At 46.8% G+C, this 71,345-nt stretch overlaps 1 protein-coding gene across 2 annotated transcripts; it reads left to right on the top strand.

Moving 5' to 3' along the window:
- The first annotated feature begins 13,642 nt into the window (after positions 1-13,642).
- Positions 13,643-54,405, top strand: EFCC1 (EF-hand and coiled-coil domain containing 1). Of its 2 annotated transcripts, none has more exons than XM_071440085.1 (8): positions 13,643-14,409; positions 15,690-16,096; positions 40,770-40,924; positions 43,070-43,208; positions 44,939-45,098; positions 47,558-47,716; positions 49,140-49,209; positions 51,264-54,405. In XM_071440085.1, the coding sequence occupies exons 1-8, from the start codon at positions 13,774-13,776 to the stop codon at positions 51,395-51,397; spliced, it is 1,860 nt and encodes a 619-aa protein (XP_071296186.1). In that variant the 5' UTR covers positions 13,643-13,773; the 3' UTR covers positions 51,398-54,405. The 2 variants fall into 2 exon arrangements, with proteins under 2 accessions (XP_071296186.1, XP_071296185.1); XM_071440084.1 differs by having other exon boundaries at positions 13,645-14,409; positions 43,067-43,208.
- Positions 54,406-71,345: the final 16,940 nt, after the last annotated feature.

Raw genomic sequence — 71,345 nt, 5'->3', positions numbered from 1 at the left:
GGGCTGCCTGTCAGCTGATGCCCAATGCCTTCCTGCAGAGGCTGGGCAGAAGCTGCAGCCAGGCCAGGCTGGGAAACAGCCCTGCAGGGCATGGAAGCAGCAGTGGGGCAGCCAGGCTGCCATGGATCCCTTCCCGCTGTGCCGGGCACGGCGTATCCATATGTGCAGCCAAAGCCCCCGGCTGCTGAGCCCCAGGACAAGGCTGAGGGAAATGCACCCACCACGCTGGCTGTCCACATCACTCCGTTTTTGTTCCAGATGTTGGGATTTCTTCAGGGACTTACTAGCTCCTCCAGGTTTCTCCTTCTTTCTCAGGGGACCTTAAGAGAAATATTTCCATTTCCCATGAATGGATGCCACAAGAGCAGGGCTCAGCCTGTGGGGTCAGCAGGGACACACTACTCACCCCTGCGATGGGAGCTGGGCTTGCGTGCAACATCCACCAAAGGGCCTGGGAAAGTCCTGCCTGCAGACACCCCTGTAACTCAACAGCCACAGAAGCTTCTGCCATCTCTGCTCAGCTGCACGGGCACCACTGAGCCGCAGGAGCAGTGAGGGGATCGCACAGGGCGAGGGCACACACGTGCATGGCTCTGTCCTGGCACCTGCAGCCATGCCCCCCTAGCCCAGCTTTGGGCTCTGAGCTGGCAGCTCTCCCAGGGGAAAGGCCTTGACCTACCCTCACCATCTCCTAGATACACACTAATGGGTATGGGTTGGGAATCCAGATCATCTTCATCAACAGGATCATCTTCATCAACAGGATTATCTGCAAAGAAAGGCAGGACAGAACAGCTCCTGTGACACTGCTGAAGATTCTCCTTCAGGCCTGAGTGGAAGTGAGGGCACCTGGGTGATTGGTGCCCTCCAAGGCACTCCCTCGGCTCTGCCTTCCACCCAGGAGCAGGGCCAGGGGGACCTCGTGCCTGCAGTGGCCCCACACTGGGATGGAAGGAGCCCCTTGTGGGGCAGTCGGGGCAGAAAGGACTCCCTGGAGCTGCCAGCAGCTCCAAACCCAGCCCCAGGCAGGGCCAGGGCTTGGCAGTGGCAGCAGGAGTAGCTCAGGCTCCCTGGGGCTGGCAAAGGAGCTGAGAAAGGCTCAGCCCCGGGGCACAGCCCTGGGCCCAGCCCCTTCCCTCTCTGCTCTTCTCCGTGGCTGCACAGAGCACACGGAAGGACACACGGCCATTGCACATGGGAGGAGGATGGATTCCTCCCACTGATGGGCACAAGAGCAGAAATTTGGAGGCCAGGATTTCCAGAATCCATCAAACTTCAGAGGATCTTAAGGGAAATGATGCAGTAATATTACTTGGACAGTGATTACTCTGTTAGGAAAGGGTTGCTGATAGCCTACCTTCACCAAGCTCCAATATCCTTAAGCCCTGCTTTACCAGCCTTTCCAAATGATGCAAGTCACGATCCCAGTCTAGAAAGGAGAAGAGATGGGAACGGTTCCATGCTGCGCTGGGATCCCCTTCTATAGGGAACCCAGCACTGAGAGGGGTTCAGGTAATGCTGTGTGCCAGGAGTGCCAAGCAGCAGAGAGGGCAGCTCAAGCCTCAGCAGGGCTCAGGCTCAGAGGCACAGCAATTACCTCCTGGCACTGGGCCTGGCATCGCCTCCCTTCCTGCAGCAGAGGCTGCCAATGAGCCCCTGCTTCTTCTGGGAAACTGAGGCTTCAGCACAGCCTGTCCTTCCATCTCTGCAGAAAGGAAAAGGGACAGCTGGATCAGGTGGGGCTGTTCCCAATGAGAAGGTAGCATCTTCAGGAGGCAATACTTGTCATAGTAATGGATAAGATGCAGCACAAAGATCAGGTTATTGGGGCTGCTCAAGGGCCTTCCCCCCTCCAAATAGCTGCCCCTCCAGATGTGCTAAGAGACCGGGAAATTGCAGGAGATCTCAGGCCCATGGTGCTGTTGGGGCTCTCTGTCAGCTGAAGCCCAATGCCTTCCTGCAGAGCCTGGGCAGAAGCTGCAGCCAGGCCAGGCTGGGAAACAGCCCTGCTGGGCGTGGAAGCAGCAGCGGGGCAGCCAGGCTGCCATGGATCCCTTCCCGCTGTGCCGGGCACGGCGTGTCCAGATGTGCAGCCAAAGGCCCCGGCTGCTGAGCCCCAGGACAAGGCTGAGGGAATGCACCCACCATGGTGTCTCTTCAGGTCACTCAGCATACTGTCCATGGGTTTGGACGCCTCTAGAGACTTACTGTCTCCTCCAGGTTTGTTCCTCCCTCTTGGAGGACCTTAAGAGAAGTGTTTGCATGTCAGAAGAGTGGATCCCACAGAAGCAGGGCTCAGCCTGTGGGGTCAGCAAGGACACACTACTCACCACTGCGATGGGAGCTGGGCTTGTGAGCAGCAACCAGGAAAGGAGCCTGAAAAGGCCTTCCTGCAGACACACCTGTAACCCAACAGCCACAGAAGCTTCTGTCACCTGGTTCCTGCCAGGTTGTCAATGATTATTCTCTGAGGGCAACATTGACAACATACCTGCAGGAGGCTTATGGGACTGCAAATCTTCATGGATCCATGCTGCTGGAGAAACCTTCCAAGCAAGATCATCTAGAGGGAAGCAAACACTCAAACCCATTTCCATGGTGTGCTGGGATCCCCTTCTGACTCAGGGAACTGGGCCCTGCAAGGGGGTCGGGTAAGGCTATGGGAGCCAGATGTGAATGGACAAGGCCAAAGCTGCACAGGGGCCTGGGGAGCTCTGGGCTGGCTCCTGGTCATTCTCCACCCTCTTTGCAGGCCCTGTGACACATCCCTGGAGAGGGAACAGGGGCTGCCCAGGGCCCAAGGGGACTCTCTCCCTCCCCCAGAGGAAAACCCTCCCTAAAGGCCTGGGGAAAACCATCCCCAGCGCTTCCCGGGGAGCAGGGAGCGCTGTCCCGGCAAAGGGGAGCCAGGCTGCCGGCTCACCTGCTCCCCGCGCTTGCAGCGGAGCAGCCTGGGCAGCCCTGGCAGGCAGGGCCACGGCCAGGAGGAGCAGGAGGAAGAGGCGCAGAGCAAGGGCCATGGTGCCTTGCCCTCTGCCAGTCCCGCAGCTCTTGCTGCCACCGCTGTCCTGCCACCGCTGTCCCAATGCCAGCACCACTGCTGCCACCGCCGCTGCTGCTGCAACAGTTGTGCTCAAGGACTGACTGCTCGCTCCTCGTGCTGCTGTGGGGCTCTGGCACCTCTGTGACCTCAGAGCCTGCTGTGACCTCACGGCTGGGGCAGGATTTTTTGGAATGGATCTCAAGAGTTGCCCTTCCAGCGAGGAGAGGATGTCCCTCCCTGTACCTCTTTGCAATCTTGGTATTTTTTATTCACAAGAAGTGAATTATACGATATTGGATAAGGGAGACTTTTCATGGTAATACATAGAACAGCAATGTCAAGTTAAAAATTCAACTCACATTGGTGATTCCCACTATTGCAGGCAGCAGCTGCCCTGCCACGCTGACATCGAGTCCCTGCTGTGCACTATGCTGCCCCTTGGTCCATTTTTAAAAAGTGAAGACCTTGATTCCAAAACTTACAAAAATAATGCAACACAGGACATCAGGATAGCTGCAGGCTTTAGGGGACACCCAAACCCACTGCACATCATATGGGTGTCCTCAGCCACCCTAAAATCCCCCTGTGTGCCTCACAAGAGACCCCCCCAAGCCCTGCTCAATTTACAGATGCCCCTGCACACCTTTGGACATCCATTAAATTCCCTGCACAACTTCTTGGTGTCCCCAGTCCCCTGCACAGCACAGAGGTTACCCAAGGCCCCTGCATGCCTTTAGAGGGATGCAAACATAACATTCAGGGAGCAGCAACAGTGCTGAGCCATCTTCTGTGTGTGTGAGTTCACCATGTGTCCCTGGGTGAACAGATGAGGCCTGGGGGGAAAACCCCACTCTGCTCATAAGAGATCCTGGGCTGCCACAGGCCCAGTCTCTGTCGGGCTCTGAGCTCATCCCTCAGGCTATGAAGGAATTCCTTCAGAGCCCAGCCTCTTTCCATTGCTCTCAAGGCAAGCACCTACTGATGGCTTCCCTCTTTTCCCGGGCATGCCACTGGAGGAGCTCCAGGGCCAGATGATGCCAGGCAAGGAAATGTGCCCTCAGCCCAGGCACGCTCAGCATGGGCTCCCCCAGCCCTCGGGGCCCCGCCGCTGCTCACAGCAGCCCCTGCCTGGCTCCTGCCTGCCCACACCGTGGCCATCCACGGCTGCTCCTGGCCACGGAGCTCAGCCTGTGCTGCTGCTGGGTGGGCTTTGCTGCTGCTACCACCAGGACACTGGGCTGACAGCTCCATCTCTTTATTGCAACACAAGAGCTGATTCGGGAAGTGCTGCAGTGCCGATTTGTTCAGCCCGACTGGCTGCCAACACCAACACCCAGAGTGGGCCGCCCCCAGCAAACTGTCAGCTCTGGGCTTTGGCTGTAGGGCACAGCTGCTTGACAGCACGGGTGGACTGCCTTGGGGGTAGGGACAAGGAACAGGGAGACGTATTCTGTAGGTTTAGTCCCTGCAGAGTCAGCGACACAAAGACACTGAATTAAAGGCATACACCGATTCCTAAACTGAAGAGGTCCCTGGGGAGGATACAGTCTTTAGCCAATTGGGACAAACTGAGGGTGGAACACAAGGCGGGGAATACAATGTTTAAACCAATAGAGGATTACAGCGGAGGAGGACAACTTAAACCAATAGGGTTTCAAAGGATACCCAATGGATAGGGAAGTTTCTAGAGAAAGGGGCAGGCTTGGGGAGGGATTGACATTCAATGGGAGGCGGAACAGGGAACAAAAGGGCAGGTCTTTGGGGAGATGGACAACTAGGGCAAAACCAACAATGCAGGGGGAATAGGAGCAACCCATTGCTAATAAAATATGCTATAACAATACCAAATAAGGGGGAGTTATCAAACTGACTATTAGGACCAAAATACAGTCAAAAACATGCAATGCAACAGGGAAGCTCGCAGTCAGGGCTCTTTTGAGCACTTCCAAATCCTTTCCTGGCATCAGTAGAAGGCCAAACTTGCCCTTATCACACAAGCAAACAGAGTGTTCCCCAACAGCAACCCATTCTGAGCTCCTCTGAAAAATTCGTATTTTATGATTGGCTTTTTGTAAATATAGTTGCCACAGGACATCGAAGTCTTTCACCGAGAAAGAATTTATTGCTCTCCTATCAGAAGAAACTAACTTCTTCCTGCCTCGCTCAGCCCTCACGAAGCCAGTTAGGATTAAGAGGGAGAAGTTGACGATGTCCAGAGAGAATCCTGAGTTTGAACGGAATTTATGCATCATAAATGAGATGGATCAATATGCAACTGGTTATTGTTTTTAAGGGTTAATCCTCCGTTAACATATGTTCTTTTTCGGGCTCATGCTGCCCAGAAAATAGGTACCCAGATGACCCTAACTCTTTCTTTCTACGGTCTCCTATTGTCCTAATCCAAATTGTCCAAAATTTTTATCACTCTAATGATATCGCTATTTTTATAACCATGGTCTCACTATTTAAATATTTAAAATATGAAAAACAAGTGATTGCCATTTTTCACACCCCTTCTGGGAATCAGGAGCATGTGCTGTGGTTCCAGCTGCACCAGTGGGAGCAATGGGGAGCGTGAGCCCGTGCTGTGCTGCACTGCTGAGCTGGCAGCACGGTGCATGCGGGCAGGACGTTCTCCCTTTCCCCCAGAGCTGGGGCCTGCAGGCACCTTGCCGCCCCTGGGCACAGGCTGTGCCACCCAACAAAGCCCAGCAGGCCGGGAGGGGAGCCCGGGGGCAGCGCAGCTGCTTGGGCAGTCGCTGCTTGGAGGGACACGGGCCAAACCCATCTCTGAGCAGCCAGTGCCAGCCCTGGCCCTCCCTGCCCCGTGACAGCTCCCCCAGCCCCAGGGAACTGACTGACAAAAAGTCTACAGCCAGCAAAGACATTGTCCCAGTGATTGTGTGCTGCTCTTCTTCCCTGCTGTTGGTCCCAGAAACATCCCTCACACTGCTGTAAATACCCACACATGGGCTGAGCAGCCCCTATGCTTTTCCAGTCTGCTCTCAGAAATTTTGCAACAAATCCACCAGTAAATTCCAGGTTTCCTCTGTGAATTGCACACTGCAGTTTCCTCCATTTTTTCCCAATACGTGGACGTTCCTGTATATAGTAATGGTCTTGAGGATCTCTGATTCTTTTCAGCAATTCTTTTGTATTGAGACAGATGAAACAGCCTTATTTGTTTTAGTTTTGGCAGGTCTGGTTTTTTTCTTAGCATGATGGTTTACTTATTATCTACATGAAAACTTATTTTTATTTATGTTTTTTTTGTTCCCCAAGTATTTGACAATCTGTCGTTCACATCTTAGTCAATGTTCCATATACGAACAATTTTGACTCTCTTTTTATAGGAATAGAAAGATCTCAGAAAGCTGTCTTTTTAATTTTGATGACACTCTTTCTCCCCCTTCCCAGCTTTTACAGTGATCCTTTTTGAAACATCCCTGACGATAGGTAGAGTTACTTGGGAAATGCTTGGCTTAACCTGGGAATGGATTATTACTTTTAGTGCTATAAACCTACATTGCTTCAAGCTTCACAGCCACAGTCCTGATTTGTGGCTCAAGGCATGGACGCCTGTCTGAATTAAAACAATGTTTGTGAGGCAGCTGAAGAGCTAAGACCTCAGACATTGAAATTCCCGGGAGGAGGAGGAGGAGGAAGAAAGGATAAAATCGTGTTTCAAAGGCTGTTTTGTCACTTCTAGTATGACAGAAGTATGGTAGACTACATGTGTCTCTTCAAGTGTCATTTAATTCCAGAACAACTCTCTACAGTGCCAGACACCAGGACAAATTACTCAAAACTTTGCCTCTCAATGCATCAGGTTTAATTCTAGTGAGAGGTAGGCCTTAATTCCAGTCCTTTTAGAGCAAATCCACAAAGCAATCTTGCCACTGTGTGAATGGCAAGAAGAATTTGCCTGTGAACACATGAATATGTCCCACTCAACCATGAACAAAATTTGCCTTGACTTGGAAGCAAGCAGAAAAGGAGCAATGCAGTATTTGGGTTTCATCCAGTGATAAATGGGGCAAGAAGCGTTAACAACTTACCTGTTTTACAGAACACAAGTACTGATACAGCCAAAAATGCACCCACATGAAGGGATCTTCAGGACATTCCTTTATTTCTTAACCAGGAATGGGCAGCCAAATGCTGGCATTTATCTGAACTGGAAGTCGTGTTCCTCTCCTCTTTCTTCAAGAGCACACTGTCTGTTATTTGCAGACTTCACTGCCCAGCCCATTAATCCTCTCAGGGCCAATTGCTAAATGACACAACTACCAAAATACAGGTGCCACATCATCACCCCAGCACTAATCCAGCACTGCTTTGATGATGCACAGGAGCACAGAATGGCTTGGCTTGGAAGGGACATTTAAAGGCCATCTAGTCCAATGCCCTGTAGTGAGCAGGGACACCTTTAAGTAGATCAGGCTGCTCAGAGCATGAGCTTGAATGTCTGCAGGGATGGATGTTCACCTCTCTGGGCAACCTGTGCCAGGCTTTCAAAACCTCCAGTGAAAAAAATGGGTTTCTTTTGTCTGGTCTGAATCAACCGTCTTCTAGATTAAAACCATTCCCCCTCGGTCTGCTCACAAAAGCCTCTACTAAAAGTTCTGTCCCATCTCTTTTACAAGCCCCCTTAAGGTCCTGAAAGGCAGCAATCAGGTCTCCCTGGAGTCTGCTCTCTGCCAGGCTGAACACCGCCCGCTCTCCCAGCCTGTCTCCAAAGCAGAAGGGCTCCAGCCCTCAGAGCATTTTGTCCCTCCTCTGGACCAGATCCAACAGGACCATGTCCTTCCTGTGTGGGGAACCCAGGGCTGGATGCAGTACTCTGTCATGGTAGAGATGGAGACAAAACAAAGCAACACGCTCCGTTTCCAGAAGGCTTCAAACCCTGTTTTTATTCTAGCATGCATGCTTGTTCTACATTCTTACAAAGCTCATAAGTTTACACTTTACTCACTGGTCACAAGAGACAAGCAAAATGCTTCTTGGAATAGGCAGTTGCAAATTTCACTTATTTATCCTGCTTTCCTTCTTGGTTTCTATGTCAACAACCTTGGTAGGGAATTCTTTCAGGGGTAAACATGGATCCTCTTGTCAAACTTCTCAATGGCTCCCAGAGGTCTCTGTAAAACCTCTTCCACAGTACTCCAGGTGGGGTCTCACCAGAGCAGAGGGGTGGAATCACCTCCTTCAAGCTGCTGGGCACTCTCCTTTGGATGCACATGGCTGGCTCATGTGCAGCCTCTCATCTAGCAGCACCCCCAAGTCCTTCTTGGCAGGGCTGCTCTCCATCCCTTCATGGCCCAGCCTGTGAGATCAGCAGGGCTGGGACTGTGTCACAGCCCTTGGACACAGCAGCTGGGCAGGATGAGCTCCCTCCCAAAGAAGGCAGATCCCACTCCCCACACAACTCCACCCCGGCCATGAGGTCACTGCAGGCTCTGAGGTCACAGAAGTGCCAGAGCCCCATGGTTGCACAGCAGCACGAGGAGCGAGCAGTCAGTCCTTGAGCACAACTGTTGCGGCAGCAGCGGCGGTGGCAGCAGTGGTGCTGGCATTGGGACAGTGGTGTCAGGACAGCGGTGGCAGCAAGAGCTGCGGGACTGGCAGAGGGCAAGGCACCATGGCCCTTGCTCTGCGCCTCTTCCTCCTGCTCCTCCTGGCCGTGGCCCTGCCTGCCAGGGCTGCCCAGGCTGCTCCGCTGCAAGCGCGGCGAGCAGGTGAGCCGGCAGCCTGGCTCCCCTTTGCCGGGACAGCGCTCCCTGCTCCCCGGGAAGCGCTGGGGATGGTTTTCCCTGGGCCTTTAGGGAGAGTTTCCTCTGGGGGAGGGAGAGAGCCCCCATGGGCCCTGGGCAGCCCCTGTTTCCTCTCCAGGGATGTGTCACAGGGCCTGCAAAGAGGGTGGAGAGTGACCAGGAGCCAGCCCAGAGCTCTCCAGGCCCATGTACAGCTTTGGCCTTGTCCATTCACATCTGGCTCCCACGGCCTTACCCGCCCCAATTGCAGTGCCCAGTTCCCATAGGCAGAGGGGGATCTCAGCACACCATGGAAAAGTTCTGATCTTTGCTCTCTTCTAGACTGGGACCATAATATGGCTTATATGGAAAAGCTGGTGAATGACAGTATGAAGAATCCAGGGCATGGTGGAGGCAAGTTCTCTGTGTACTTTTCCTGCCAGAATAATCAGTGTCCATGTGGCAAGGGCTCACTCATGAGGCCTGTCCCTTAACATAATCTCAGGGTTTGGAAATCTTGCCCTGCTCCCTTCTGTGATCCCACAGCATCACTGTCAGTGGGAGGAAGGAGCATTTAGCTGTCCATCCTCCCCCATGTGCAATGGCAGTGTCTCCTTCCGTGTGCTCTGTGCAGCCACGGAGAAGAGCAGAGAGGGAAGGGGCCGGGCCCAGGGCTGTGCCCCGAGGCTGAGCCTTTCTCAGCTCCTTTGCCGGCCCCAGGGAGCCTGAGCTGCTCCTGTTGACACTGCCAAGCCCTGGCCCTGACTGGGGCTGGGTTTAGAGCTGCTGGCAGCTCCAGGGAGTCCTTTCTGCCCCAACTGCCCCACAAGGGGCTCCTTCCCTCCCAGTGTGGGGCCACTGCAGGCACAAGGTCACCCTGGCTCTGCTCCTGGGTGGAAGGCAGAGCCCAGGGAGTGCCTTGGAGGGCACCAATCACCCAGGTGCCCTCACTGCCACTTGGGCCTGAAGGAGAAATGGAACTTTCCATTCAGGTCCTTTTAGATGGAACAGCCAAGACAGATCACAGAAGAAATCCTTGGAGGCAGCCAAACATCTGGACCAGATGCTGAGTGACCTGGAGAGGCGCCGTGGTGGGTGCATTTCCCTCAGCCTTGTCCTGGGGCTCAGCAGCCGGGGGCTTTGGCTGCACATCTGGACACGCCGTGCCCGGCACAGCGGGAAGGGATCCATGGCAGCCTGGCTGCCCCGCTGCTGCTTCCACGCCCTGCAGGGCTGTTTCCCAGCCTGGCCTGGCTGCAGCTTCTGCCCAGCCTCTGCAGGAAGGCATTGGGCATCAGCTGACAGGCAGCCCAAACTGCACCACAGGCCATGCACACCCTGAGATCCCCTGCAATTTCCCAGTCTCCAGGCAGATCAGGTGTAGGGGGTTTTTTGGTGAGGGAGGGCCCTGGCCCAGCCCCTATAACCTGGCCTTATCCTTATCCTTATCCATGACTTGACAAGTATTGTCTCCTGAAGTTGCCACCTCCTGGAGTGTTTCTATTTGATCCAGTTGTCCTTTTTCCTTTCTCAAGCAATGGAGCAAAAATCCATGCAGATGGGTCCATATCCTATAGGAAGCAATGGCTTTGTGCCAGACTCTGATGCAGGAAAGCCAGAGATGCCAGACATGGGCACAGGTACAGGAGGCAATTGCTGTGCCATTCTCATCCCTTGGCGGGGCTGTGTGGCAGCAGCTCTTCCCCCAGGGCCTGCCCTTGCATGGCCCGGCAGCAGACAAAGCTGGAGGTGCCTCTGGAGGCTTGGAGGCCTCTGGAGCTCGTTCACAGCCCCGGGGAAAGGGGACTCGTGCACCAACGTCCCTCCCGCTGCAGCTGCTCCAGAGCCGGCCCTGAGTGCCCAGAGGCCCAAGGCACAGGAGCAGCCCCGAGCGGGAGCCCTGCCGCAAGCCCAGGGCCAGAGCCAGCCTTGGCTCCCAACTGGGCAGGGGCTGCACTGGGTCCTGACAGGGCCTGACTCTGTGCCCTGGGGCTGGGGGAGCTGTCACGGGGCAGGGAGGGCCAGGGCTGGCACTGGCTGCTCAGAGATGGGTTTGGCCCGTGTCCCTCCAAGCAGCGACTGCCCAAGCAGCTGCGCTGCCCCCGGGCTCCCCTCCCGGCCTGCTGGGCTTTGTTGGGTGGCACAGCCTGTGCCCAGGGGCGGCAAGGTGCCTGCAGGCCCCAGCTCTGGGGGAAAGGGAGAACGTCCTGCCCGCATGCACCGTGCTGCCAGCTCAGCAGTGCAGCACAGCACGGGCTCACGCTCCCCTTTGCTCCCACAGAAGCGCTTGGCAAGTCAGACACAAATGCCCAGAATCCACGGAACACCCCAAGAATTATCTGCCCCCAGGATGTGCGCAGGTCCTGCATGATAGGCACGGTAGTGACACTGTTCACTGTGCCAATTTCCATGGTGCTGTGCTTTGTTGGGTTCCAGTGGTGGAAGGGAAAGAAACGGTAAGTTGTACTTATCTCTACCCTCCAGCTTCTTTAAAGGCTGCACTTAGTCAGACAACATTCAGGAAACAGAGAGGCTGCAGTGGACTTGTGGCCAGTCCATGGTTGTCCAAAGAACTCTGTTGAGGGTTCTGCTGCTGCCCAGTGCTTTCATTGGCCTCTCAATTGCTGGGCCTCGTCCTGGGGGCCCCGCTGGGGCTGCAGCCAGTGCTGGCTCCCACTGAGGCTGCCTGGCCCAGAGCAGCCCCAGGGGCACAGGGCAGAGGCACAGCAAGGTGGGGAGGAGAAAGAGCAGGGACGAGATTGCCCTTGAAAGGCAGAGGCGCTCTGGGGCCCGCTCCGGGCCAGGGAGCCTGCCCAGAGCCGTCCCCTGCTGGCCGGGGCCTTGAGGGACAGCTGTGCAGCTGGGCCAAGCTGTGCCAGCAGCTCCAGCCGTGCTGGGGAGCCTTGCCAGCTCTGGGCCCTGCTGTGCACGAGGCTCCCTGTGTGCCACTGGCAGCTGGGGCCTCAGCCACCTCCTCTCTCCACAGTCGCGCTGCTGCCGCTCCAGCATCCCGGCCGAGAAGGCGTGCCTCTCCCTCGCCCCCAGAGAGCCCAGAGACCGTCGGCTTTGACAGCTCTCACACGAGGCCTCGGCAGCAGCAGTTGCCCAAGAAAGCAGAGCACCAGCCCTCCGTGCCTCCCCCACGGCCCCCCAGCCCGGCCATGAAGCGGAAGCCTTCCGAGATCCCCCCACCTCCTCCCCTCCCGAGCCCGCCGCCCTGGTCCAGCTAGGACTGCAACTGGGCCAGCCACGCAGGGCTTGGCCCACCAACAGCTTGGGCACCTGCTCTGCTCTACAATTAGCACGTGTTACCTATGGGCAACAGCCAGAGTCAGTTTTCATACTCTTGGGCCTTCAACAGGAAGGGCTGAAGATTCTTCCCATGCCCTTTCTCATCCTTTGATGAGATTTGATTTTCATACAGTTGGGAGCTGGTTGCATCTCTTAAAGACTTTATCAGCACTGCATGCTTTAGCTTACCTGTCAGGGAAAAAAAAATAAAAAAAATTCTTCAGTTTAGATTTCCTTTTTAGTGTGGCTTGGCCTCTCACATTTTGAGCAATTAATTTTCTATAGTACTTCTTCCCTTTTCCTCACTATCCATAAAAAGTTCATCTGGACATAAAAATCACCAGAATTACTGAGATTTACCTCAAAGCCCAGAGGGGAATCTAGCACAGAATATTCTCCCTGTGTACTGCACAATAAGAAATATTCAGAGGAAAATACAGTGGCAGCTGAGGCTCGTGGACCTCCCAGAATACTGAGCCTGCAGAGGAGGCAGACAGCCCTGGCAGTGGCTGAGGGGACTTTTCCTCACAGACTCCTCTGAAAGTGTGTCACTCTAGGAGGGGAAAGCCTTTAAACCTGTGCCTTACCTTCCTCCTGTGCTAAAATGTAAGGCTCCTCCTGAGCTACAAACAATTCTCCATTCCTCAACAAAGCTACTCATGTTCTTGACTTCTCTTAAAGAGCAAAAGCAAATGTGCTCATCAGAAATTTCTCATCAAAGCCTGTTTGCAGAGAAACCCCACCATATGTGAGAAAATAGTTCTTAGCATCAGTGCACTCAAACGAAAGGCAACCCTGAACTGAGCAGCGCTTTAAGTCAACTGGAATTCCCTTTCCTCACCTATCAGTTGGATTTGCTCCTTTTTTGTCCTAGAGAGAACATTAGAACAATTTGCTCTTGACAGGATTCCTTGGATGGCTCCCAAACTGGTGGCTGCTCACCACGCCTTGCCTGGGCTCTCAATGCAGCCTGTTAGCAGCACCTGACTTTGCCACCCTGTTCAGCCCTTGGACACGGCTGGTGCCACGGTCCCCTCTGGTGCCACGGTCCCCTCCTGGCTCGTGGCATGTCCCTGCTGGTGGAGGAGCCCTGCTCGGTGCTGCTGCCTGCGTTCAGCAATGCCGGTCCTACTCCCCAGCCAAAGAGAGACTAAAGTCACTGCTTTGGGCAGCTCATGTGAACGAGTTTAACGCTTACTCACCTCTATCCCAGACCTCTTAAAACCCACCCAGCAAGACCATAAAGTCACCTCATCTACAGAGGTGGGCGGGTCTGAACGAACAGAAGGTCGGCTTTCACGCACATTGGGGTTTTAATTTAGTGGAGGCACGGACTCGGTTCACAAGCCTGACTTGTCAAAGTGGATTGTACGATGTTATTGTGTTGCTTGTGCTAAAGAGAAAGCGGAAGGGAGAAATGAGTTAAGAAATGAGAAACACACTTGGGGCGCAGGCTTGGCAGACCAACGGAGCAGGGTGGCACCCAGCCGCTTTGCCGGAATCCCTTTTCGTGCGGGACAAAGGCGGACGCGGCTCCGCTGCGGGGCGAGCCGGGCGCTCGGCGAGCGGCGCTGGAGCGGCGGCGGCCCCGCCCCGCCCGTCCCGCCCCGCCGCGGGCCGGGGCCGAGCGCTCAGCCGGGCGGGAGCTCAGGATGCTCGGGAAGCGCCGCGGGCCGGGCGGGCGCGATGGAGCCGGCTGAGGGCTGGGACCCCTACGGGCGGCCGGCCCGGCGCACGCAGTGGCTGGTCAGCGCCCTCGCCTACCACTACGGGCTGGACCGCGGCGTGGAGAACGAGATCGTCGTGCTGGCCACCGGCCTGGACCAGTACCTGCAGGAGATCTTCCACCACTTGGACTGCGACGGTTCGGGCCGTATCCCCGGCGAGGACTTCCGCACGCTGTGCCAGGTGCTGGGGCTGGAGGAGGCGGCGGAGCCCGAGGAGTGCACGGGGCTGTGGGACGGGCTCTCGGCCGAGCTCACCTTCCGCCAGTTCCACGCGCGGCTCTGCGGCCACTTCAGCACCCGCGCGGGGCCGCGGCTGCCGCTGGGCCGGGAGAGCGAGCACATCGAGACCCAGATCCGCCTGCGCAGCCCCCGACGCCGCCGCCGCACCGACCCCGCCGGCCGCGGAGCCGCGGGCAGCGCCGAGCGGCGGCCGCCGGGGCCCTGCTCCCGAGAGTGCTGCGAGGAGATCGTGGCGCTGGAGCGGGCCGAGGACCGCATCGCCACGCTGGAGGAGGAGAACGGCAGCCTGCGGGAGCTGGTGGAGGACATGCGCGCCGCCCTGCAGAGCAGCGATGCGCGGTGCCTGGCGCTGCAGGTGAGTCCGGGCCGGCCTCTGCACCGGCCTCCCGGGGGCGGCTCGGCTGCCCCGAGTGCTTCAGGAGAGATGCTGCTCCCGGAGAGTCTGTGTTTGTAACCCCTCCACTGCCAGACTGAGACCGAAGCTGCTCCTTCATCCTCGGCATTAACTTTTTAGCAAAGCTTAGTTACAGGGAGGCCTTAAGGAGAAATGTATGGCACCGGTCTACCATTAAATATAGCTGTGATGAGCACTCTTGTTAAAAGTGTCGGGGAGTTCACCTTAACAAACCCATGCGTACAATGCTGCTGCTTCTACTGCATGTGCAGTCAGCATGTGCTGATACCACATGCTGGATGTGCACCAGTGCAGGGTTTTTCCTGAAGTGAGAAAGAACTTTTGGATTGCCACCTGCACAAGCACAAGCAGTGTCTCAGTCAGAAGTGCCTATAGGAAATATTAGAAGGATGTTTTCCTCAGAGTGTGGTCACAAGAGTTCAGAGTTGGAGCCAGTTCTGCAGGCAGGCTGATGAATAGTCTGGGGCTCCTCTGCACAGCCCCATTAATTCCAGGGCTGGATTCTGCTGGTTCTGCCGTACTGGCTCGAGTGACTCACATACACACTTAACAGCAGTTCAATTCCTCTGGCATGAAATAGCTTGGAACAGGCAGAGCAGGGAAGGGCAGCATGGACCCATTGTGCTGGCAGGGCTCACCAGGTGTGATTTGATACTAACACAGCACTCCCAGAACTCTGCTCCACCTGTGACACTTCCACCTGCAGTAGATGACTGTTGTCTTCACAATGTCCAGCAAGGCAGGTCAGAGACACTTTTACCATTTTCATCTAAAAAAGGCAAAGGAAATCAGCAGCAAACACAAAGTCACCACTCAAAGGTCCCAGGAAGAATGAAGATGACTAAGAGTAGAGCTCCAGAACACCCCCAGCTGCTCCCTGCTCTTTACCCTGAACGCAACTTCATTGGAAATATCTTTTTCAGCACACTGTCTGACTCCTGAATACAGACCCATAGTAATGACATGAAAGCTACACAGAAACTTGTGCAATAACATAAGAAGGGTGTAGTTTGAAAATTAAATGCATAGCTAGGTATTAAAAACAACTTTCCAGAGATTGTTTCCTTCTCTCTGTATTTGGCAAAGGTCAAGTAGCTTTAGTTGCTGATCAACTCTATGGGATTGAAAAAAAACCAAACCAACAAAGCACAATCCAACCACTTTCAGTCTTCATTAAAACCCATCAATTTCTCCCTGCTTTGTGCTCCTGGTCATTACAGGTGGGACTGCGGAAGAGCCATGCCAGCCATACAGGAGAAGGACCCTGCTTCATAGGGAGGAAGAGACCATTAACACAGAAGCACTCCCAGACCAAGTGCCTCCAAGATGTCCTGGAGGAAATGGAGCTCATGCGGAGCTCCAGGGATGGGCAGATTGAAGAAGCCATCAGGTTCAGCCAGGAGCTGGAGAAGGAGCTGAAGAGCTCTCAGGAAGCTCTGGTGTGCCTGGAAGATTGCAACCGTAACCTGAAGAGGGAGCAGGCAGAGATGCGGAGGAAGGTGGAAGAGGCCAGACACGCTGTCCTGAACAGTCTTGGCAAAGTGAGGGAGCTGGAAGTGAGAGCTAAGGAGGTGCCACATCTGCAGATACACATCCAGCAGCTGGAATCACAACTGCAGCACTACAGGTAGGTTGGAGTCTGACAAAAAGTGCCTATAAAATCACAGTCTTGGGGCACAAGTGAGTTTGAGAATCTCTGGTTGGGGCTTATTAGATGTCTCCAAAACTCCTTGTAAAATCTGGCCAGAGGGAAATTAGAAGCTGCTCATCCATTTTCTTGGTAGGGGTCTTTAGGAGATCTGGGAGTCTTCCAGGCCAAAGTCAGGGTGCTGATCTACAGAGAGCTGAAGATACTCCTCAGACACACAACAGCTGAACTCAGCATAGTAATGCTTCAGGAAAGCCCCAGCACAAATTGCTGACAGTCCTTCAAAAACCATTTCCAACACACTTTTTTTGCTGCCTTTCCTGGTCCTTAGGTCCCATCCCAAGCCAGCTGTAATCAGATGGCTGACTCTCCATTCTGTATAAAAGCTCTTCAGCCTGTCCTAGGAATTGGGGAAAAGCACATAAGGACAACTTCTGGCCAGTGGTTTGAAACTTGCTGTGACTTCATTGCTTCTCCACTGAGAGAACAGGTAATAGAGGAGAAAAGCTGAAACATTCCTAAATCCACAAAATAACAGAGTGGGAATCTCAAACAAAAAACATCAGCCAACTAAACCCCACTTTTGTAATAGCATAAACAAATCCCTCCAGAAGTCAGAGAGTTGGTCACAAATTTAATAGTCCACTGCTTTTGTTGCTTCTTATCTCAGACCAAACGTGGACTCACCGGTGGGTATTAAGTGTTAGTCATTTCTGCCCAAGTTTCAGACTGACCTATGGAATAAAATCTAGTTTATATTTTCACTGACCCAAAGCAAAACCAGTATTTCTAGACATATTTTTGCTTAGACTACTAAATCTAGTATTTTAATAAATTGCATCTTCTGAAGTCCTTGCCTCTTCCTAAAGTCACACTTCCTCTGTTTGCTTTTAAGAAGAATTCATAGTGAGTTATTTGTGGCATCCTAGCTATTGTAGTGTTTTATGAAGTGAGGAAATTCTAAAATTAACCATTTTATCCAGTGTCTTTCTGTCAGCATTGTGTATGTTAATACATGCATTGTTGCAGAAGATCAAAGAAAATAGAAGCATTTCTAAACATCTATAGGATTTAAAAAGCACTGCGAGGGCACGTAACATTCAAGGTGACTGTCAGGGGTCTCTGGATGAATGACACAACTCCTGGTGCTAAAAGGGATCACACAGCTTGTCAGGGCTGTCACCTTCTCCTTGGCATGAGCCCCAAAGATTTAAGATGGATTTTTGTCCTATGGAATTGCTTTTCCAAAGTATGATGAAGGATAAAAAAGATCACCTTGAAACAGGTTAAAGGCAATAAACAATGTCCACTGGCCTTGCAGAGCAGGAACTTCATGGGTTGCATCAAAACAAAGACTGTGAGCTTAGAAATGTAAATTATATCTTCCTTGTAAGATAACGTTCATTTGTAATACTTCTTTTTAAGTTGCATGCTAATTTAAAGTGAGTGTCAAGCTCAGGAATGGTGCTGGACTGACCATTTGGGAACTACACCCCTTTTTTAGCCCTGTAGCACATTCAGCAGAGGCCCAGGCCAGCTTCCACCCTTTGAGATTCTCTGTTGGCCACAAAGCACCTGCACCTCCCCATCCAGTGAAACAGCTCTTGGTGTAAAGAGTTTAACTTAGAGGTGCATAATGATAATTGGGACTTGCATGCCTGGGCTCATATTCCATAACACATGGAATCCCATCACTCCACGTGTTCCCAGAGTGGCACAGAGGTGGTGAATAAGCAGTGCAGAGCTGTGTGTTAGGCTGGGGAAAGGGTTCAGCAGCAGCTCTGCCCCACACAGCCTTGGCTGTCCCAGCTTGTCCCACTCCCTCTGCTGGCTCACACTGGTGCTCAGGCAGCCCAAAGGCCTCCTGCTCCGAGAGAATCACCTTCTCCTGACGTGCAGGAGCCCCCATCCATGGGTGTGGCTCGGGTGAGCTGCTCTGAGTGCTTGGCGAGGGGAAGAGATGGGTTGGCTGAGGCGTGGAGAGGGAGGGACAGCTGGGAATCCACAGGGTTCTGTCTGTCACTTGGCAAGAGCGTCACTTGTCCTGTGGCTTAAGTCAGGTTGTGTTTCAGTTTGTGTCACTTGCCCTGTTGGTTTAAGCCTGGCTGTGTTTCAGTTGCTGTTACCTGTACTGTTTAAGTCTGCCTGTGTTTCAGTCACCTTTCCAGTGAGCAGTTTTCTCCCCTGCCAGCTGCCACCCAGAGTTTGTCAGCAGGGTCTGCATTTGGCAAGAGCTAATGCTGCAAGGTAGTGCTAGAGAGGAATGGGGAGAATTTGAGTGTTTTGCAGAAGGCACTGACAATTGCAGATATCTCTCCTGAGAATTCACCCTAACTGGCTTGCTGAGCCACAGGTTTCCTCCAGCTAAAGTCCAGTTTCTTCCAGAGAGGATCATGTTCAAGAATGAGTCCAATCTATGAGCTTTGCACACTGCTCCTGTTTATAGTTTCATATTTATCAAGGAAATGCTTTCTTCTTTTAGGTTCAGATTTTAAAAGCTCTTTTAGCATCTAAATCCCTCTTCTAGACCTTCATCTGAGACCTACTTGCAATCACTTAGATCTGAAATCCCAACCATGACCTTAAGTTATGATCCCTAATTCAGGAAACAGCAGTTTGCATTTAGTCAAGAAAGTGTTTAAGTACCTGCAAGTGATTAAATGTTGTCCTAAACTGGAGTGTGTAATTATAATCACCTATTCTGACTTCATATTCCAGATTCATATTCCTGCAATCTGTATGACTTGAACATGAACTTTTTCTGCATGCACAGGTTCCTGTGCCAGGGTTTGAACTGCCCTGTCACATCACTGGCTTCCTAAACCAGCCTAGTTGACCAAATAGTTCATAATTCTTTTCTTCAGGTGCCCATCCTGATCTTCCTACTCTGATGAATGTCTCAGGTTTCTGTCTGGACTATCTTTCAGCTTTTCTTTTTGAATCCCTGTCAAGTTAGTGAGTCAGCTCAACTTTAAGGGTTAATCTCAATAAATTCTTTCCTGGAAAGCTTGAGTTCAGTTCAATTCAGAGGAAAAAGCCATCACAAGAAATTGTATACTTACCATTGGTATTGTATCAAAAGGGTGTAATTGCCAGTGCCTGATGACAGGAGAGTTTAGGAAGTCAGGCAAGTCCCATTTGTATGCAGTGCCCAGGGAGCTATTCCCAGAGGACAAATCATTAACCACTATTCCCTAAACTCCCTTTTTTCCCCCACTAAGTTCAGATGCAGCAGAAGGTGACACCATCCATGTATTCTAATAAAATCTCATGATTTCTAAGCATTATTTCTAAAAATACCGCACATTAAAATATTACTACAGTAAAAATGTCACATCTACTGCTTCTTTCAGCCATTGAGCCATTTGCCCTGTCAGAAAAGGAAATTGGATTGGTTTGACATGAAATTGTTCTTGCCAAATATGAGTTGGCTTTGTTTTCTATACTAGATTGGAGGTGGCTTAGAAATTGATTACCTAATAAAGTGTCCATATTCTTTTTCTCTTTAAGAGCACTGGAGGGATTAGAATGATTTAACAAGCATGGTTCTGATCCCAGTGTAAGGAATAAAAGGAAAGATCATTTAGAATTGAAATAAACTTCATAATAGAGATGCTGACAGAGGGTTTATGTTGCTGCATTAGTCAGCAGCACAGTAATTACATAGGTCACTGAAGGAGGTCATAAAATACCAAAAATGCTTCCCATATGCATGGTCTGTCTCCCAAATTACTTAATTATCCTTCAGCATTTCTATGTGTTAATGAGTAGGAATCCTTTTGGCATGGAATGCAGAGAAGATTGTTTCAGCCTCTCATATTTTCCTGTAAATATGATGACTGAGGCCTCTAGTATAATTTTCTCCATTTATTTATTTCATCAGTGTCAATTTTTCTAAAAATTATGCTTTAGGTTATTTTATCCTGGAAGCAGTTCAGTTTTTGTTCTCTTTCAGGAGGCAGTGCCATGATCTTTTCAGTAATTTCTCAGGTTATCATTCACTCTGTAAAATATAACAAGATGGACCAAACAAGTCCAAATCAATAATCCAAGAACAGGAGAGAAATCTGGAAATATTCCTTACAGAATCAGCTCAATTAAGTGTAGGGGAAAAAAAGCCCTAGGAAGGAAGCACTCATACACAATAAAAGGTGTGTATAGTAGGTTATTTCCAGTCAGAATGATAATGGTTTATATTTAGGCAGCCTAGAACTGTTCTTCTAGTTAAAAAATTAGATGTAAAGAAAATTTGGACAATTTTTGCCTGACTATTGTCATCAATACCAGCTCCTTGCTCTTGTGAGATGAGGGGCATCTTGGCAATTTTTTCCAGGCGGCACAAAATTTGAGAGGAGGCTGTGGGTGTGCATGTGCTGGACAGATGTGCAGGTGAGAAAGAAATCCTTGGACAGGAGCAGGGAGCAGGGACTGATGGCACTCAGGAACACTGAGCTCAGAGAGTGAAATGAAATGTTAAATTTGCAGAGCCTCATCTGCGAAAACACTCAGATTCTTCTGGATGAACTGATGTCATCTCATTTTATTTTCTAACTTTGCCTGGAGCTGATACTCTTTTCTGCTAAAGAGTAAGAAGTTTTGTATTACAGAGAAGTCTGCCAAAAACCACAGAGCTTCAAGGTTTGGAAGAAGTTAGCTGTAGCAGGTGAATATATTCCCATCACACAAAGCTTAGACTACTTGTCATAAAAGAATCATAAGCTAAGTAAGCAAACCAGATTACTCTCATTGGGGACACTTTAAAGCAGCATTTTGATTTCACAAAAGGGGATAATGGAAGGTATTGTTATTTATGGTAGAGAGAACTGTGCAGAGCCATTTAAATAGATTAATTTGGCAGTGTATAAAATGTATAGCATCTCTTTCAGTGGAAGGGCTACTTTTATTTCAAATGCAAGAGTCTTTCAAAGCTTTCCATAATAATAATAGCAAAGCCTTGACTTCAAATCCAGTCACATAATTGCAAGTTGATTTATCCCGAAGGAGCTGCAACATTAACCCCTGGTGTGCTGCAACAGTGGAAGTGTAGCCACTTCCCTGCCTTTTTCCATGCTGGGTTCTTGTTTACAGTGTTTATTCTGTGGAGGCTTTCCCTGGCTTCTCCCTAAATCCTCCTTTTATCTGCCTGGCCGTGTTTGCTGTGTGGGAGTGAATGGGTGGCGGCTCAGTGGCAGTGCCACACACAGGGACACCAGCTTCCCCTTGTGACCGTGTTCACAGGGGTCCCAGGATGAGGGAAGAGATGAGGATCTGACTCCATGTTTCAGAAGGCTGATTTATTATTTTATGATATATATTATTTATGATATATATCATAAAATATGATATATTATATATGATATATATTATTTATGATATATATTATAATATATATATTATTAAAACTATACTAAAAGAATAGAAGAAAGGATTTCATCAGAAGGCTGGCTAAGAATAGAAAAAGAATGAATGATAACAATGGCTTGTGGCTCAGAGAGTCCGAGCCAGCTGGGCTGTGATTGGCCATTAATTAGAAACAACCCCCTGAGCCCAATCCCAGATGCACCTGTTGCATTCCACAGCAGCAGATAACCATTGTTTGCATTTTGTTCCTGAGGCCTCTCAGCTTCTCAGGAGGAAAAATCCTAAGGAAAGGATTTTCCATAAAAGATGTCTGTGACATCCCCTCCTGGCTGCGTTTGCTGGCCCTGCTGGAGCTGTCCCCCTGCTCATCCCTTCCTGGGGATGGAGGGGTGGCAGTGCCCTGCCAGCCCTGCTGCAGCACGGGGACAGAGCCACAGCCCAGCTGGTTCTGTCACCCGTCCCCAGCTGCCTTGCACAGCTGCCTCCCCCAGCCTTCTGTGCGTGATTTACATCGTGCTCACCCCTCCTACACCTGAGGGATTCGTTTTTGCCAAGGGGATGAGCAGTCAGTGTTTCTGCAGCTTTTCTTCCCTGAATTAGGCCTGGAAGTTCAGGCAGAGTTTGGTGACAGCTGTGCATATCCCTCCTTCATCTGCCACCCTGACTTTGTACAGTCCCCCCAGTGCTCCACTCACAGCACCAGCTTCCTGGGTGATCAACAGATTACCCATCTTGTCCTATCCCCTGCCAAAAAAGGACTGATTTCACACACAATCATCGCTTTAAAGAGAATACTTCCTCCCCTACCCCTTTCAAACCCAAACCCTGGAGTCCCCATGAGAGGCTGTGACCCTCAGAAAGCAGAGCTCCCAGTCCAGAGTCACTGGTTTGGGGTTACAGAAGAACCAGCACCAGCCATGGTCCTGGATCCTAACCAGCCCCCAGGCACCCTGTAAATCCCCTCGTGTTCCTCAGCCCACTGCCAGGAGCAGAGGCACTCAGGGGTAGCCTGTCAAGCAGCATTTAAACCTGCCTGGACTCCCAGGAGGCTGGGGCTGAGCTAATAAATGGCACTGATGTGAGGAAATACAGGGCAGGCAACTCCTGCACTGCAGTGACACAAGGCAGTTACTCAGCAGCCCTGCAAATATTTGTTCTGTTTGGGACTCCTGCTGAATCACTGCCCATGTTTGCTGTGCTGTCCCCTTCCCTTCATCCTCCTGGGCATCCTTTCAACTTTGTCAGTGTCTCATCTGCCTGCTTAGCAGCATGATTAAAATCCAGACTGATATTTGCCTCTCTCATGCCTGGCTGGGGTTATCCTCTTTGTGGTACTCAGCACGTTTCCCTGGACCTGCCTGAGAATCTGAACCTCAGCTATTCAGAACTGCAGCCCATGAAAAAACCTAGAGAAAACTGCAGTCACATCCCAAGGAAAGTGAAAAAAAAAAAAAAAAGAAAAAAAAAGCTAGAAAAGAATGTCCTGCACTATAAGTAAAACTTGGGTTCAATGGATCTTACAGATTCATGTCCTGAGATAATCCCAGACTGGAAATTCAGAGACTGAGGTTGTGGTGGTGAGAAGGAGCTGGTCATTGTATCTGCTTCAGTCCTTTATTACAGAAAAGAGATATCCAGGTATACCTAATTCCACCTCCCCTATGGCAGGGAATCTTTAAGACCACCTAAAGATCTAAAGATTAACTTTAAGGCCCCTTCCAACCCAAAGCACTCTCTAATTCTATGCTATTTTCACAATTCCAGATGTGAAACCTGATCTGTGTGCTCAAGTCAAGCAACCTGAAAGTTGTAAAATACATCAAGAGACTGGCTTTAGCTCAGAGACCATTCCTAGTCTCTGAAAAAAGGAATTTTTATACATTTTTATAGCTTTTTATAATACCCATCTGAAAATTTGGCAAATTCTGATAAAAATGAATAGGGATGTGTGGCCTTTGGGGATCACAAAGATAAAGCACAACATCAGAGACTGAAAACATAAAGCATGGGCTGAAGCTCAACCATTATTGCAGATATCTGTAATCCAGGATTTGCATGTGTTCTCTGCTCCATTCCACAGAGGAATGTACTTTATAAAAAAAGAAATGGTTGGCCAATAAGTGCCAAATGTAATCTTTGAGCATTAGTGTTGTGGTGTTGTTGGGGGGTCCCCAGGATGAGGTGAGAGATGAGAATTTGACTCGAGGTTTTTAGAAGGTTGATTTATTATTTTATGATACTATATTATATTAAAAGAAATTATATACTAAAACTATACTAAAGAAAGATAAAGGATACAGACAGAAGGCTGGAAAAGAATGAATAATAAAAACCCATGATAGACTCAGAGAGCCTGCCACAGCTGGCTGTGATTTGCCATTAATTAAAAACAATTCACATGCTGGGTAAACAATTCTCCAAATCACATTCCAAAGCAACAAAACATGGAGAAGCTGAGGCTTCTCATCTTGCCAGGAAAAGAAATCCTGGCAAAGGGATTTTTCAGAAAATATCACAGCGACACATTAGGAAGTTACTTCTGTGGAACAACTTCACAGCATCATTCCTAAACCACTTGAAAAATAAGGTGCAGAGGCTGTGACTGACTGTGGGTTGCAGTCCCTCCTTGTTTGAGGGGAAAACTATTCCCTGAAGGCTGCCTGAGCCTGGAGTGCTAATTGCCATCACAGCAGCCATCACCCCTTGCAGGAGCAGAGTGTTGGGAGTCACATGTCAGTGGAAAGACCCCAAACCTTCCAATAAATCTCCAGAATCAAAATCAGGCCCTGTGCTTTGTTCAGTGCAGAGCCTCTGCTCACAGCAGAACGTTTCAGGGAGGGTTCATGGTGTCCCATTAATCACAGCACTGACAGATCTGGTGCTCCCTGCACATCTGCTCTGCTTTCACTCCCTGTCCTGAGCCCATCCCTGTCCTTGGTGTGAGCTCACCCAGCACCAAAGCATCTGGGGCTGCACAGGCTCAGCTCAGCCAAGCTTAAAGCACAGCTTTGGCAGGTTTAAGCCAAGCTCTGAGTGCACCTAAGGAGCACTGCTTGGCACAGAATTTCACAAGGCAGAAGTAGGAGCAGTCAGAGCAAAGCCAATGCTTGTGAAAATTGCAGAGGAGAGGTTTTCCTACCCATTTCTGTGCCAGCAAACAGGCAAGGGTGGCATTTCCAACCAGGGTACACCTGTGGTTTGTGGGGCACCACTGTTGTCACCCATGAGCATCCCTGTCACTATTATCTGAATGACAATAAATCAAATTTCAAAGGACCACTTTAAGATACAAAGAAAAAATAAAATTAAATACTTCACTTTGGTTTCATGTTGAAGAGAGAGTTTCCTTAGCTGCAAAATACTTTTTCCTCAGATTTCTAACTCAGCCAAATTAAAAAAAAAATATTCAAACTGTTATAAGCAAAAGTTTTAAGAGAAGCTGGTCCTCAGTCTGAAAGGTCTGTGTTTCCATTAATGAATGTACATGGGTCTGCTTAACTTCCAATGCTGTTCCCCAGGGACAATTCCTTCAGCAGGGAAAAAAGAATAAGAAAACCAAGAATAAGGATGTTGTCTGTTTGTTTTGTCAGTAAAACTGTGTCTGTGCTTCTGGAGCCCTGGCTGGGATGTGACAGGTTTTTCAGAAGCCTTCCAGCTGTGAAATATTCCCACCACTGGCAGGATGTTCCTGGGTAAATGCACTGACTTGGAACAAAAGACCTTTCAGTGTAGCCAGGGCTTGGGATCTCTCAGAAAAGCTGTGATTAATCTCTCTACAGCAGAATATACACCAGGTTTATTCCTGTGCTGTCAATCTTACACTGTGCTGCTTTCTTCCCTCTCCCCTTGTTCCTGCCTGCTTTGCTCTCTTTGGCTTGGGGGTTTTTGTTCATCATGATTTACAGTTTCCAAAGGATGCTTCAAATGTATTTAAAAATAGGAAACTTGAAAATTAAATAAGCACAAAGCTTTTGAGGTAAGTACTGTGCAGGATTTGAATGATCTAAGCTTTGATTTCACATCAAAGTCCTATCATTAAGGATCTAAGATCCTTAGAGTTTAGACCTGTACTGTTTATAAAATTGAGGAACTGTCAATCCCTAAGGCTTGGCACTTGTTCTGAAGTATTCAAAGTCATTTATACTTAAATTGCAGTTCTCCAGCCTTACCAGTTAAGGCCCTGCTTCTGCAAGCAGCAACATCTTGCATCAAACAAGTGTTTTCTTCTAGATAGGATGCACCTTGCTTGACTACTTCACTTTGGTTTCATGTTGAAGAGGCAGTTTCCTTAGTTGCAAAATATTTTTTCCTCAGATTTCTAATCCAACCAAACCAAAAAAATAAAGGAAAATATTCAAACTGTTACAAGGAAAAGTTGGGAGAGAAGCTGGTCCTTAGTTTGAAAGGTCTGTGTTCCCTTTAATGAATGTACATGGCTCTGCTTAATTTCCAGTGCTTGCTTATAATCCTTGCTTATAATCCAAATTACCTCTGTATCAAATGATGTTGTTTTTAGAACAGAAAATTATTAATGCTGGAAAGGCAACATTCATTGCTTCCCCTTCCAAGCAGAGGGAGCTTTCCTGTGGCAGGTTCCCATGGAGCAGCTAAATTAATGGATCTCTGTTTCCTGAGGGAACATGACTCACAGAGCAGAAATCACCAGGAAGTCATTGATGCTTTGCTACCTCATGTCCTCCAGCCAAGCCTTTAATTCTATTAATCCACATTTACCTGTCATTATATCCAGGAAACAAACAGCAAATAACCCCTAAACAGAGCAATGGCTCCATGGGCAGAGCCCACAAAGCTGCCTGAGCCCTCCAGTTTGTCTGCTCAGGGCCTGGAAGGCAGAGCTGGATTCTTCCTTCTCTAAAGAAAGAAAAGAGAGCACAGGGGGGAGAAGGAGCAGCTCTGCTCGTTACCATGAGAAAGGAGCTGTCAAAGCATCTCCTTCTTTCATCCTCCCTCCCTCCACAGCCTTTTTCTGACCTGGAATGGAGCTGGAATCAAAGCCTGGGGTGAGGGACGGAGCTGCAGGGACACAGTGGGCTGGGGTGTCATTGGCACCCCTAGATGTGAAGGAGTGGGATTATTTTCAAGCTAAGAATGATTTATTGCTCAGATAAACATCAGTCTCAGGGGCTGTGAGATTTTAGAGGAGCAAGCATTGGGCCACAGCTCAAGAGCAGTCACAAGTTCTTTGTTACAAGACAATACAGAACTTTCTAACCCAATGGACAGCTGCCACAGGGTTTATTTGGCTTTTCTAACCCATCACCTTCACTCACTTCTGCTGCACTGTGGACACTTTTATCCAATGGCTTCTGTCTCACATGCACACAAATGCTTCTGTTCTAATTCTGAGCTCTCAGCTCACTCCACACAACCCCAGCCCTACACTACAAACCCTTCACCATCTCAGCAGTGCAGCTGCTCACTTACTTAAGGCATAATCTTACAACTATAGAACCATAAGTTTATGATTTTTCTGCTTAATATCTGTATATTGTATCTTTACATCAATCCAAGATTCTCCCAAGGCTGCAGCTCAAACCCTTCAGTGTCTGTGGAAGTTTCCATTTTTCCAGTTCCCATGAGTGGGGATGGGCAGGGCAGGCAGCACAGCTCCTCTCTGGGCTCCTCCACTTCATGGGGCACAGGCTGCTGCATGGTGGGCAGAGAAATCCCCTTTTTCCAGGGGGAGAAAATCCCCTTTTTCCAGGAGGGGAGGCTCCTGCGTGGAGAGTGCCACCAGCCAGGTGTGCATGTCCCCTGTGCTCCGGGCTGTCCTTGTCATGGGCACCTGAATCTCCTCAGGCAGCCTGCAGAAAGGCTCAAAATAAAATTTAAATGGCTCATTTGAATTGAGTTCTGTGTTGTAGCAGCTCACAATGGGCAAGATGAATGTGGGCTGGGAGAGCTGCTGAAGTACAGTAGAAAACCAGGCACGGCATTAAGGCAGGTTTATGAACCATCCATCAGCTCAACATGCAGAGACCTGAGTTCACTTTCAGTGGTTTATTATTTTGAGTGAAGTTAAGCAAACCAATGCTTTTGGATTTTGGTTTGCATTTTAACCAAGCTTAGAATGAAGGAAGTTTTCAGTGACAAAAGTGCTCCCAGGACTCTGGGAACATAGGCTGCCATGCCAAGCTTTACAAAAACGCTTTATTTTTTCCATTACTCTATAAGTGAAACTGTAAACCCATGATCTGGTCCAGAATATAATATATAAAGTGCCAGGTCAGAGGTGAGTGCTATAAAACAGATGTAAAAAAGCTTATGTGGCTTAGATTGTGTATCCTTAAATTTAAAGGACTTCCCCTCCTTCCTTGATTAAACAAATTCATCTGCACACACTGGTAATGCACTTAGTGGATGAAGTTGTGCATTGTAAATGCATTCTAGATTTTATATTTTAGAAGATTATTTTGTGCCTAAAAAGCTGCACCCTGCCTGATGTTAAACCCCAGGATATTTCAGATTGCTTCTCTCTCATTAAACCCTGCAGAAGGGAGCATCCTTCAGAGATGAGTCTGAACCAGTCTCTGCAGCTAAAAGCAGTGAAGTTCCAGCTCAGTAACTTGATTCAAGTCTCCACTAAAAGTGCATTTGAATCACAAAGCTTGGATTCAGATCAGAATATTCACTGGGAGGGAGATGGATACCTAACCTTGGCTTTATCCTAATTTCAACCACAACTGGCAGTCTGGAAATGTGTTTAGTTTGGAGATTTCTGTATTTTAGTTGGAAAAATCTGCTTTATATCCCATGGTAAGGAAAGCTACAATATTGTGATTATAATTTGATTTTTAAGTGAAATAATACTGGAAATAAAGATTTTTAAATTGCTCAGTTAGTCAAGATATGAAAAACCAGGAACAAGTGTGAAGAATTGCAGGATGATCCTAGGACACTGAGTGAGGGGATGGTGGCAGGTACCAAATAAATGAAATCAGATTCATTTTGGGGGTGAAAAAACAAAACCAACCCAAACAACACTCTCAGCTTCAGTGAAACAAATGCAGTAATGAACTCAGAGTCTATTACAGATGCTGAAAAATTACAGCTTTGAGCTTTATAACTCCAGGAATGTGTCTGTTCAGTTATTAAGCTGCAGGAAAGAAAGCAAATAAGATATTAAAATGTATTACAAAGGGAACAGAGAACAGTACAAAGAAAATAATTATGCACATTCACAGAACACCTGGACCAGAACAAGGAAATTCATGATCTTCCACTGAAATCAATTAAACTGGAAGAGAAGAGGCCTAGAAAAGGCAACAAATGTGAAAAAAAGACATGGAAATTATTTTAGCCACTTGCAGATGTGGGAGAGAGATTGCTTTGGAGAGATGTGAAATGGGTCTGTAACATTTTCGTCCAGAAGATGAACAGGGGAGAATTGTTCAGTCTCTCAGCACAGGAGCTGTGAGTCAGCTCATGAAAGCAGAGGCAGGTTCAAAGCAGGCAGAAAACAAAATTCTTCTCACCCAGTGGGTGCCACAAGCTTGGAGCACCTTCCTGCACAGTGCTGAGCTTGAGGACAGGTTACACAGATTAAACAAGCAACTAAAATATCAATTTAAAAAACCCAACCACTTGGCAGGTGTTAAACAGAAAGATGACTCCACCTGAGTCACCATGGGAATTACTGAAATACTGCAGTGAAAGGCCAGGGGAGGACTAAGGATGCCCCAGATCCATGAAGAGCAGAGGAAGTGCATCTCTAGGTATTGTCTTTGAGCCTTTAATACACATGAAATGACAAAATAAGAGTTTGGGTTTCTGACATCACCTTGGCTTCATCTGCAGGAGTCCAAGGTCACAGCTCTGAGAGTGAAGCTCATCTCCATCTGTCACCTCAGAGCTCCCATGCTCTGAGCTGAGCCCTGACTCACCTCCAGAGCACAGCTTTGGGTCTTGTCCCTTCACATCAATTTCCCCTTCTAAAAAGTGATTTTAATCCACAGGAAAAGGCAGCTATTACCCACATCAGCCACTGCTCCTACCATCACCTTTAAGATGACCTCCAAGCTTAGAGATGCTGTTTCAGTCTTCTGTAACATCCCCCTCTCATTCAGGTGCACAAATATCTCTGATAGCAGGAGATTAGCAGGATTTAAAATGGATTAACCGTTCCTCTGGCAAGGAGAGTTTCTGAGCTACAGTGATAAATATTAGCTCAAATTTGGGAAAATCTCTGACTCCCAGCTTTAGCCCAAACTTCCCCGTTAGGAATCTCTCTCAGATTTCTTGCACACCCTTCACAAGCTTCTCCTTGTGGGACATAATGAGTAGGATACAGGATTAGGTGGCTGAAGAGCCCAGCCCAAATCTGGTGTGACAAAACCCTGCACAAGTCCCTGCCTTTAGGTCAGGCTTTCCCTTTCTGGCATTGTCCTGGCTGCAATCACTGATTTAATCTCCTTTCAGAGCCCAGGAGCTCCTGCTGGGCTGGGAACCAGCAAGGGCCATTCAATGGAGATGTCAGCCTTTGTGTGAGAGACAGCCACACCAATATTGCACGGAGCCTTTTCAGCCCTTTGTGCCAACAGCAAAATCTAATCTGAAAAGCTAGGCTTAGTGTTTGTGACATGCTGGCACAGCAAATATTTCCCCACATAATTGAAAAACATCATTTGGAAGAGTGTTGGCCCAGGGATTCCCAACACAGGCTGGGATCTGGGGGCAAGCAGAGTATTGTCAGAATACTGTGTGTTTATCAGAAATAGATAATATTTTAAATTTTATTATAATATATTAATATATTTATTGCAATCTTATTATCTTTTTAATATTTCCATTCACTTGGCCTTTGTGCTGTTTGCAGCTGGCTGGCACAGACATGTGTCAGAAATGTGCACTGGTATTTCTCTGTGCACATTTGCTCACTTCACTCCAAGCTGCTTGGTATGTGCATGTATAACCAATATTAAAGCTTCTGTTCAATAATCTGTGTGATATCATACATATCCCAGTGCCTCACCTCTCTCTGCCCATAAAGGCAGCTCTAACTTGGTTTCTCACACTCTGTTGGGACTGTCAGGGAGAGAAAATGGTGTTTTATAACCCTGGAAAGAGGGATTTTTCTTATTTCTAGTCCAGGGAGTCCTGAGATAGAAATACAACATTTTATCCCATTGAAAAAAGGAATGAAGTATTAATGGTGAGCTCTCTCTTCCTTTAAACCCCCTCTGAGAATATAAGAATAATCTGACTCCACAAATGGAGAAGAACCAGACAAGGGAGCTGTGCTGTGAAACACAAAGCTTAAGCAGATGGCACAGAAGGAGTTATTACTGCAGGGCACACTCTGCATTATTCACTACAACAGGAGCAAATCATCCCTAACTCATCCCAAACTTCCCCCACCAGCACTGCTGAGGAATACAAGCAGCTGGATTTTCAGCAGCTTGGCTTTTATTGATACATATTGATCACCACTCAAACTACATTATCAGATTATTTCAGTCATTGTTTCATGTCACCAGAAAAATAACTGCTGCTTTAAGTGGCAAAATGAGAAAGTAACTTTGTGTAATAGATCTTATTACTTTGTACTGTCCTACCCAGGCCAGAGATTTAGGAATATGTTCAATCTGACATTCACATTTGTTATTTCAGAAATCTGTTTTTATAGAGATTACACTGTCCTTGCCAGAACCAGAGATATAAAATACAGGCTGTATCCTGAATATTTTAGTGCTAGAGAAATGCCTATATGATAAAGCAGCATGATGAAATTTTCTGGTTAGATTATTCAGGAAAATCTCATTTAAAATCTCTTCACATCAATGCATGACTTGGGGAAGGCTGAGTGCTATGAATTCTAGAGAACTCCACCATGAATATCAAATAGAGACAATTTAAAAAGCAAACACTGATTTTGAAGAGCTACACTTGGACTAGCTGATGGCTGTCAGTCCCTTCCCACTGCACTGTTCTATTCTACAAGAATTCGTCTGGTTTTTAAACATGGCATTGTAGTTTTCCTCTTCAGGAAATTCATTTTATAAAAATAAGCCACGTTCTATCAGATTTCAGAGTTGCAGGTCTAATCCTCACCAGGGGACAGGAGAAATTTTTCTTTATGGGCTGTTTTGAGATTTTAATTTAAGGAACTTTTTTTCCATTGTTATTGATGCTATTCTGGCAAATAAGTACAAATACATAACTGCACATGCTGCTCTAGTAAAATGTACGTGGTTTTTTGTATCAATCCTTAGAGCACTTTCCAAGTGGTCACAGACCCACAGGGAATGAAAAAGAATTTGATTAAAGCAGCCTAAATGTGGATTCCAGAGTGATTGCTCAGGAAATGACCCCCTGCACCAGCTGAGATGGGTCTGAAGGCAGGCTGAGGTCTGCACTGTAACATTTCATTTGGGTTTTATTCATCTTGTAGAAAGAAAGTCAAATGTGTTGCCTCAAAATGATGTTACTCTGATTTCAGCAGCTTTTATAGAGTTGAGGGAATCTCTGGGGAGCATCAGGGGTAGTTTGGAGAGGTGTCCACCACCCTCAGGTCCTGCTGGCCCCTGCAGCCTCGGGCACAAGAACAAAGAGGGCTCAGGTCTCCACCAGCCTTGGAAGGTGAGGAAATCCAGAGGGTCCATGGAAGATGCACCTGCCAGAGGCAATTAAATAATAATTACAATGATTACAATCACTGTAATTATTATTTAAAACTAAACAGGCAAAACCTAACAGCTGTGAAGAGTTGCAGGTGCTGGATCCTTGGAAGGCTTGCAGTGATTTCACAGTAAATATCTTTGGAGCTGGCATCTCAGGGATGTTGAGATTTTTCTACATTTTCTTCTGCAATAATGTAGTGACATGAGGAATCAATGAGAGCAGCACCAGCACTGTGCACTCTCTTCCCTGGTCTTGGAAACAAATGCAATTCTTGCAGAAGTAACAGGCCCCAGATGTGACTGCTCTGCTGGGTTACCAAGGGAGGGAAGACTCAGGGAACAATCCTGCAATTGTCTCCATCTGTGGCCTTGGGTTAGCAGCACAGAGCAGACACAGGAGAGAAGCAGCTCTTGTTTAACAGCAGTTGCATCAGGAAATTTAGAATATTCAACTGAATAAGAGCAGACTGTCCGTGGCAAATTGCACATGGCCAGAAAAAAACATTTCCTAGAATCTTGCTCAGTCTTGGTGGGAAAGCACAGCCACTGAGAGATCTCCACAGAATCCCATTGTCTGGGCCTGACAAAAGGGCTGGATACAAGGAACTCCTTTGGAATAAAGGCAGGCCTGGAAGCTCTGCTGCAGGCCAGGGTTTTGTTAAACCCTCTCCCAAACATCAGTGATACACTCCAGAGTCACCTTTGATCCTGCATTTCCAGGAACTGAAGTAAACAGAGGTTTGAAGGGAACTATTTTGGAATATTGGGAACTTACATCGTGTCTCTCCTGCTCTGCCGTGGATCCAAGGGCTGAATTCCCCTGATTCTGATAAATGTGTTTGAATGACAATTCCTGAAGCAGGTGCCAGCACTCTCAGCACGAGGTGCTCACACCTGGAGGCTGCCTGAGGCACTGGGGCACGAGTGGTGAAAAGTCATCTCAAACAGATTGCATGTGGAATAGCCTTGATTTCTGTTATAAATCATGTGTTTGGGTTTTAACTGGAGATCTGGGAATGATCTGGTATCTTAAACAAACGTTTCTGCTAGAAAATCAAATTTATGCACCACTTGGGTTTTTTCCCTGGCTTTGGCCCTTCATCAGATCTGGAGCCTGTTACTTCTCAACCCAACATTAATAGTGGCTCTCACATCTGAAAGTAAGGTTCTTTCTGCTCCCAGGGGGATGAGAGCCCTGAAACAAGCAGGATTTATCCTGACTCCCCCAGCTCTGGGCAGGATCAATGCAGTTCAATGAGCCTTTGCTAATGCAAAGCAGCCTCGTGCATGCTCCAGGGATGCTGTCATTAATCCTTGGAGGACACAAACCTACAGCTGGCTCCCTTTACTGCCAGCAGCTTGCTTTAACAACCCTCCAGAAATACCATGGTTCATGTACTCTGCCCTGCTGGAGGAATTTCCAGCCCCAAAGGCAGGCAGGGCATGGTCAGTGCCACCTTTAGCTGTTCTTGCCAGGCTGGTCACTGCAGCTCTGAAAATGCTCTGCCAGGGCCTCTCTCAGTTCCTGAACCCCAGGGCACATCACAGGGAGCAACCACTCATTCCTGCAGTGAAAGATTGCACTGAGTGCACCCACAGCAATCAGGAGCACTTTGAAGAACCATCAGTGATGGTTTGGAGGGAGAAGGGTGCTCTGCTGATAAATCTCAGGCTGAGTACAGCAACAATATTGCACTTTGCACGGACTATATTGATTTTTTTTCCCATTTAGTTGTGTAAGGTATCTACAGAAACCAAAACCAGGAAATATCTACATTCACTCCAAAGCCCTGCTGCTGTTTTGTTAAGTCTCTCTCAGATGAAACAGTCTCTTGGCAAACAGCAGTGCTTCCAGCAGTTCTAGCTGGAGCAGCCAAGCAAAGCCTGCAGGGCTTTCTTGTGGCACTGAGCTGAAAGGAGCCCAGAACTGAGCAGCACATCCCTGCTGGTTGTGCTCTGGCCTCAAAGGGACCCTCTCACATCTCCAAAGCCTTCTGTGCTCACTCTGATGGAAACTTCAAAAAGTACAAAAGTACAACATGAAATGTTTCCCTGTTCTGGGGTGTTGCCTTTAAAAATCCAACCAGCAGCATTTGCCAGCTGAGTGGAGTGGATAAAACAGATTTTGTTTCAGATGCTTTTGCATTGTGAGGATTTTGAGCTTTTATTTCATGTATCTCTTGAAATACAATGTGTCTAATTACTAAAGCCTAGCTGTGGAACTCAAACATCCTCTGCTTTCATTTTTTGCCATTTTCTGTATCAGAAGTGAGCACAGAATGTATTATCCCTAAGTTCTCAAATGCAAACAACACACTGTGAAGGCCAAATCCATCTTCTCCTTTCTGATGTTTGGCTTTATGAAATGAAGCAAGTGACAGTAAAAGTAAGTCAAATTTCCTTTGAAGGATTTACAAATGTAAGAGTTTCTCCTCTCAGAATTGTCATTCCACATGCTGTATCCCCATTTTTGATGGGCCTGTGTCACCTACCTTACACTCCACAGCCCAAGATTCCCAATGCAGCCATGTTATGGTTTGGGGCAAATTTGGGAGAAAATTTGAACATTTTCCTGGTGTGACTAGAGTTGCTTTTAAGGTGGAGAGTTACAAATTCCCTCTCTCTTTTCAGTGCCCACAGTAAAGTCTATAACAACTCCATAACATCTAGAACTTTGTGGGAGTTTGAAGATGGATCAGAAAGGATCACTGCAAAACCTCTAGAAGGTCTTAATTAACAAATATTTCTGTATGTCAGATTCTGTCAGATTTTATCCTGACCTGTCTTCCCTTCTAATGCATAAATCTCAGGATTTGAAGCTGAATTATAGAAGGTCAAAAAGCCAAAGGAAAAGATGAAGTCTTGTATTGGGGGCAAGAGGAACAGAATCAGCATGAGAAAGTTTGGGATGCCATCCAAGATTGAGAGAGATGGGAAGTTTTCCAAAAGGGTTGCCCAGGGCAGTAAAGTGAAAATAGAAAATATGGTGTAAAAACCAGGTTACAGAAGTTTCAGTGCTGGTCACCTACTGTCAACTACAATGAAAAGCTAAATATATAAACACCTGAAGTTTTTAATCCTGCTGCAGCCCTGTGATGTTATTAATCACTGTTTTTACATAAGATAACATCACTGGTATCACCTACTGCTTCAAACAACCACATTTATTTTAAGTCTTCCTCCTAGTGCTGATCACAGAAAGCTTCTGAGGACTGCTTCCTGTTTTTCATACAGATTTCCCTCTCTTCCTGTGGAAATCTATTGAGGAAGCTCCCTGAAAACAAGAGGAAGTATCTGTTTCTAAATACCTGTGAGAGTGTCCAAAGGAAGGGTCTTTGCCCCCTGTGGGGCTCCTGGGGATGGCAGGGGCTGCTCGTGATGGGGATCATGGTGTGTCCCCCCAAAAAAGCTCCAACCCCTCACACTCTGCTGGAACCCCCCACAGAGAGCCTCCAATAATGAGGGTAAAACTGCAATTAAGCATTGGCTTAATTTTTAATTTTTGTTTTTTAAGAGGGAGAAGCAAAGAAACAAAGCCATTTGTTAAAATATTATTGATTTCATTGGAAAACAGGAATCCTGTTTCCCCAACTTCCCCAAGAGGAATTTTCCTGTACCTGTGACCATCTCTCTCCTTCACCTCATTTAGTAGCTCTGCACTGCAGCCTGTGGTGGCCACATAACGAGGGCTAAACTCTAATTAAACTGAGTTTATGTCAATGAGATGTCATAATTGGCTAAAATGATGCACCTACTTAAGTGTTCCGCTAGGAAAGAGTCTATGTAAATTTAAACTTAGATCTGAGTTTAAGTGACTTTGGTGATGAATGCAATGCAAACCTGCTTGGACTGGGGCTCATCAAAGAAATGCAAGGTGCTGCTGAGACAGGCAGAGGTCCAGCATGGAGAAGGGAAATGAGCCAGAGTGCTGAACACTGGCAGAAATCAGTTCTTACTCCCAGGGAGCAGCTAAGATGGTCACATTACACTCCTGCCAGTGGCTTTTGACCTCCCAATAATGTTTCTTATTCAACCCTATCAGCAACAAAAGACAAAATAGAAGCTGCTATAACTGCTGCCAAATCACAGGATCCTAATAAATGCAGAATCCTAATAAATGCAGAATCATTAGGCAGCCTTTTCTGGTCTTTAGGAACTGGCACATAACTTATAAATATTTGCAAAGGAACGTAATTGACCCTGAGATTGGCTCAGTTACTCAGAGCATGGTTTTAATAATGCCAAGATTGTGGATTTGATCCAACCATGGGCTATTCACTTAAGATTGAACCTTGGGAGTTCCTTTCAACTCAGAACATTCTGAGTTCTGTGAATCAATTCAGGAGTTACTTTTCAGTCACCTACCAGAACAGTATTTCAAGAAGGCAAAGGACAGGCTGCTCTCAGAAAACTTAAAACTTTCTAAAGGCATCAAGCTAGCAGGCACAGAGCTGGGACTGAAGGAACATGCAGAATTCCAGAGTCTCTGGTGGAGAGCAGCACTCTGAAGCTCTGAGGATGTTTTTGCAAAGCACAAACAGGGTGAGGTAATTGTTGCTTCCTGATGCAGGATCTGAGGAGTGGAAGCTGCTGGCTTTGACACCTCAGCTCAGCTCTCCTGGGGAGCTGCAGGCACCAAAACCCCTTTGCACAGCTCCTCAGAAATACCCAGCTTGGATGCAGGGCTGCTCACAGCCCCTCCCTCACACATTCCTGTTGTGTTTTCCCAGACTCAGGAAGACCCTGTCAGAAATAACTCACAGCCAGCTGAAGGCACAGTGTTTGCTGTTAAATGGGCCATCTTCTCTCCTGTCACCCCAGATCCACGAGGCTCTAAATCTGGGAGGTGCTGAAATAAATCCTGAAGGAATTCACATGCCAGTAAGCAGGAGCTCTCAGTCTGTGCCACACTCAGGGATAGCTGCAGTTTTACAGACATCAGAAAGAGCTCTGGCACATTTTGAAGCTTTCAGAGTGGAATTGTGCAGGATCTTCACCCAGCTGTTAAATAGTCTGTTAGGAAGAACACTTCTGAGGACACTAAAAGGCTCCCTGGACATTTGATTTTTACTGCCATACACTGCAGCACCCAGGAGATAAGGGAAGGATTCCTGGGGATTAAACAGCACAGGTCTACGTGAAGGAACACACGAGGTGAGGGCTGTTACACAAGGAAATGATCACAGGAGCACAGCTCTGCTTTCCCTGGCCTCAATGATTAATGTCAAGTGCCTTGGTTAGAGCAGTCAGTGCTCAGAACACCACAGGATTTTAGTTATTCATTTTTTCATTGTAGACTTTCAAGCATCTTTCTGTAAAATCCAAGTCAGGTAAGACAGAATTCTCAAACTGTGAGTTTGAAAAGCAGGAAGGACAAACAGAATGTATCCAGGCAATTCTGGCACGGGCGTGTGGGGTGAGGCTGTGTTTGCTCCCACATGCCTCTGTTGCTGTTCCTTGTGGGCTGGGCTAAAAGCAGACCTCAAACAATGCTATTCCATCATGGGTGCACAAGGGCTGGTGCTGCCTCCAAAGTGCTCAAAGCCACCACAGGAGGGACAGCAAGGCACAGTCCTGCTGTGTGTGCCAGCACCATCCCTGGATTTGCCTGCTCATATCCAACATGCAGGGAGATGGAAAGGTTTGCAAGAAAACATCAGTGATTTTTTTTCTAGAGGCTGGTGATTTTGGCAAGAAAATTAAAATCGTCAGCCAAGAAACTGGAAACCTCCCAGAACTGTAACCGTTATAGTTGAAGTTATAACTATGCTTTAGAACTGCCCATATAAAGCCAGGATATTTAGTGATCTTTATTATAGCCACTAAAAATTAATGCTTTTAAACATTTATCTTTAATGCCTGACAGATCAAGCTATTTAAAAGCTGAGATGAAGCATCTGGATTGATCACAGAAAGTTCATTCATTGGATTTCTGTTGGGGAGGAGCTCACAGCTCCAACCAGAGAGAGGTGAATTCAGAACCTCACACAGATGCTCAGCTCCAGCGTGAAAACAAAATCTCAGCTGTAAATGAAAAGTCATAAATAATTCCAAAATGTGCACGCCTGAAGTCTCTAACTCCCACAGGGAGTAAACCAAATCTGAAACCATTCTGAGTTCCCTGAACTCTGACAGCTTAGGTAAAATAGCACAAAAATAAAAATCACACCTCATTTTGGCTAAAAACCACAAGTCCTACACTTTGAAAATAAAGTGTAGCTCTGAGTATAACTACACTCAGGGCAATGTACACACACAGCTGTTTGATCTGCTCCAAGGAAGTGTCTAAAAGAGACCAGTTAAAGGTCTGTGAATGACGAGTTAATAATTCCTCAGAGTTATTTTCTGAACAGTCAGGAATTATTCAAGCCCAAGATTTGCTTAGCACCAGAAGCAGGTGGGTTTTCCTGCAGCTCCATGTTTCCATAACAATACAGCAGAGCCAATTAAAAGCCAATTAGTCATGGACATTACTTTGAGGTCCAGTACTTTGCAAACTCTCCCCTCTGCAGTGCTGCTGCCCATTATGCTGGGGACAAAGGCTCTGCCATGAATGGGGGCTGTTTCCCTGTCTCCATGGAAGCCTTGCCACGCTCACCCCACACAAACCTTCCCCCTCTGATCTTTGCCCCAAACAAATGTGCTGTTTATTCACTCTGCTTCTCATTTATGGAGACCCATTTGATGCTGTATGAATAGCAATGAGGAAAGAATTAAACCTGTGTTTGAGAAGCAGTGAGGATTCCTGCTTCCAGCTCCTCCTCGAGTCCCTTTCACCCACACCTGCTGGAAAAGATTTTCATGATACTTGAAAATTCTCAATGTTTTATACATTAAAATCTTAACCACTGCAATAAATATTCACTGAAATATTCTCATCTGTGTTATGTGAACTAACTCCAGAATCTGAAACCCAAGCAATCTGAATTATACTGCAGCTCAAAACTGAGAACAATCTGCTCAGACACCAACTATGGTGCTCAAGAAATTGTAAAGGATTCCTGTAGAGTACCAGAAAATCAGCACATTGCAGGAAAGTAAAATGCAGTATCCCTTTGAAGGGGAATATTCCCCAGCTGCTCTCCAGAACTCTGAAGCTCTGTGATGCTTCTCAGAGCCCCCACTCTGAATGTCCAGGCTTTACAGTGCATTTTATTTGTGCACCACTCCAGAATTATTTTTTCCAGAACCGATCATGTGGATTGCTGTTTCCCTTGGCTTTACAGGAAATCCAGTTGTTGCTGAGCTGAATAACAGCATAAATTGTAAATGAAGTAAGTCAGTTTTTAATGCAGTCAGCCCTACTCAAGGGGGTAAAGCAAGTGCTGGCTTCTCAGCAAGGCTGAGCTCAGCTTCTCCCCTACAGATGTTTTTAAATAGTGACTTCTGTGGTTAAATTCATGATTTTGTTTACTCCTTATGGTTTCACAGGCAATAAGGGAGCTACCATTGGTGTGGCTCCTCAGGAGCAGCTGAGTTAAACAAAAGCTCTGCAATTCTGGTCATGGCCTCAGCTGCTCTGTCCCTGCAGCCAAAGTCCCCTCCCAGCTGCAGCTGGAGCTCCTGGCAGGAAGCACAAGATTTGTACAGAAAGCTTACATGATACAACTTGTGTCAGCAGGACCTAGCTGCTAAGTGGTTTAGCTCTCGTTTTTGCTATTTAATGTGTTAAATAAAGGAAATACTCAATATTCACAAGACCAAAACTAACCCACGGAAGAATTTGGAGGGAATTTGGCACCTTTGAGGACTCCTTTTTTTCCTCAGATACATTAGTTGATCTGTGTCCCATCCCTTGAAAGCCATTCCTTTAAAACACAGAAGTGTGATGTCCTGTCATTGACCTCAGACAAAGACAATCCCAGAGGAGGCTGTCAGCAATGACACCCATTCAAGACACTCCTCACCTGCAAGGTTCCCTGCACTCCTCCCTGGTTCCCAGGTGTGCCACCATTCCTGGATCATTCTTTTTGACTGCTCTGACTCTGCTTCATCCCATCACTCTCAAGACATGGATCCAACTCCCTGCCATGTCTGAGCCCACGGGACTGGGTGCAGGTCCTGTGGCCACAGTGACCACTCCATAGATGTTTCCTAGAGGTCTTTGACCTGACCTAAAAGTTACAGGCACTGTTCAGCTCTTCTTATCACAGGACAGCTGAAATCCACCTTCCTTTGGCTGTCAGGGAAGTCACCTCAGGCAGCCCTTGGGGACAATGGCCCCGTTCTTCAGCCAGTCCCAGCAGCTGCATCCTACCAAAGCCATGCTGGGCACATCTTGGTTTTCCAAATTTCCTGCACGCCAACCTCACTCTGGTGTGGAAAAAGTTTTACAGCAACTTTTGTGAGCCATTGAGAAGTTTGACAAGAGGATCCATGTTTAACCCTGAAAGAATTCCCTACCAAGGTCATTGACATAGAAACCAAGAAAGAAAGAAGGATAAATAAGTGAAACTTGTAACTGCTTATTCCAAGAAGCACTTTGCTTGTCTCTCGTGACCAGTGAGTAAAGTGTAAATTTAGGAGCTTTGTAAGAATGTAGAACAAGCATGCATGCTAGAATAAAAACAGGGTTTGAAGCCTTCTGGAAATGGAGTGTGTTGCTTTGTACTGTCTCTGTCTCAGCTACAACCCTCTGGCCTCTTCTGCAGGTCGGAACTGGAGCGATGCCAGCTGGCCCAGCAGAGCAGCTCCAAGCAGCAGCAGCAGCAGCAGCATCAGGAGGAGCAGCAGGAGCAGGAGGGAGCAGCCGTGCCTGGGGGCACCCGCAGAGCGTCTGTGGCACCGCCAGGCACCGCTGACCACGGTACTGACCCCAGCCCAAAGCCAGCCCCAAACACTGCCTGGCCTCTCTCACCTCTGGTGCCAGCAGCAGCAAAACCACCAGAGAGGGCAAAGCACCACACCACAAACCAGTCCTAGAGAGTCGTGAAATCCCAGACCTATGCAAAACCTCATAGCCCAGATTTCCGCTCCTCACTCCCCACATAATTCTGTGTTTAATGAAAGACTGAACTTATCACTTAGAGCTATGATTTAAAACTGATTTTTTCCATATGAATCATCCCACCAAAACTTTTTTTCCTGGCTTCAAAAGTATAAAGATTTCATTTCTTTGTAAATAAAAATGCAGAACCTCAGCGAAAATAATTTCCAAGGGAACAATTTTCAGTTAATATTCTGTAGAGCCACGTTCCTTGGAAATATCCTGGCTGCTCCTGTGACTCTGGACAACCCAAACTGTTTAGCACATGTAGCCCTAACAGCTACCATAACACTGCATGCTTTGGCCTCCCTGCAGTGATTTATATTTTTGGGCACATCCAGTTCAAAGACCACAAAAGCACTTATCTGGACAATAATTCTGAGTTACAAGGCACCTTTACTGCAGGCTGGAGAGCTATTTGTTGTGACAAAAAATTGGATTTTAGGTGTATGTTGAGTGGAGCTGGCAAGCAGCTGCTTGGGAATGTTAAAAATAGTGACAAGTAAATACAATTAACATTGTAGCATGTTCTTCACCTGGCTAGACTTAGAAACCAAACCTGCTTTTACAAATCTTTTTATCAAATCACACACTTTGCCAGCTCAGAGTTTCCACATAAAATTACACTACCTGTATTTCAAGAACAAGCAGCTTTTTAGCAAAATGTTTTCATACTAATAAATCATGGGGTCATAGATTCTAAAATAGGGGGAAATGCTCCATCAAGCAAAATAGGATTAGTTAGGCAGAAAAACTAACCCAGAGAGATGAACAAGGAAAAAAAATTGTGTCCTTGAACAGTAATTGTCCCACACAACAACTGATCCTTCACACTTATCCTTACCTTACCTCAAGGAAAGAAGAGAGTTGAGATAAACAGCTCCAAGTTAAAAATAAGGATCTTGGCTGCATCTGCCTGTAGTGTTTTTGTGTCACTTCTGTAAAGGCCTCCCATGCAGAGCCAGTACACTGTACACCGCCTCAGCCCCTTCCCAGGGCTGCTGGGGACCTGCCTGGGGTTTCAGGCTCACACTTTGTTCTGGCTCAGGCTGGGGGTGTAGCTGGGTAATGGAATTATTTACCAATATTGCCAGATGGGTTGTGCCTGGGCTCCTCCAGCCCTTGCTGCTTGACCAGAGGTGGCAACTGTAGTGGTTTCACTTCAGAGACCCCTTTGGCTAAGCTGGATGTGTGGTGGTTTCACTTCAGAGACACCTTTGGCTAAGCTGGTTGTGTGGTGGTTTCACCTCAGAGACACCTTTGGCTGGCTGGGTGTGTGGTGGTTTCACCTCACAGACACCTTTGGCTGGCTGGATGCTGCAGCTGGGTGCTTGGGACAAGTCCAGGCTTGCAGGAGCTCAGGTTTAGCTCTGGCAGAGAGGCTTCAAGACGAGGGGAAGGAAAAGGAGTCAGGTTCTGCTGGAGGGTTTTGATCTAGAGCTTTATTCCTGGCACACGGGCCTCTGAATGCAGCAACTGCTCCAACAGAACTCCTCCAACTGTGAAAATAAAGATAATGTAGAAAGTAATCTTACCCCTAAGGAGTTGCAGCTGGGCCAGTTATCAAAGACTGGGAACGGGCCTGACTTTTACAGGCCACAGCTGTAACCAATGAGAAGAGTGGTTGCTGTGTCTTTTAACCCCAGGGAGAGGGGCAGGGAAGGGGTAGGGATCCCACCAACCAGGTAAGGGGGGGAAGTCTCAGGGGACAAATGACACCTGGATGGCCAATGTCCCCCAGGGCTGAAGGGCATCTTTTGAGCTTTGCCGATCACTCGACGTCCTTCTGGAATGCCAGGACTGACAGACAGCACTCAGCAGGGGTCAGGGTGGGGAAGGGAGAGGTGATTGGCACTCCTGGGGAAATCTACAGAGAGAAACCAGGGTATCTGAGGCAAACCATGGCATCACAGTGCAACAGCTGGGTTGTTGGGGTGCTGCTGAGGGCTGCCTGTCTCCCAGCAGAGGAGCAGCTCTGCCGCTCCGTGGAGGGCCAGGCCGCCTCGGATGAGGAGGAGGAGGAGGAGCAGTGGCCAGGGCACCGCGCTCCCCAGCTGGGCCACGCGAGGAGGATCCTGGCCAAGCCCCCTTGCTGTGGCAGTGGGTAAGTTTAATTTGTTAATTAATGCCATTTGAGCCCTTTGCAAAGATCATTTCACAACCTGTGGCTGCAGTCAGGAGCCTTGTGCCCATCCTGTGTGGCACGTGGGGAGCAGCCGGCTGGAGATTGCCCCCGAGCCCTAATTAGCCCCCTTCCTCCACGAAACAGGATCAAACAACCCACTAGGCATCCCCTCAGACTGCAACAAAGTCCCCTTCCACCCATGCTACACTATCAAAGACATTCTAGGACTTGCACTAATACTTTTCCTACTTGTCTCCCTGGCCCTATTGTCCCCTGAACCTCCTAGAAGACCCAGAAAACTTTACACCAGCTAACCCACTAGTCACCCCTCCTCACATCAAACCCAAATGATATTTCCTATTCTCCTACACCATTCTCCGAACCATCCCAAACAAACTAGGAGGCATGCTAGCCCTAGCCGCCTCGATCCTCTCCTATTCCTCACTCCATTACTACACACATCAAAACTGCCATTGATAACCTTCCGCCCTCTATCACAAATCCTGTTCTGAACCCTAGTCACCAACGTCCTCATTCTAACCTGACTAGGCAGCCAACCAGTAGAACACCCATTCATCATCATTGGCCAACTAGCCTCATTCACTTACTTCACAATCATCCTGGTTTTATTCCCCCTTGCAGCCGACCTAGAAAATAAACTACTCAAACTCTAATGAACTCTAATAGTTTATAAAAACATTGGTCTTGTAAGCCAAAGATTGAAGACTAAACCCCTTCTTAGAGTTACCCCACCACCCTATCTCAGGAAGAAAGGATTCAAACCCTCATCTCCAACTCCCAAAGCTGGCATTTTTAACTAAACTACTTCTTGATCCTTCCACTAAACAGCCCGAATCGCCCCCCGAGACAACCCCCGCACAAGCTCCAACACCACAAACAACGTCAACAACAATCCCCACCCTCCAATCAAAAGCAATCCCACCCCCTCTGAATGAGGCATAGCCACCCCACTAAAATTTGATTGGACCAACAACAGACCCCCACTATTCACCGTCTCCATGTCCGCTAGTAACCCCAACACACCCCCTCTAGCAAGCCCCACCACCACTACCAACCCCATCCCAAGGCCATAACCAACAACAACCCAACTGGCCCAGGCTTCTGGGTAATGATCCGCCACCAACGACACTGAATAAACAAACACTACCAACATGCCCCCCCTAAATAAACCATAACAAGCACCAAAGACACAAAGGAAACCCCCAAGCTTACCAGCCAACCAGCCCCAGCACCCCATAATAAGGGGAGGGGTTAGATGCAACTGCCAACCCCCTAAAACAAAGTACAACCCTAAAAAAAAACCAAATTCTATCATAAATTCCTACTCAGCCTCTCTCCGAGATCTATGGCCTGAAAAACCATTGTTACAAAATTTAACTACAGGAACACCTAACTCTACCCTTCCCTTTCCCCCCAGCAAGTTTTCTTCATGCTTTCAGGGTATGTATAACTATGCATCACACTCTCTGCCCCATCAGACAGGCCATGAAATGTAGGATAGTCCACGTCGTACGCTATGCCGCTCCATCAAAAACCCAAACATTATCTCCTAAACCGATGGTATTCAGCCAGTGTCAGACACTCATTTGTGACCCGTGCTGCCAAGAATTCCACAGGAAAACTGGTTTTAACAAACAGACCTCTGTTGTGAGGTCTCACTAACTCTTTTCTCTTAATGATGTGTGTAGATGTGATGAAAAGACATGGAGAAAGCTGCTGTCCTACCTGGAGACCAGCAGCACTGAGGGGAAGGACCCTGTGGAGCTCTTGGGGACAATCTCCCCCCTCACAGAGCAGCCAGAACTCAAGGGCCACCAAGAGAAAAAACTGGAAACAAGCATGGAAGAGGTAACAGGTGCCAAGCAGAGTGTGAGAGCTGTTTATGCATCTTTGGGGACCTGCATCTGTGTGTGTTTGTATTTTATTCTGGCCATTCTGCCCTCTGTTGTTGATGTCTCTCGTTGTGCTGTAGTTTGTCAGCTCAGACATCTCCTGCTTTCCTCCAACACCTGCATTTCTGCTCTGGTTCCTACCCAAAACTGCCTTTGGAGGATGAGAGTTACGCCAGGCCCTTCAAATGCTGTCCTTGATTTACTGAGGTTCTCCAGCTGTGCATGAAGCACTCCCATATCCTAAGGCATCCAACACCTCTGGGAGCAGGATAGCTTTTCAATAAATCCCTCAGGCTGGCTGAGACTCCCTGTTTTGGAGTAAATTATCCCATTTACTCTTTTTCTTGGGTTTAGACTGACATATTTATGTCATAAATATAATATATAAATCTAATATAATAAAATATGAATAAAATTAGTTCTGCAGCATGTCCAGCTCCCCTTGAGCAGAGGTTATAACCACATTATTTAAAGCCCCAGTGCTGTATCCCAGCAGTCCTGTGTGAGCTCACTATTTAAATTCTGCAGACTTCAGCCCCTGATGGGCACAGAAGTGCCAGCAATCTTTCTGTGAAACAAAAATAGTGCATTGCCCTGATCTGCTTTCTCCTGTGCTTGTTCAGTATTTTATACCCCATCTTTAAACAAAGCAGAAAGTTGCCAGTAGTTTTGGAAGGATTATGTGAATCAGTGAAATATTTAAAGTGAGGGTAAAATATTCAGCTTCTTCACATGTTGCCATCCTTTGTGTTTTAACAGTGTTTCATATAATTTTCTTCTTGACTAAATTAAATGAAAGAGTTTACTTGTTAGGGAAAAAAAAAAAAAAAACAGAATAAAATCCTGTTTCTGCCTTACACAATTTGCACCTTTCAATGGCAATTTATCCTTGCAATATTCTTTAGAGAAACACAAAATTTCCTTCTCTACTGCTTAGCATCAATCCACAGGAAAAAAGATACCTGCAGGTAGTGCCAGTTTTCTTCTCCTTTTTCCCCATTCTGAGATGCTCATCTTCTTCTGCAGCATCATACTGTCCTCTTTTTCATCTCTGTTGATGGATATTAGTTCTGTGCAGCTTGTCTGGAAAAGCACCATTACCAACAGATTAATACAAAATTTCAGAAGAAAAATGGAATCTGTTGCTCTTGATTTAGAGGCAAGCAGGGAGGTGAAGAAGAGACAGTGCCAACTCACTGTGACATGAATTAAATAGCAGTAGGATGAATCATGTTGAGCCTGTTAGGAAATTTATTCTTAAGCCCTTTTATATTAGCCAGCAGTTATAGGGGAGGAATTTGCTGCTACAAAACAGACAAGTAATAAAAAATTCCTGTCAAAAAGGTGACTCTCCTTGTAATCAACAGAAAGCAAAATAGGAAGACTGAGAAATGCTCTCTCTCAAGCACCTTGCAAAAAAATAAACCACCAACACCTTCTCTGAGGCTGACAAAAGTGCCTTACACATGGCTGTATTTGCTTCTGTTTGTACCTGCTCAGTGTGGAAAATCAGACAAAAAACAAGGCTAACAAGCAAGAGCCTCAGCAGGCAAGTGAAGGGCAGCACTCTCAAATACTGATTAATAATTGCTCCACCTGAGGCTTGTAAAACCAGAGTTTGAGAGAGTTCTGAGATTTGTCATGTCTAGAAAGTTCTGCTTTCCATCAGGCAAACGCTTATAAATAGCTCCTCCTGAAGACAGGGTGGTGACCTGGGGGTGATAGATGGGGAGAACACGAGTTCTAAAGTCTAAAAATAAAGTGTTATGCTGCCAAGTGTAGTGTTACAAAGAAATGCCAATTATTTTCTATATGAGCTCACATGCAAGCTGCCAGCTTAATTAAAAAGGCAATTAGTTTATGAACTGCCATGCAGGGTCAAAGGAGAAGTTCATCCCAACATCTGGAGAAAAGCAAGGAGAAACAGTGGAGAGGCTGTTGCTCTTGGTGTTCCTCACCTGGTCCCCACTGCACCAGGGACAGAGACATCTTCCTGTCTCACTGAGTGTACAGGTGATTGCTAGGAAGGAGCTGCAAGACAAAGAATGATTGTGCTGAGGGCACACAAATTAGTTTTGCTCTATAGAGGACAACAGGAATGCAAAAGGGGAGAAGGCTGACATAGCAATGTTAGTATTTAAGTATAAAATATATAACAAATGTAATATTTAAAATTCCTGAATGAGCTGGTTGTACCCAGTGATGAATGAATTCCCATTGTGCACAAGAGCAAAGCTCTGATTTCCTAACCCCTGATACCTCACTTCATGTAGCACATTAAAGAAATGGACTTCCCTTCAAGGGAATCTTCTGGAATGAGCCCCATTTACCACAAAAGGGGGAAAACTCAGCTTTGCAATCCTTGGGCAAGAAAGGAGAAGCTCCAGTGCCTTCAGTTTGCTGTGTTTTGTGCAGATGAAGGGCCCCTGGCTCGGGGAGCTGCAGCAGAAGGTGGAGGAGACAGAAGTGCTGAAGATGGAGCTGCAGATGCTGGAGACAGAGAGGGTTCGGCTGTCCCTGGTGGAGGAGAAGCTCCTGGATGTGCTGCAGCTTCTCCAACAGCTCCGAGATCTGGTATGCTGAGAAAGCAGTCCAGGGACTGAAAACTGGGCTGTGGAGTCCCTTCCAAACTGAGAATATGTTCATCCCTTCTAGGAAGTACAAAATCCCGTACAGCAGGACAGGATTTTGCAGGTGTGTGCCCTGGGAGCTGCCTGGTGGTTGCAGAAAGCTTTTGGCCCCTTTGTCTGGCTTTCTGAAAGCCTAGAGGTCTCCTTGGAGCTGAATCTCCAAGCTCATTACCCTCTAAACCAAAATTGAGGGCAAACAAGGAAAACAGAAGAGTGAGCAGTCAGGAAGATTCCAGAATATGTATTGTTCCTTCTAGAACAGGACCTTTGTTTAATTGCATCCTAATGTAACTCTGAGTCAGCATTAAAGAGATAAAACTGCCAGGGGAGTTTAGCAAGAATCCACATAATCCCTGATGGGATGTACCCAAGACAAAAGAGACCCATCAGAACCTGTGGGTTTCAGTGTCACTTCCCCAGCACATTCACCTTCATGTCTGAAATATCTCATTCCCAACAGGACCTGCCACCAGACAGTGACTGCCCAAAGGCACACACCCATCCTGAGAGGACTCATAAAACCTCACACGGTGCTGCTGAGGCCATGTGAAATCCTCACACTGCTTCCCACTCTGCCCCAGTCCCCTCTGGGGGCTCCAGGCAGGGAGCAGGGCCAGCTCTGCCTGGAGGTAACAGCATCTTCCTCCCAGAATTGCTCCCTTCCACTTCCACTTCTTGAAGTTTTAGCAAGAACAACCTGGCCCTGCAGATACTCAGGGCTCTCTAAGTGCTAATTAAACTGATTGCCAGACCATCTCCCAGAAAGCACACCAGTGTCTTGACAGCAAATGAGGACAGTTTGCTTTCCCAGGCACATTATGTAATGTCCCACCAGATTTCATATGTAAAACCACCACTGAGAGAGACCATCCAAATCCTGAGTAGTTTTTACAGTGCTCTCACTTTGGCTGACGTTTATTACATCTCAGATCCAGCCCTACCACAGGACATTTGCTCTGTTCTTCAGCTGGGTCTGAGAAGACCTTTCCTGAAATAACACCACCAGGTCCAGTTCACCTTCCCACAGACCTGGCAGAGGACTCAAAGAGCTTTTGCTCTGCTTACCCTCCTTGCCACCTACAGCTGTTTAGGCACAAGCTCTAGAAAATTCTGTATTTCCTGCTGAATAATTGTTATTCCTCTATCCACAACCATAGTAAGGAATTACAACCCCCTACAAACTGTCTGAGCAGGGTTTAAGATCAAATGCTTAAAAATAAAGCAAACATTAAATCTTGTGTTAATCAGGATTCAGTGTCATTTTGGTTTAGTTTCCAAATGCAAATAGCCTGCACACAGGTTCTGCTGCAAGTCTGTAAGCTGGTGAAGGACACATTGGTGCCATCATTTTGGTTTGTTTTTTACAGAACATATCAAAGCGAGCCCTGGGGAAAATCCTGCTGAGCACTTTGGAATCCTGCCGTGACCCCCAGCCTGGTAAGAAAAGAAATCACATCTAAAGCCCAAGAAGCCTGAAAAGTGTCCTTTGGGGACAAACACTGGGTAGGAAAAGGATATTTCAAATCCTGGGGTACAGGCTGGGGAGAGGGAGGTAGCTTGCAAGAATACCAATAGAAAGTGATGCTTTCTAGTCTGTGATGCATCAAAACCACACCCAAGGTACTTTTTTAGTCAAATTTTAATTAAAAGTTGGCCTTTGAGGGATAATTCAGTATCCTACAAATGTTTTTAGGGTTTCATTGATACGAGTGGATAAAGTGGAGAAATGACCAAGTATATAATGCAGCTGTTTTCAGGTTTGCTACCCCAGTGTGTTGGGTTCTTCTGTGCAACACAAGATTTACCCATCAGAACTGTTCTGTGCAGAAACCAGCTCAAACCTGCACTCCTCTAATAACAGCACTTCATGATCCTGGTGTGAAAATTAAACCTGCAAGCTCCTGTCCCGTGCCAGTGGTCTGGAGCTGCCTTTGCAGGAGCCGTGCAGGGATCACAGCCCCAGGGCTTTGCTTTGATTACTTTGTTCCTATTAGCAGAGCATTTGTACTTCCCTCCAAGGAATGAACATCCTGTCCCAGGAACACGGCTTGGAGGGGCTTTAATAGGCAGGCAGCAAAGACTAGATTAGAAAAGACCAGATGTGGCCTGGGGGCTGGGTTTTGGAGAATATTATTTACAGGGATTTAGGGAGAACAGCATGGGAACCCTTTGGGGTTTGCAGTTTCAAAGGCTGTTTTTCCTTGTGCCCAGCAATCCAGGGCACAGGCAGCTGTGCTCTTCAGCTGCAGAGGAAGCAGAGAAAAGAGGGCAAAGACAGAGTTTTGTAGGCTCCAGGACACCAATACAGAGAGAAACCAGAGCTGAGCCATGGCTCTGATGTTCTCCTGGGAGAACCGAAGAGGAGCCTGTTTGGATCCACAGCAGAGTCCAGAAGGTGCTGCCAATTATCCTGTACAGGAACAGGCACTCCAAGGTGTGGGAATTGGAAAAACAGAAACTTCCATAGCCACTGAAGGGTTTGAGCTGCAGCCTTGAGAGAACCTTGGATTGATGTAAAGATACAATATACAGATATTAAGCAGAAAAATCATAAACTTATGGTTCTATAGTTGTAAGATTATGCCTTAAGTGAGCAGCTGCACTGCTGAGATGGTGAAGGGTTTGTGGTGTAGGGCTGGGGTTGTGTGGAGTGAGCTGAGAGCTCAGAATTAGAACAGAAGCATTTGTGTGCATGTGAGACAGAAGCCATTGGATAAAAGTATCCACAGTGCAGCAGAAGTGAGTGAAGGTGATGGGTTAGAAAAGCAAAATAAACCCTGTGGCAGCTGTCCATTGGGTTAGAAAGTTCTGTATTGCCTTGTAACAAAGAACTTGTGACTGCTCTTGAGCTATGGCTGAATGCTTGCTCCTCTAAAATCTCACAGCCCCTGGACTGATGTTTGTCTGAGTAATAAATCATTTTTGGCCTGAAAGAAGTCCCATCCCTTCATTACTAGCAGTGACAATAATACCAAGGGATGCTGCTCAAACTCCTCCCTTTGTGACAGCAGCACAGCTCAGCTCCCCAGAACTCCCAAGTGCTGCTCTCTGTGCATTCTGCATCACCACTGCCATACACAGCTCACCTCCTCTGCTTCCCACTGTCTGCCTGTGTGCCTGGGGAGGCTTCAGCAGCTTTCCCAGTCTTTGTAATCAAATATTTTTCTGTCCCAAGTCTTTGTAATCAAACATTTTTCTCTGACAAGCCAAAGTGGGTTGGGTTGGCAATGGTGATATGAAATTGTCTTTGTTCACACAAGTATGTGAGACCTCAGTGAGCAGGGAATGAAGCAAGAGGAGACCAGAGAAGACAGTTGAACCCAGATTTGCTCATGGTTTTTTTGGACAGAAATTCATTTTTTGGTCACAAAATTTAGACATTTAATGATAACCACTTGAAAGGGCACCTATGAAAAGAGCCTGTTATGATTGTGAAACTGCAACTTCCTGACTTTGTTCAAATGCTCATGTTTGCAATTTGCTTTCCCAAGGCAAAGCCCAGCTGTTGGAAGTGCTGGACACCCTTCAGCAGGAGCTGGCAGCCTGTGAACTCTTGCACAAGCAGCCCATGGAGCAGGCACAGAGCCCACAGTCCCTGTCCAACCCCCTGGTGATCTCCTGCTGAGCCCAGGCAGCCCCAGCACAGCTGGAAGGAGGAATGAGGGACATTTGTCCAGCTGGAAGGAGGAATGAGGGACATTTGTCCAGCTCAGCCACACCTGGACTGGCCAGGAGCGAGCAGTGACCCAAGGGAGGAGCAGCAGCCCTGGCTGGGCACAGCCCTGCCTCACCTGGACTGCAGAGCCCAGCCCTGGGGTGCCCCTGGGACTGGGCTGGCACCAAACCAAACTGTGCCCACCACCCTCACCTGACCCACAGGGATTTACAACTCTGCAAAACTGGGACTGGGCTGGCACCAAACCAAACTGTGCCCATCACCCTCACCTGACCCACACTGATTTACAGCCCTGCAAAACTGGCACTGGACTGGCACCAAACTGTGCCCATCACCCTCACCTGACCCACAGGGATTTACAGCTCTGCAAAACTGGGACTGGGCTGGCACCAAACCAAACTGTGCCCATCACCCTCACCTGACCCACAGGGATTTACAGCTCTGCAAAACTGGGACTGGGCTGGCACCAAACCAAACTGTGCCCATCACCCTCACCTGATCCACAGGGATTTACAGCTCTGCAAAACTGGGACTGGGCTGGCACCAAACCAAACTGTACCCATCACCCTCACCTGATCCACAAGGATTTACAGCTCTGGAAAACTGGGACTGGGCTGGCACCAAACCAAACTGTACCCATCACCCTCACCTGACCCACACTGATTTACAGCCCTGCAAAACTGGGACTGGGCTGGCACCAAACTGTGCCCACCACCCTCACCTGACCCACCCTGATTTACAGTCCTGGCTATGCAGGGGCTGGGCACAGTTTGCAGCCTTTGTGGAAGCCCCACTCCAAAGCCAAGGCAGCCTGTGTTATCCCTGGATTTGTTATCCCTTACCCTACAGGTGACAAACTGAATGATAAACATACCCAGGAGTGTGTGTCAGCAGTGCAGGTTTTAAGGGCTCTGTGTTTCTCACTCAATTATTCACTTTATTTAACTCTGAAGCTAGACTTTTTTACTGCTCTGCTGAATTTTATATTTGCAATTATAGAGATGCCTTAGGAATATGCAGCAGCCTTTCCTGACAACAGTCAGATTTTACATAAGAAGTTAAATTTAAGTGCTTGAAGGAGGTCCAAAGCAATCTTGTTCCCAAGCTCTCAGGGAAAGGAAGGGCTGAAAAATTCACTTTGCTGTCATTCTGTGTTAGCAAACAACTCGTGCAGTGCACAAGTGAGTTCTAAATTTTAATTTCCCTCAATGCAGCTGCAGAGACACAAAATTAGGCCCCACCTGGAGGCCAATTAATATAAAGAGCTGGGCCTAATCGTGGTGCCATGGAATGTTTTAATCAGCAATAAAGTAACTCCTGGGGCAAAAGTAAAAAAAAAAACAACCTAGGTTTCTTCCAAGGTGCTTTTGCTGTGTCATTCACCTGCCAAACAGGGGCAGAGTTCCTAAAAGAGCCAGCTGAATTGATATTACTGAAAAGATGCACTGTGGATCTTTGAAGAATGTGATTTGCCTGAGATAATGATGAAATAAGATCATTCAACTGTACATGCATGAATTTTTCCCAGGAAAAAGGTTTTCATACAGGAATAAGGTCCACAATGCAAGCTGGGGAATAAAATTTCCATTCTTTTCCATTCCTTTCCACACTGTGTGGCTCACACACACCTCCCTTGAAAACTGTGACACCTTTGAGCCACACTGGGAACAAAAATTTGTATTATTTTAATTTCATTTTAAAGGAGAGAACAAAAGGTGTTATGCAAACAATGAAACAAACTGTTCAATGGTGTTTTACCTCTTTTTTTTTTGTATTTTGGGGTTTTTTTGTGGTTTAGCAGAGGAAAAATGTAAGAATAGATATATATTGTTAATGTACATTTTTATTAAAGATACATTAGACAGGACATATATACATAAGAAAATATTCATGCTCTAAGAAATAAAACTGTCTTCTAATGCTAAATATATTACTAACAAAATACCAGAGCATAATATACTGTTAGTGAGTATATACTGAGGTACATGCTAGGATTATATTCTCCAGAAACAGCCTCTAGCTGTGCCACAGGCAAAAGTTTAAATGAGCAGAAATCAGATCCCTGCTTGGCTTCATTTGCTAAAAATCCCAACAAGTATCAGCTTTTGTTGTGTGCAGCTCTCTGACTTTCCCAGGAACATGGCAGAGGTGTAAAGAGGGCAAATGCCAGGAAATGATGAAATGAGCCTGATCTGTGTGTTCAGGAGCAGGATTCTAATGCAGGCACACACCTGGCTCTGGGTCCTCATTTACTGCAGGGTTCTTGCAGCATTTGGATTTGTCACCATCTGGACCTTTTCTCCTGTTCCCGTGTCCCCAAACCTGGCAGTCTATTTCTCACAAACTCACTTTTAGTTTATTAATTTTCTAATAAACCTGCAAACTGGCCCTAAAAGGAAGCTTGGGTATTTTCTCCCCTGACCTCCACCATGAAGTTTTTGGGTTTTTTCCACAAATGATTTGACTTCATCCTCAATGTCCCTTCCCCTCCCAACGCCCTCCTCACTTCCCATTTGGCAAATTTGTCCCTGGGTAACCTCTGAGGGGTTCACACTTCTAGCACAAATGGCATTTTTCAAGGAGAGTTTCCTCCTCCCATTATTTTTTTTGTTTATAGGAGGCATTAACTATTAGTAAATTAAAGCCCACCTGATCTGTAAAGTTGTTTAATAATTGTCCCATTTATTTTTGAAGCTCCCTCTGGAGTATTTGGCAGGGAGGACTCATCCCAGATGTTACTCTGAGTCACAGAATTTCTGCAGCAGATCAGAGTGGCCTTGTCCAGCCAGAGCTGCTCTGAGGGACTCAGTGCATCTGTGCACACTTTGGGAGGAAAAAACCCTGGAATTCAAACTCCTCCCTTCCATGATACTGCCCTTAATCTGTACATGGGGATGGGAGGAGCTGGGACCAAGAAAAAAGGAGCACTTTTAAAATAAAAATGGAATAAAATGGAATTGCTCAGTGTTAAGAGTGACTCTAAACCTTCACAGGGTGCATGTGACATGTGGCATTACCAGCCACAGGGCCTCTCTCAGATTTATAATTTCATGGAGTTTAAGACACAATTCTTTGGTATTTACACTGTCTTATTTTCTTAATAATTTTATGTATAATTCCCCAAAATACAAAAGCTACAGAGTGTGTTTCCTAGTGTGAAATTAAATTAAAATCATCCTTATGTCCTTAATTACACTTTACTTTCAAAAGACTGGGATTTTCAGAGGTCTTGGGTTTCTATTCTGCTTTTCTGTCTCTTCTTTTTGCCTCAGCATGCCAAAATAGCTCAACTGCATTTTGCCTCCCCAACTTCTTTCAAATTACCTCGAGGCTGAAATCATCACACCCCAAACCTGGACTGAGGTACCTACAGAAGAGCTCAGCTTAGCAGAACAAAACCTCCTTGTTTTATGCAGCTCACTAATTTCTTCACTCAGAAGGGCTGTCTGAATTACAGCAAACTTCTCTGAAATGAGACCCGTTCCTTAAATGACATTATTTCCCAAAATGTTTCTATTTTCCTGAACTGGAATAATTTCAGACTCTGTCTGGAGAATTGCCTGCTCCTAGACTTGATCCCCCACCCATTTCCAGACTGTAGAAAAAAAGAAGAGAAAGAAGAGGCTCAGAGGAATTCTAAAATTCCCAAACTGGCATTTTAGACCCAGTCACCAGCTGGACAGCAAATCCAATCCATGGCCACTTTTACTCCTGCCAATACAACTGTAGTTTTGTCTCATGAAGCTCCCAAAACTCCATCCAACAGCAGAGTGTCAGAATCAGGAGGAAAAGGTCTCCTTATAAATTCCCACCTCTGCAAATAGAATGGATATAATTGTTTTTAAGAATACTTATTTGATAAAAGTAATCCAGCTCTTTATGAGGAAAGAAGAGGTGAGAGATCATGAGGAAAAAAGAAAGGGAAGGAGATTTAGCAAAACTCTTACCTTTCATTTTAATCAACAAGAAAATAATCTGGTGAAATAATGGTCTTTGAATTGCAGATCCAAGAACTGTGCCCCCCTCCCTCCAAAATGTACCTGAAATATCTGCAAAGACTCTGTATAAATAAGTTTTAACTACAACATATTTCTCTCTGCCAAAACCTGCATCACAGAACACAGACAGCTGTTTGGTTTAAGTTCAATAATAAATAAATAATAGGAAAATAGGAAATAAATAATAAGAGATAAACCAGAATTGACTCTGCATGAGGAGAAGGCTCTGGGGAGAGCCGAGAGCCCTTGAAGGGGCTCACAGGGAGGCTGGAGAGGCTTTCCATGAAGGTCTGGGGTCAGAGGCAAGGGGCTGGCTTTAAGCTGAGAGTGGGGCTGGATGGGACCATGGGAGGAAATCCTTCACTCTGAGCATGGTGGGGCCCTGGGACAGAGTGTCCAGAGAGGCTGTGGGTTCCCAGATGGTGAGACCCTGGGAGAGAGTGTCCAGAGAGGCTGTGGGTTCCCCTGGGATGTTCCAGGCTGGGCTTGCAGCAGCCTGGCCTAGTGGAAGGTGCTCCGGCCATGGCAGGGCCTGGAATGAACGAGGAGAGCTTTAAGGGCCCGTAACCCAAACCATCCTGGGATGCCATGAATGTCCCACAAATTGTCCTGAACTGCTCCTGTGAGCTCTGCTCCTGCTCAGGGTGTGACTCCTCCTCACCCTCACTGCTCCTACTTGGGGTGTGACTCCTCCTCATCCTCACTCTTCGTACTCCTCCTCATCCTCACTGTTCCTCCTCATCCTCACTGCTCTTCCTGCTCCCTCACTGCTCCTCATCCTCCCTGCTCCTCCTCAGGGTGTGACTCCTCTTCATCCTCACTCTTCCTACTACTCCTCCTCATCCTCACTGGTCCTCCTCATCCTCACTGCTCTTCCTGCTCCCTCACTGCTCCTCCTCATCCTCACTGCTCTTCCTGCTCCCTCACTGCTCCTCCTCATCCTCCCTGCTCCTCCTCAGGATGTAGCTTCTCCTCATCCTCACTGCTCCTCCTCATCCTCCCTGCTCCTCCTCAGGGTGTGACTCCTCTTCATCCTCACTCTTCCTACTCCTCCTATCCTCCCTGCTCCTCCTCATGCTGTAACTCCTCCACATCCTCACTGCAGGGATGGGCAGCCCAAATTCCTCCCTCCAGGCAGCTTCCCCTGGCTCACAATGGGCAGGAGTCAAACCCCAGGGAGCTCCCTGTGTTCTCTGGGGTGCACAAACCAAATTACATTCTTAATTACTGGTTTCTGATTCTGCCTCAAAGAGCTGTGAGGTAACTTATCTCTGCCAGGGAGTAAACAAGGGCTGTGGGATGACATTGAAAAATTATCAGTATTCAAGTGGTTTCACCCACGTGCACCCTGCAAAGCAGAAAGGTCATGAGAGCTGAGGGTTTGGGTGTTAGCGTTTGAGATAATTTCTGTACTTCAAGGTTTTATTGTTTGATAGCCTTGGTTTTGCTGATTGCTTCTCATTGGTGTTTTTTTTTCACAATGACAAGTGGAAAAATGGTCTCTAACAAAGGCAAGGTCCAGTCTTTTGTGAGGAATTTTCTACCTCTTAAGACTGCCAAAAACAGATCAAGAAAAAAAAGAGAGAAAATATATGGAGGCTGATACAATTTGACTTAAAATACCATTTAGATTAAAAACATTATTTTGAAATAAAGAACCTGCAATACCCATGGGAGGATTTTTTTGTTTCTGGGCTGATTGTGGGAGTTAAATCCATTGCCCAGGCAGTGCCAGCCCAGCACACAGCAGGAGGAGCTGCTGTCCTGTCAGACTCTGCAGCTCCAGCAGCACAGGGGACAGCAGGAGCCACAACAGCCTCTGATTGCTTCTGAGCCAACATCTGTCATGCCCAGGGCTCAGACACACCAGAACTCATCCACCCAGGGACTGATGGGCCCCAAAAACGTCCCCAGCTCTCAGGTTTGTTGTTGCTGAAATGGCTCCCGAGGTGTTGAAAGTCTCTTTTTTCCCAGCCCTGTGACTGAAGAAGAAGTTGAGATTCCTCAGCTCTGCTTTTCAAGGTTGTTCATTTTCTCTTATCTATAACATTCTTCTTCTGACCTGCTGAGATCTATCCATCAGGTCAGGCTGAATCACACTGACCACCCTCAGGGCAGTGTTATCTTTTTATGCTAAGAACTACATGTACTTTATTTACAATAATTTTCCAATACCTATCACCTATGTTAGACAGTCTGTCTCTACTCTAAACCAATCCAGAAGTGTCACCAACACAGCAGAAGATGGAGGAAAAGAAGAAGGAGAAGGAGGAGAAGGAGGAGGAGGAGGAGAAGGAGAAGGAGAAGGAGAAGGAGAAGGAGAAGGAGAAGGAGAAGGAGAAGGAGAAGGAGAAGGAGGAGGACAGGACATGCCCAGATTCCTCCATCTTGCCTCTTGAACCCCCATTCTAAATCCCCACAATTCTACTTTTTCACCCTGTGATAAATTCACTAACATTCTACTCAAATCCTTGTGGCTTGTAAATCTTCACACAAAGTTGGTAACTTTTCCATAGGTTAAAATCAAAGGCACAGGTGTCTGTGACTCTGTGCCAAGGTCTCTGAGCCCCCTGCTGTCTGGTCCATCTGTCTGTCTGTGCCCCGACACGGGCAGGGTGGTTCTTGGGTGGACGCGTTTCAAAGGACGAGTCTGGACCCTTCAGCTTTTCCATCTTCAGATTGTTTATTGTTTCTTATCTACAGAATTTTCTGTCTGCCCAGCAGAGGTCTGACCTGCAAGGCAGCCAAGGGCACTCTGCCCACCCACGGGGCGGTCATGTCTTTTTATACTAAAATCTACCTACATGATATTTACCTTTATTTTCCAATACTTTTCACCCATGTTGGCAAGTGCACCTTTACCATAAACCAATTCCCAAGTGCCAACATCACCACAGGAGATGGAGGACAAGAAGAAGAAAGAAGAAGGACGAGACACGCCCTGATCCCTCCATCTTGTCTCCATAACCCCCCTGTACCAAAAACCTTAAAGTTTATATTTCACCCTATAAATGTGTCCCTTTTACACCCTTCACTCTAAAGTGATTCTCAAGTCCTCAAACTGCTGTCACTTCTGTGGATGGATCAAAATCAAGCCACCAAACACTCTTGGCAACATTCCAGGATTTCTGAGACCCCCAAGGGTTCTCCTGGCATCTCTGGACATCGGGAGCGATGTGCTGAGTTCCCACACCCTGCCAGGGTCTCGAGTCCTCCAGGACAGCCAGAGGGATGTCCTGAGTTCCCACACCCAGCTTTGCAGAGCATTTGAAAGTCACTCACAGATGGGCTCAGGTTTTCAGTATCATTTTCTTCTGCCCTGCCATGGGCAGCACAGAGCACATCCCACTGCCATGGAAAGCATTCCCAGGTCACCTTCACATCCCAGAGCAGGGGAATCTCTGTTTTCATGAGGGTTTTTTCATGAGGAAGGGTCTTCATGAGGGCTGCAGCAACAGCTCCACATTTCTGTCACTCAGAAATAGCATGTCACTCATTCTGTCACTCATTCTGTCACTCATTCTGTCACTCGGGTGCCACCGACAGAGCAGGAGCCTCTGCCCCAGGGGATGGGGAGGAGCAGCCCAGGCAGGCTCAGACTCTGCTCTCCCACCTGGAGTCATCCAGGAGGGAAGCACAGCCACTGCCTGCTCCTCTGCAGCCAATTGCAATGGAAATTAACACTTTGGAATTGGTGTTGATCCCCCACCCTTTTCCAGACTGTAGAAAAAAAGAAGAGGCTCAGAGGAATTCTAAAATTCCCAAACTGGCATTTTAGACCCAGTCACCAGCTGGACAACAAATCCAATTCATGGCCACTTTTACTCCTGCCAATACAACTGTAGTTTTGTCTCATGAAACTCCCAGAACTCCAACAGCAGAGTGTCAGAATCAGGAGGAAAAGGTCTCCTTAAATTCCCACCTCTGCCAAAACCTGCAGCACAGAACACAGACAGCAGTTTGGGTTTAAGTTCAATAATAAATAATAGGAAAATAGGAAATATATAACAGGAAATAAACCAGAATTAACTCTGCATGAGGAGAAGGCTAATTGTGTGGGGAAGTTCAGCAGCTCTGGAGAGCAGCTACCAAGTGCAGCTGGAGCTGCCTTCACACCTCTGACTGGAGCCACAGAGAAATAAAACTGACAGAGCCTCTAATTCAAGGCAGCAACTCACACTGAGGGAGATACTGAGCTGAACAGCAATGTATTGAGGGGAGAGAGAAAAGGGACAGGAAGGATTTCAAATCCTGAAATGCAAAATTATTTCAGGACATAAGAGGTAAATAACTACAAGGGTGGCTCAGAAAACACCAAAGAATAACTGATGCAGGGAGAATAAATCTAATTTTCCCAGCACCTGGTAGCGAACACTAAACCTTTAGAATGAAATCCAGATGTCCAGATCTGCAAAGGAAGTGTTTTAAAAAGATACTCTCTGGATAGGGAAGAAAGAGAAATTTTTCATATTGCATTGATAAACCTGGAAATTTTCATTCTGTGGTGATAATTTGAACCACAATGAGTTGCACTCAAGGGCTAAAGTCTGAATTTTCATTGCAGGTCTTCTGGTTTGTGTGCAGGGCACAGTCCTCCATCCCAGCAGCCACAAGTGTCATTTTTTATTGCTGTCCTTTGTTGTTTGTTTTTTTTTTTGCAACTCTAGAGTTTGAGTTTGCTGTGTGCTTTTCCCCCAACCAGGAATAAAGAGTGCACCCAGCAACTCCCATTTCATCAAAGGAAATTGTTGCAAGTCATTTAAGGAGACCTTTTCCTCCTGATTCTGACACTATGCTGTTGGATGGAGCTTTGGGAGTTTCATGAGACAAAACTACAGTTGTATTGGCAGGAGTGAAAATGGCCATGAATTGGATTTGCTGTCCAGCTGGTGACTGGGTCTAAAATGCCAGTTTGGGAATTTTAGAATTCCTCTGAGCCTCTTCTTTCTCTTCTTTTTTTCTACAGTCTGGAAATGGTTGGGGATCAAGTCCAGGAGCAGGCAATTCTCCAGACAGAGTCTGAAATGGTTCCAGTTCAGGAAAATAGAAACATTTTGGGAAATAATGTCATTTAAGGAGTAAGTCTCATTCAGCAGACTGTACCATTATTTCATGGACTGCACAAGTGATTTCCAATCTCCTGAGAGCTGAGCATGGCCAAGATCACAAACCATTGAAAAGGACAGGAGAGAGGAAAACAGCAGGGCTGAGACTCTAAAATAAATCATACTTGGCAATTCAGAATCTACAGGAAAGGAGATTCTACTGACAAGGACTGTTAGAGGGAAAACTCTCCAGAATAAGTAGGAGAAATCTGCATCCCTGCATCACCAGAAACACCACCTTTGACAAAACATCTCTTTCAGTTCACTTAAACTCTTCCACTTCCATTGAATCCCATTGTGTGATGGAAAAAAACCCAAATGTCATGAGAATCTAACCTGGTTTATAATGCCTTTAAAACCTTGGTTTCCTTTATTCCTTTGCTCATGCAAGAAAACAGCAACTCCAAACTTGCCAATCTGCTCCTATTTTTGAAGCAAAAAAGAATCTGAAACTAAAAAGTAGGAAAGCTTTTCAAATCCTATAGGACATTTGACATTGCCTTATAATCAGAAACAGAGTTAATGACAAAAATCAGCACATCAGTCCATAACTACTGGGACTAAAAGTGGAAAGAACTAATTCCAGCAATGTGGATGGAATCTCTGGCAATTCCTCACTGCAGATTCACTTCATCCCTGCACAGATGAATAAACACCAGAAATAGTTTTAAAGCTGCATCTGCTGTTGAATGATAACATTTTGGAGACCTGGTCCTCACTCCTGCTGAAAATAAACAGTTGGAGATCTCTGAAGGACAGTGGAATTGTAGTTTAGGCTATGGCTGACTCATAAATTGTCACACAAGCAAACAACAAATATAAATCACATTTTTCTTTCTTTCTTCCCCATCACTCCTTATCCAGCCACTGCCAAATAAAAATTTCCACACAAGTTACAGCAGGTTTGGACACAGAAATTCTGATTGGTCACTTCATGACCCACTATGACCATGTTACAGTGCAAGGGTGCCAAATAAACCCCCAAAAAAGACTTGGAAGTATTTTCCACAATTATGAGAAGAGAAATGACTCAGTGCAGAGGGATTAATCCCTGCCCACCTCAGAGCAGTGAGATTATGAGTGCACAGTGTGTACATGGGCCAGGGGCCTTGGGGGCACCCCAAACCAGGGCCAGCAGAAAGCCAGGACACACTAAAAGTTGCCTCAGATTGTGTGAAGAAAGATATGATTTGTTTGCAATTAAAAAAAAAAATCTGGCTTGAATAATGAGGAGGGGAAAATTTTATTTCTGTTCAGAAAGTTTAAAGAAAAAAAAAGAAACAAATCAAGAAGAGGAAAAAAATCAAAGTTGCCAGACAATAGAGGAGAAAATGATGTCACCATTCCAAGAGAGCTGACACCAACAGGAATCCAGTCTGGCAGGGGAGTGTGCCCTTCCCAAAGTGTGAAATGAGTCCTGCACATGGAGCCATTGCCAAGAACATCATGATGGACACTGGGAGCCTGGGAAAGGTGGGAAATCAATGAAATCAGTGCAATCTGGGGTGAGGAATGATCCCAGCAGAGTGAACTTGAACAAGGGATGGGTGGGGATACCAGGGGGGCACAGGAGGCACCAGGGACACGGTGGGAGCAGGACAGCACAGCCACCCTGTCCCCTTGCACCTGGCACCCCCAAAATGCAGCCTGGCCGTGGTTCTGAGGAATAAAAGCAAGAGTTATTTACCTGTGTCAGGGGGTAGCTATTTACCCACTAACACAGGTAGATATTTTTGCTATTTTTTTTTTGCTATTTAAGCTATTTTTGTTGATTTGAGAGGAGAAATGGAGACCAAGGAAAGCAGCAGCAGCACAGAGAAGAAGAGCAGTGCTGGGTTTGTCAGAGCCTGGGCTGTGGCTCTGCCTCCCAGACAGTGCCAGGGACCTGGCAGGGCAGGTCCTGGGGGCAGAGGAGAGCAGGTGATGCATCAATCCCTCCTCACAGCTGGAGAAGGGACAAACTTGGCAAGCAGAGCAGGAATTTTCCTGCAGTGAAACCCTTTGGCCAGAAAAAAGTGCAATTCATCAAAGTGAAGTTGGTTTTGTGGCTGTAAATTGCTCCAGGAGCTGTGCAGCCCAAGCAGCACCCCAGGGCCTGGGGCTCACCCAGGAGGGGTGCAGGAGGTGGGGATGGATGGAGAGCAGAGATCTCTGCAGCCAGGACAGGAACTTGGGGTTCATTGCAAAGGGCCTGGGTGCAGGGCCCTGCTGGGAGCTGCCAGGCACAGCTGGAGCAGGACTGAGAGAAGAGAGGGGTGGAGAGGATGAGAGGGTGAGAGAGTAAGAGCGTAAGAGAGCAAAAGGGGTAAGAGTGTAAAAGGCAAGAGCTAAGAGACAGGAGGTAAGAAGTGCAAAGTTCCCGTTCCAATACCATAAATCATCTTCTGTGCTGAATATTCTGATTCTCACTAACCAATCCAGTACAACATACAAATCCTATAGCATTTAAATACAGCCTATAAGAATCATTATATTACCATACTGTGTTACATTTTAAACCCTAAAAACTCCTCTTTGGGCCCCTTCTGCCAAGCTGTAGGGTCTGCTCTGACCCTTGGGCCTGTCTGCAAGCAGAGGGTGTTGTTCCATCAAAAGGGGATTAACTTCAGCCAGCCACACCATTGTTTTCCAGTTGTTCAGTAACTAAAGTATCTCAAAGCTTGCTTTCATTTCAATCTCACTTATAGTTTCCATATTCTCAAAAGCTTTTGCCAGACAATCATATTTGTAAGGCTTTCCTGTTTCCCCTTCCCCAACAGTGGGGAACATTGGGCAGCACTGAGGAGGGACTCTGGCCTCCCACCCCATCCCAAATTCCCTCCCCTGCACTGCTCACCTCCTGGCTCTCTTCAGTCATCCCCACTGGAGCTGCTGCACTCTGCATCAATAACTGCATTTTATGGAATTAAAGCCAGTGCTGCCACATCCTGGGTGAAACCCTGACCTATGGGGCCACCTCAGCTTTGCAGCCAGCAGATTAAAGCTGCTTTTGAATAAAGAATAAGTGATCTATATCAGATCAAACAACTCAAATCTGAAATAATCAGATGGTAAAAATGATCCCTCTATTGTTTCAGATACTTCTACCTGTCACTCATCACTGCCAGTCTGGTTTAGATTTCCTTTTACCTATGGTTTACATGGGGTGCTTCAGGGTTAAAGCACAGTAAACATCCTTTTAAGTACCTATCCATAAAGAAAAGCAATTTATTTAGACAGGTTTTTCCTTCTCATCAAGAACTCCATACCTACAGAATTATAATAAATCCTACAATCATTTAAAAATTCCTAATATTTAGTATTTCCCTTTGGCTTTAAATGCAGTCTCCCAGTAAGAACATTGACCTTCACCTCATTAAATAAATGCAAATCTCCAGCACTTCTGATCAAAGAAAGTTGGATAGATTCTTATATATTAACATATATATAGTAAAAAAAAAAAAAGGAGCAGAGAAGCTGTAATTTAAAATCAACTTAAGGAACTTTCCACAGGGTTAATGAAAGATTCAAAATCTTTAGTTTGCCTTTCTAACCAAAGGAAGCACAATCAGTGTTATATAGTTACATATACTTGTATATATAATTCTATTTTTTTCTAATATATTCTCACTCAGAGAGAGCTTAAGCTGACCTTGAGTTGAAAGGGGGTTCAGGCAGAATTTCCTGCAAATTAGGGCTGGTAGAAATTTCTCATTTTAGACATGAAAGTTTTTCTTTTTGAAAAGAGTGTTCTGAATAATTTTTGAGAGAGATGTCAGCCAATGCCAGTACAAGCATCCCTATGATGAAACATTTGAGAATTTATATTCTACAGCTCCAAAGCAGTAAAACCTCCCCTTTTCTCTGCTACTTTACTGAAAATGGCTTTGGAAAAAAGCATCAACAATGTGGGTGTTCTTTGGGAATGTGATTCTAAATACCTTGAGCAAAAAGGAAAAGCCAAGTAGGTAAACTCAGCCAGGCACAATGTAAGGCACCAAGAAACACCAAAATTGTCAAAGTCTTGGGTCACTAAGGAAGTAATGGGGGAAAAAAGAGGTGTAGGGGAAGGGTCTTCTCACCCAAATAATCTGGTTTTCAGTGAAAAAAATAACACAGAACTACAGATCCATGAAAAGATCCCTGAGAATTTACAGATGAGCAAATTTCCCCTGCTAGCACAATCTGATTAAACAGAGTTTTCCTTCTTTACCCACTGCCTGCACTGCAGTTATTGTGTCACAGGGTTTGATATTATTCTCTTCCAGGCTGAATTTTCTTCCCTCTTTCTCCAGTTTTACCCCAGGACCTGGAAATTATTTTTATCTTTATTTCCTTTATTTTTTACCTGGCTGCTTACACATAAGGAAGAATCACCTCTAGCCTGAAACCAATAGTATGTGAGATATTTAAGGAGTTGAAAGGAACTTGTTTGAGGCTTGGAACATCAACACCAATGGTTTAAAACAGCAAAAGGGAATGAGCCCTTGTCACAGAAGATTTTTGCCTGAAGAGATGGGTGATAAACTTAGGTTGGTTTGTTGGTGTTTTTTGGCAGAGGTATTGCCAAAATCAAAGTGTGGGGGAGAGTTAATTTTGTTTGCTTTTCAGACAGATGATGTTGTTCCTGCTCATATTCTGTGCACTTATTTCAGCAGTCTGGTCAGTGAAATACCAGAGACCACAAGATTTATTCCTACTTCAAAAGTCCAGTGCCAAACACACTCATGCTCAGAGAGCTGTGCTGCCTGCACTCAGTTTAATAGCAGAAACATCCCCAAAATGAGCATCTCAAACAGTCCCTGTGCCAGTGAAGCCCTCCAGCAAAGCTGCATTCACAGCAGTGGAACACTCTTTTTCATCCTTTTGAATTTCAGAGCGAGCTTAAGGAAGAATTGATGGGATTTGGATGTGTTTTTCCCATGTGCCAGAGCTGCAAGCTGAGGTTTGTAAAACTCTGTTCAGCTGCAGTGCTGGAACTGGAGGCAGCACAGGGAACTGGCCCTGTGCTCTGGAAATACCCTGCTCCACGTCTGGCTTTATTCACAGAGATTAATCAGAAATGTCACAGAGTTTGAAGGGCAAGAAAGGGAAAAATAATTGTGTTCAGTAGGAAACAAACTGGAACCTCCAAAAGAATGGAGATGGTGAGTAAAGGCAAAAAACAAAACCCCAGGCCAAGCACTCTGCTCTCACAAACATGCCTAGGTCACAATGAAAGGGCCTTAAAACAGCATCCAGTGCCACTGAAGGGGGCAGTGAGCAGCACTTATGGGAATCCCAGGGATTTCTCCTTCCTCATCCTTTCAGCTGAAGACACCTCATAATTCAGAGCAGTTCATGGCATGACTCCTCATTACAAAAAAAAAATAAAAGGAAAGTAAAGTAAAGCTGGCAGATCTTCTGTAGCCACAGAACCTGAGCAGTGCCCTTTAGCTGGAGCAGCTGCAGGTGCACAAACAGCCAAGGCAGGAGGCAAACCCTGAGGGATTTCAGAGCTGCTGATCAGAGAGGACAGGAGCTCTGCTCCCATTCCAGGCTCTGTTTCCCCATGAGAGGCAGAGGTGCTGTGGCTGAGCTGTGCCTGTCAGCCTGAGGAGGATGACACCACGAGTGGCACTGCAGGACGGCAGCAAACCACCAGCATTTATCAAAACTGATGAGGAAATAAATTGTAAATAACCTCCAACCAGCTCCATTAAATGCAGGAAGTTTCACTGGATACATCATCAACACTGGGCTGGAGACACCAAATGAGGGCAAAGAGATAATTACATAATGCAGGAAGAGGCTTGCAGCATCTTTTAATGAATGTACAGTTCTCAGAGGAACTGCTGCTTATTTATACCCTGCTATAAGTGACCATGTGATTAATTCAGCTGCCAGCTTGATCAAACTGACTCTCCAAATTGTTTGTATATCAGCATTCTGTGATAGGAAATAATAGGATTAGCACAGCAGCATTTTCAGCTCTTGAGATTTTATCACAGGTCACACTATATAAAGGTTTTCTTTCAGAACCCAAGGCACTTGATCAGCTTTCATTAGCAACCTACAGCCTGAAGGACCTGAAGGAGCAGGACTTGCAAAACGTGCACTCTTATGGCTCAAAATATCAAGCCCATTAAAAAAAAATTTAAATATTCTACATGGCTTTGAAATGCAAATATCAGGGTTTGAGAATGCAATGCTAGAACTGGAAATGGGGGCTGGCAATAAAGTTATCTCACATCCTGCAGCAAACACTGTGGTTGCAGAGTTGGGGATGGCTCAGGACTGTGCTCCCAAGCCCAGGACAGCTCTGCACTCTGACATCTCCTCGTGGGTGAAACATTCCCAACAACCCAGCTGCTGGCAGCAGGAATTCAGCAGAACGGGCTCAAATCTGTCTGCAGTGACTTTCTGGTGCTCTCCATAAGTGCTCAGGAGTCTGGGCAAACTCTCCTGCAGTTCTTTGCACGGCAAACAGCTGGGCACATCTGCAGGGGTGGGCCCACAGTCAGTGTGGGGCAGCAGCAATGGGACTGGAGCTGCTCTCACTGGGGAAAAGTAATTATTCATCAGTAGTTCATAAACCAGAGCTGACTGGGTTGTTTCAAAACCCAGGAAGCCATAGCTTTGTAAAGGACATTATAAAAATAACCATTTTATCAGTTATGGGCAGTGAATGAAATTCCACAGTGAGTTCCCAAATTCATCACCTGGGCTTTCCCAATGTAGCAGACACTGATTAATATCTAATTGGTCTCACCAAGAACAATTGCTCAGTGTGGCCATAAAGTTCAATGCCCTGCCTTGTACATTTCCAACTCTTCAAGTAGAAAATAGCAGGGTTTAGTTGGAAAATGCAAGATGTGCTGGGGGTGTTTATTCTATCACCATCTGTCAGAGGTGGGGCAGGTATCTGCTGTTCATGGGCAGTTTTCTTTATCTCTTCCACAAACCCATCCTCCTTCAGGAGATATTTTCTGTGCATGGCCACTGAGTGTCCCTGCAGGGCTGATCCAATCCCATCATCCCATGGGGAGAAGCTCCGCCCAGGGGAGGAGCCAAGCATTCCCACCTGGATCCAATCTGAGCTTTGGGACAGCCCAGCAGCCTTTGCCCAGTGCATTGCCAGAGGAGCAGCTTCTGCTGCCCTGCATGGCCAGAGGGAGCCCAGGCCCATCTCCAGCAGCCCTGGAGCTGCAGAGGAAAACTCCCCCCTTGTGCAGGATCCCTGCTCCAGCAGAGCCACAGCTGGCACTGCAGGAGGGCTGAGCCCCCATGGGATGGGGCTGTGCCACCCCCTGACACACAGGGGGCAGGGACTGCTCTGACTCTGGCACTGCTGGTTTGTATCACTGCATTTCATTTTAATTTTCCTGGTAAAGAACTGTTATTCCTATTCCCATATCTCTGCCTGAGAGCCTTTTAATTTCAAAATTGTAATAATTCAAAGGGAGGGGGTTGACATTTTCTGTTCCATGGGAGGTTCCTGCCCTCCTTAGCAGACACCTGTCCTTTCAAACCAGGATAGTTTAGCTGATGATTGAGCTGATTTTGTTTGTCACCACTCTCCTTAAACAAGGACCACCCCACAACACTCAGAGTGCTGAACAATCTCATGCATTTCCCAGCCCTACTCCAGCTGTTATGAAACAAATTGGTAAAGATGCTTAAACACCTTTAGCAGGCTTGCCTGAAGAGTTAGCAGAGTGTGGGAACAAGGCACATTCATGGATAGCTCTCTGTCACACTGGGAATTCAGCAACCAAAGGCCCAAACAGCTGGAACAGAGCAGTGAAATCATCTGGAACTGAAGACACCACATGCAACCATTTATTCCAGGAGAGGAGGGGCTGCTTTGGACTCCCTTTAGTGTGGTCCAAGCACTGAACCTACATTAGCACCAATCCCAGAGATTTCTAGAGGGAATATTGCAATTTAATTCAATATAAAGGTATGCATGGAAAATAGAAAGCAGGAGATCTGCTCTGACAGCTCAATCCCTATCCTAAATAAAACATTCCCATAAATACAGTGTGGTGTTGTGCCTGCCTGGAACACTGCATTGTATTTTTAATGACAGTGACTGTGCATAAAGAGCTAGAAAAAGACCTGCTTTTCATTAGAGCCAAGCAAGCAAGGCAGAGAGGGGCACAGAGCCTCCAGCTTGCCCAGTCCAAATTGACCATGAATATTTTCATTAATGGGCTCAAACCCCCCCAAGTTCCATAAAACACCAACATGTGCTTTTAGCCCTCTGATGTAGACAGATCACTTAATACACACATTTTGTACCTCAGATTTATTTGTATCTTGGAGACAATGGAAAACAATATCCTAAAAAAGAACACAAGATTTCATTCTTTCAGGCAATTCTTTGGAACTGAGAAATTATAGCTGAAGGGCCGACTGGGGGGATGCTCAGAATTTGAGAACAAATAACTTGGATGACATCTAGTGGGAAAATAAGCAATCACTGGGTGAAATTGTGAATGGGGAAAACAGCAAAGAGGGAGGTTCTCAATGAAAACAGGAACGAAGAGAGAGAATTTCTTGATAAAATGGGTGGAATACAATTTAGGAGAAGAATTTCTTAAATAACAAGACTTTATCTGCCTGTGGAATAATCTGAGGAAATGAGATTTTGGATTTGACAGAGGGAAAACCCCATTAGCAGAACCACAAAAAATGTGCAGCAGGAAAAAATGTGGACAGGAGGAAACTCTGAGCCCTCCTAAGTGGAAATACTCAGAAAGCTTTGACAGCCAGTTCTGCAGAGTGAAGGAGCTAAGAGGAAAATTTTGGCCTTCAGGCAATAATAGCTCCTGCTTTGAGAGAAACCACAGTTTTTCTTTAAATCATTTCTGCCAGCAATATTCCTTGATGTGAGAATGAATTTTGTGATTGATTTTTTTTTATCCTTCTTCTTGCTTATTTGTAGAATTCATTAATTACCAGTGACTCACATCCAATTACAAAGATCTATTTTGGTTAGTCTGCTCTCACCAAAACCTATTTGAAAGTACAGAAGAACAGAATTAATCAAGGTGAGAGATTTTAAATGAGGAGCTGGCAGTGTGAGGTGGGCACTTTTTTCAGCCCTGGGAATGGAAACAGTGCTTGAGAAAACTCCTGCCTTCCTTGGTCAAGAACAGGTCACTGTCAGCAATAAATGCCTGGAACTCCTTAAAGGGACTAGAAAAGGTAATGGCATCTTGTGGCTGAGTTTGCTCTCAGCAGGTCACACGTTTGATCTGCTCATTTATCTCCAGCTTGCAGCTTTTATTCTGAACCAGGAGGAGAGCAGTAATCTCCCTCAGCCCTTCTCCTCCCTGAATGAGCACACACAGCCCCCACAGAGCTCACTGCAGGAGTCAAGGCCTCCAGGGAAAGCTGATCCAGAGAAAAGGGCATTCAGGGGAGAGCTGAGGAGAGAGGGGTTGTTTGGGACATGAGGGTGTCCAGAAATCCCTCTCCACTGAGAGGAGGCAGAGCCTCTCTCATTCACAAAAACTTCACATGGATTCTCTCTGTGGAAAAAAATTACTTTCATACCCTAACAAGATTATAGCAGATTATAACTATTTTTTTTTTCAAAATGGCTCTTAATAAATCTTCTTAAATGAAGAATCCTCATTTGGCCTACAAAAAGCCCTAAAATCAGAAATGCAAATGCCTGGTGCTTCTGGCAGCCACTCCCTGCACACCCTGAGCTCCACAGGGAGCTGGAGCACTGGCCAGGGGACAGGGCTGGGGACTCAGCAGGAACAGCTGGGCACATCTGGGCACCTCTGCCACACCAGGACACCTGGAGGAACACAGGACTAACTGAGGATATGTCTTGGTTTGGAGAGACAGGAGCCTACTAAGGAAGGCAGGAGCCTCCCCTGAAATGGAGAATGTAATCCCCCCCCCCTCCGAATTGCTATAAATTTTAAATTAAGGGCCTCTCAGGCAAAAAATATGGGAGCAGGAAATAACAGTTCTTTAATAGGGAAGAAAATAAAAGGATAAAATAAACAACGCAGTAAACTAAAACACTGCCAGAGTCAGAACACAACCTGACACCCTGTGGGTCAGGGTGTTGGTAGCAGTTCAATTGGAATTGTGGCTGCAGCCCTCCTGGAGTGTCAGGTGTTGTTCTGCTGGAGCAGGAATCCTGTACAAAAGGGTGTAGTCCTCCTCTGAAGATCCAGGGGAAGAAGAGGCAGCTGCTGTTCCTCTGGGAAAGCCAGTGGAGAAGCGGTGCTGGTGTTCCAGAATCTCCAGATTCTATCTGGGTAGGAATGCTTGGCTCCTCCCTCTGGGCAGAGCATCTCACACTGGGATGCTGTAGTTCTTATCAGCCATGCAGGGACATTCAGTAGCCTGTTATCAGCAGATGTCTCCCCAGTTGTGGAAGAGATAAGGAAAACTGCCCACTTAACAGAAGACAACTGCCATACAGATGGTAAATAGAATACAATTTGCTATCCAGGACTGGATAGCACAATATGGGAGTGTGGAGTCTGGCCATCCAGATGTTGTCACTGCAGAAGGACACAGCATTTGATTTCACTGTGTGACAGGAAGGTTTTGATCGTGTGGCAGCACTCCTGAAGGCACAGAGGCACAGACTGTGCAGGCACAGGGCACACAGACATCCATGGAATCATGGATGTGCTCCCCAAAGGCAGGGGGAGCACCCGAGGATGGGAGCACCATGAGCAGTGCACTCACAGCCATCCCCACCTGACAGGCAGTGATGAACTGCTCACCTCAGCAAGGGAGGAATCTTCTCCTCATCTCATTGAAAATATCAGAATTCTAAAGGGCTTTGAAGTATTT

Source organism: Agelaius tricolor, unplaced genomic scaffold, assembly GCF_023055355.1.
Source record: "Agelaius tricolor isolate 1412-34295 unplaced genomic scaffold, bAgeTri1.0.p SCAF_14, whole genome shotgun sequence".
Taxonomy (NCBI): Eukaryota; Metazoa; Chordata; class Aves; order Passeriformes; family Icteridae; genus Agelaius; species Agelaius tricolor.
Note: the sequence above shows the minus strand (reverse complement) of the source record. Positions and strands in the feature narration are given on the sequence as shown.

Bases quoted from the DNA above. Each gene is read 5' to 3' on its own strand.
- EFCC1 (XM_071440084.1), top strand. From the start codon at position 13,774: ATGGAGCCGGCTGAGGGCTGGGACCCCTACGGGCGGCCGGCCCGGCGC. The intron at 16,097-40,769 runs GTAGGTTGGAGT...CCTCTTCTGCAG, and splicing joins TCACAACTGCAGCACTACAG to GTCGGAACTGGAGCGATGCC. The intron at 43,209-44,938 runs GTAAGTTTAATT...TGATGTGTGTAG, and splicing joins CCCCCTTGCTGTGGCAGTGG to ATGTGATGAAAAGACATGGA.